Source organism: Eulemur rufifrons, chromosome 29, assembly GCF_041146395.1.
Source record: "Eulemur rufifrons isolate Redbay chromosome 29, OSU_ERuf_1, whole genome shotgun sequence".
In the NCBI taxonomy this organism is placed as follows: Eukaryota; Metazoa; Chordata; class Mammalia; order Primates; family Lemuridae; genus Eulemur; species Eulemur rufifrons.
Window position 1 is genome coordinate 43,336,162 of NC_091011.1, and position 72,089 is coordinate 43,408,250.

At 36.3% G+C, this 72,089-nt stretch overlaps 1 protein-coding gene across 2 annotated transcripts; it reads left to right on the forward strand.

Moving 5' to 3' along the window:
- Positions 1-27,965: 27,965 nt before the first annotated feature.
- On the forward strand, positions 27,966-48,201 carry SEM1 (SEM1 26S proteasome subunit). Of its 2 annotated transcripts, XM_069462152.1 has the most exons (3): positions 27,966-28,139; positions 41,734-41,827; positions 48,003-48,201. In XM_069462152.1, the coding sequence occupies exons 1-3, from the start codon at positions 28,064-28,066 to the stop codon at positions 48,043-48,045; spliced, it is 213 nt and encodes a 70-aa protein (XP_069318253.1). In that variant the 5' UTR covers positions 27,966-28,063; the 3' UTR covers positions 48,046-48,201. The 2 variants fall into 2 exon arrangements, with proteins under 2 accessions (XP_069318253.1, XP_069318254.1); XM_069462153.1 differs by lacking the exon at positions 41,734-41,827.
- Positions 48,202-72,089: the final 23,888 nt, after the last annotated feature.

Genomic DNA, 72,089 nt, shown 5'->3' on the forward strand with positions numbered 1-72,089 from the left:
TTGGTTGAAGACCAGCTCTAGCTGATTGAGGAACTAGATGGGATGGGAGCCTTTCCCATTGGGTGGTAGCATCATATCTGGTGAAAGCAGGAAAACTCATGATTAAGCCTTTTGAGGTTCTCTCGTTTCAGATGTCAAGGCAGCACATAATCTTAGTTTCAAGCCTCAAACCATAAGCTATGTCTCAGAAATTTTGATATGTAGTGCTTTCTATGTATTTTATAAATGCTGTTATAATTGACTTTTTAAGATTTATTTAGTTTTTTATATATATGTGTGCACATATATATATATATATACACATATACATACACACATATATGTATGTATGTTTTCCACACATGAAACATTTTAGAGCAATTTTTTTTTTGCATTTTTTAATAACTAAATTTGTTTTATTATGGTCACTAAATGTGGTGATGTTGAATTTTGGGAATTTTCTTCCTTTGTGTCATAATCAATTTTTGTGAGTGTTCTATTTGTATTTTAAAAGGATAGAAATTTTTTTGTTTGTTTGATGGGTATAAACTTCTGTACATATTAGTTCAAATTTATTAAGTTGTTTGAATCTTTTAAATTATTTCTTATTTTTGACTTTTAGTGCGCCAATTACTGAGAATCATCTTAGAAACTCCAGCTTATAACCTAACTTTCAGTGGTTCCGTATTTGCCTGATGGGTCTTATTTTTATCTTTTACCTTTAACCTTTTTGAATCTATTTATTTTTAATCTATCTCTTTTTAAGACATGTTGCTCAGTTTTGTTCTGTTATCCAGCCTGAACATTTATGTCTTTTGATTGGTGAATATTTACTATAATTTGTATTCTACTAGGACTTATTTCTGCTATATAATTCTGTGTGTTCTATTATCATTGTTTCTTTATTTTCTTTCTTCTTTATTCCCTAGTATATCAGATATCTCTTGTGCCCTGCATAACTCATCCTATCTCTTACTCTAGTCTTTCCCACAGTGATCAACTTTTTGTGGGTATAACTTGACAGCACTTTGCCTGGTCTGCATTTCTTATCTCTTGCTTCTTCCTTTCTACCCCAAAGGTTATCTGATGCAACAGCAGGACAAGGGCAGTTTATTCAAGGGCAATTTGGAAGTGGAAGTTTGTAACCCATGGGACAACAGGCTTCCTTCTTCCAGTGCTCGGAAAGACAATTGTGAGGAACATTTTCCACAGCTCTCTAATGCACCTGTGTGTTGGTTTTCCCTCCTTTCCTTCCCTGTTTCATTCACCCTGGCTACTCCTCCTGCTCACTGGGACCACTTCCCAAAATCAACTATCTCCATGTAAGCTCTTGTCTCAGATTCTGCTTTTTCAGGGATATCTAGGCTAAGACTCCTATATTCCTCAGAAATACAAATTTTCTTCAGCTGGCTTGAAAGTTATATGTTAGGTAGCTTTATTTTTCCTTGATACTTGGCTTATTAAAATAGGTGCTGTTATCATCAATCTCATGAGCTAATAATATCTACAACTGCCCTCTGTCCCCTACAAAAAGCAGGCTATTTATTAATAGCATGTATTCACTTTTCTCTGGTCACTCTGTTTTTGGCCATTTTGGTATCACAAAGAATTTTAGTTTGGAATTATATTAATTAGATAGATCTTGTTTCTTTTCCTGATCCTTGCATTTTAATATGAAGTCAATCAAACTTTACTTCCTTTGTGTCTCATAGCATCCTCCAAGATCTATTTCTCTTCCTACTGGAAATACTTGTCCAATGGTATATTTAAAGAGAATCTTATAAATTTTCTCAACCTTGCATCACTAAGAATATCATAAAACACCAAGTTCAAAGATGTTTTCCTATAAGGCTTTGTGTTAACCAGTAACACAAATATTACTCTATTATCTTCTTCCATCTAGGATTGCTATTGAGAAGTTCAATAATAATCATCAACACTCACAGAATGCTTACTATGGGCAAGGGAGTGTTCTATTAATTTACAAATATTAACTCATTTAATGTCCACAATGGCAATTTCATTCTTGTTCCTTTGTAATTATAATCCTCCATTCCATTCTTTCCCCAATCCCCATTTTGAAAGCTTGTAAAATTTTTCTTTTCTCCTTAATGATCTTAAATGTTAGTATATTGTGCCTAGGTGTAATTTTCTTTTCTTGTCTATTCTATTTTACCAGCTGATGAGTCCTTTTAATCTAAGGTCTTATATATTTCTTTAATTCTGAAAAATTCTTATGCACTATCTCCTCAAATATTTCCTTTCCTCTATGTATTTATTCCATCCTCTTAAGACTCCTATTATACAGATCTTGATGTGTTGTTTTTTTTTTAACTTCTCTCCTCTGTAACTTTTATCTTTCCCTTTATATTTTCATACCTGCTGCTTCCTGGGAGAGTTCCCTATCTGAACATATAGTTCACTAATTCATCTTCAGATATATTGAGCTCTTTTATTTTAACTGTTATATTTTGATGCCTAGTTTTGTTTGCTAATTTATTCTTATGATTTGTGTCTCTTTCATATTCCTAATAATCTCCCTTATTTCCTTGATAATTTTTGTTATGCTTTAAAAACTTTTTGCTTTACCTGGTACACTAATAGTGCTTCATCTAGTACAGATTGTTCAGTTTATCTTCTTTCATGGTATTTGTACCTCAAAGAAGTGCTACTTTGGCTGGCAACTTATCCAGGCTGAAGCAGCAAAAACCTAGGCCCCACCTACACCCATTAGAGTATATTTGGCATTGGGGAGGGAATGCTCCTCAAGGAAGAATGTCTCTGGTGTTAGAATTCACCCTTATCACTCTGCTTGGTCTCCATACCATGGCCAGATAGCCTGCTTTGAAATCTTCCTGCAGCTTGGCCAATGAAACTACTCTTTGTCAAAAGCTGCCTTTCTGAATCTCAATCACCCATCCCACCCAGTTTTAAGAGAGAGAGAAGACAGAAGACTTAGGAGCTGGCCTCCCACAAGTGTGTTTCATTGCTCTCCACCCAAGCGGGAGCACTCTTCCAGCTCCTCCCAGCTGGCTCTGATGCAGAGCACAGGATGGCCCTTTGCTCCAGGCTGTCATCCCCCTCACACCTGGGCCTAATACCCTCTGTCGCCTCAGGAGATTCTCACAGTTTCCATGTCAGGTTCTCACATTCCTCAACCTTTTTCTCTCCCTTTTGGCATCCCCAGGGGTTAGTTAGGGGAAAGTTAGCACCTAGGGCCAGTTCACTCTCTTGACAGGACCAGCTAATTACTTTCTGGAAACTCCTAACGGTATCCCAGTCCTCACTTATGAAATGTGCCTAAGAAAACATTTCTGCCCAGAAATATGCTAGGCTGAGTCTTTCACCCAGAAAGTTTTAGCTCTGCAATAATAGAAGAGGGTATTTCACAGACTTGGGTTGGTAGTTTTGTGCCAAGATATGTGGCTTTTAGAAAGAACATAGCTAGGGCAAGACAGCATGGCCAGTCTCGACAAGTTAATATACCTCAGCCATATGTGCTGGCCCCCAGTAACCCTGTAGAGAATTTCTCATTCATTCCCTCTTTCTTTCCTTCTTTTCTCCTCTCTCTCTCTCTCTCTCTCTCTCTCTGCATGGGAAATAATCAGAAGCTGTTTGCACACAGCAATGTGAATCCACACAGTGAGTGGGGCACAGGTAAAAGCCGATTTGCAGCAGGAAGTTTGGTGGAAGGGCAAAGAAAAACAGTTCCCTCCATGGTCAGAGGATTATGTCTAGACAAGGATGACTGATTTGACTCTGAAATTAAAATGTTGCAAATCAAGTTTTCCAAAAACAAAGAGTGATTTTTATAAGCAAATGACTATATGGTTCTTCTTTGCTCTTCTAATTATAATGACCCCTCTAATTTCTATGACTAATGTACTTCTTGCCAGAAGCAAGCCAAATAATTGAGTAGAAATAAGATGGTCAAATTAGTTACTCCAAATTACCTGTAATCTATGGAAGAAAAAAAAATTACCAGAAATCTACAGCCAATTTTTATTTTCTCCCAAAGTGAAAATGTGCGGGGAACTATTCAGAAAATGTTATTTTATTTGCATTCTACATTTATGTAAATCCAAAAGAATAAATGGTTTTCAATGACATCATCCTCCCTCCTTTGTAAGTAGATAATAACTGACGGGTACACTTTCCAAAAGAAGGATTTCACCAAATAAGGGGCTTTGCGAATGCAAATGCACAAAGCAGCACACAGGATGAATAGAAAAATAAATTTACCCCCAAAAGGGAAAGAGTATACCTAAGTAACTGCTTCTTAGGAATAATAATGTCATTCATTTGCTTCAGGTTTTCTTGTTCAGATATTCCCAATGTATTTAATAAAGAAGAATGGTTTTCAACTTCCTGTCCAACTAATAAATTTGAAATGGGAATGAAGAGAGGCCAATAATCCTGACTTTGATAAGAGCCCCACCTAGTATCTCTCCTTGTCCCCCGTCTAGACTCTTCCACAATCCACAGGGAAAATAGAATTGTTCACCTATAACTCATAATGTGAATCTTCTTGGGCTTCAGAATGCCCCAAATAGCAGGGACAGCTCCGGGAGCCGACTGCAGATCAAGGAATTGTCTGTCAAGACAGAATAAACACTAGGCACTGTTTATGCTAATGGGAGCAATTTTCCTAGAGTTACACAGAACTAGAATCCAAACCTTTATGAGCAGTTTGGCAATAACAATATATTGATTTGTCTTTCCTTTTTGCAATCATATATACCCATGTCTCCCTCTTCTTGACAAAACAGCCATACCCCAAATTTAGTAACCTCAGCTCCTCCTTCTGGGTTACATTCCACTGCATTTTTATTTGAATGCACCTTCATTTCTAAACTCTAATCTGTCCACTTACATCATTTCATCTCTATTTTGCCCACAACCTCCTTATCTTCTGCAAACTAGTGTCCCTTCCTCCTCCTTCCCCACACCTCCACACACATGTACAGACTTAAGCTCATTGCACTGAAACACTCAGAGGTCACTAGAGATTTCTCTGCAATAGAATGTAATGACAATTACTTCATCCTCTTTTGCACTGATCTATCCGCAATATTTGATACTGTTAAATACACACCATACTTTCTGAAATGATATCTGCCATTTAGTAAGAGTTAATTATAGTATTAATTTTGCGCACCTTAATCTTTGCATATTTCAAATGATCACATAAAGTAAAAACCATTATTATCATAGTTTAAAAAATAAGGTAGTGGGGGCCTAAAGGGGTTAAGTAACTGCTCGAGGTTCCCCAGCAGTACAGAAAGGATTCAACTCTAGGTGGTGTTGACTCTAAGCCCATGCTGTGCCTACCATAATGATACTACATCACGCAATATGCTTTTGCCCCTTCACATTTAGGACCCCATTTTCTTCTGGATCCTTTTCTGCTACCCCCTTAATTTTAGCCATTTTCTGGCCCCATTCTTGGCCCCCTGCTCTTCTTCCTCTCCACTCTGCTTCAGGCTTTTTCTAGAGTTGTATTAGTCAACTCAGGCTGCCATAACAAAATACCATAGTCTGGGTGGCTTAATCAACATGCATTCATTTTCTCACAGTTCTGGAGGCTGTAAGTCTGAAATCAGAGTGCCAGTAGGGTCAGGGTGAGGACTTCGCAGCTCAAGACTATCACCTTCTCACTGTGTTCTCACATTGCCTTTCCCTTGCCATGTGTGCATGGAGAGAGAGCACACGCATGCTCTGGTGTCTCTTCCTTTTCTTCTAAGGCCACCAATCCTGTGGACCCCACCCTTATGGTCTCATTTAACTTTATTATCTCTTAAAAGCCCTATCTCCAAATACAGTTACTTTGCAGGTAGGGCAGAGCCTCAACATATGGATTTGAGGAGAATACAATTCAGTCCTTGGCAAGTCATGACTTAAGATATCCTCTTCTCCTTTAATTCAATCCCCTTCTCCATATTTCTAATTTCCTATTACACCTCTCCCCTCGAATCTTCCACCATTGCTTCAAATTTAACATGTCCATAATTCAGTCTCTCATTTTCTCTGTTACAGAAATGTCAGCACTCTTCTTTCACTGCAGGGTTAAAAACTTGGAGTAATTTTTGAATTGTCTCTCTCTCTTTCAATCCCAGTAGCTGTTATTTCCCAAGAACTATTAATTTGTCCTTCAAAGTGTGTCTCATAGTCATCCCCTCCTTTCTTCATATACCTTGGTCACATCCTTATCCCCTGTATCAGTTAGTATTGCTGTATAACAAAATACCCCAAAGCTCAATCTTAATACAATTATTTAGTATCAACCATGTGTCTGTGGGGTGGCTGGGGGTTAGCTGATCTAGGCTGGGCTTAGCTGGAGCTCAATCGCTCCCCAGCTCTCTCCTCACAGGCTAGCTAAGGCATGTTCTTCTCTTGGTGATGGCAGGAGCAAGCCCAATCACACAAGTCTTTTCAAGTTTTGTTCACATTATGCCCACCAACATTCTATCAGCCAAAGCAAGTCACATGGCCAAGTCCAGAGCCAATGGGTGGAAGGTGTAGAGAGGGAGGGAGAGGGAGTGAATGCTTAGAACAGTAATTTAACCTACTTCATCCTCTTCTTCATATATTATGGCACTTTTGATGACTGTAGTATCATCCTTTTCCAATGTTTCCTGTGCACAATTCCCAGATTAATTTTTCCTAAACACCACTTTTATCATGTCATTCATCTGCTCTAAAATCATGAATGGGTCACTATTTCCAACTATACTGTATCTAAAGTATTTTTCCTGTCTTTAAAAACCCTTCATATTTTGACCATTCTCCATTTCCTCAACATACATTCTCCACTCTAATCAAGCCAGACTCTTCAACATTTCATGAATATCCTTTATCAACTCTCATTTTGGTACCTTTGCTCTTACAGTTCCTTTTGCCCCAAATGTTCCCTTCTCTCCCTAGTCCTAATTCCATCTCCTCCACAAAATTTCCCTAGGTAATTTTTCCTAACTATATCCCTTTTATGCTATTGAATCAATGTGCTACCTCTCCCAGGAGAAGATTTGTTGTTCATTTATTCATTTGACAAAGTTTTATTTGGTATTTACTGGTGCCAGCAGAGTACTAAATGTTGATGATCACACAGTGAAAAGGACCCAGTCTGTGACCACACACTGGTTAACAATCTCTTGGAGAAGATTACAGTATAATAGTGCTGCATAGGGATGAACAGTTAGTACACAGGAGGGGATTTAATTCTGTTTTAGGGGACTATGGGAAGATGTTTGGAGAACAAGTTGTCTATGGTTAAATTTGTGTGATGAGTGAGAGTTATTCAGGTAAAAAGGGATTAATAGAAAGTATTCAGGGTAGAAAGAACTAAGTCAAGAAATAAAGAGGCAGCATGTTTGGAGAGCTGCCCATAATTCAGTATGGCTGGAGCATTCAGTGTGAGACAGAGCGAGAAGGAGGTAAAGCTGGAGAAGAAAGCCTTGTATGGGAAATTTGAAACTCACATTGAAGGCATCAAGACTCTAGCTAGCATGTTTAAGCAGGGGCATGACATGATCTGATTAGTGTTTTGAAAGATCACACACAATGGATCGAGGGAGTCGAGAAGAGAAGCAAGGAGATAAGTTCAGGAGGCTGTTATCATAATCCGGAAGAGAGATGTGTGTGGGTCAAAGTAAGGTAGTAGAGAAAAGGAGATTATTTCAGAGATATTTGGAAGTGAATTTAATAGGACTTGGCTATTAAATGAAATACAGGTGTGAGAGAGAAAAGAGTCAAGGCTATGCCCAGGTTTCTGGTCTAGGCAAAGTAAATAGTGGTGCTGGTAATTTGTGGAGCCTAAGAGGAAGAGGAGGACAAGTGGAGACTAGAGGAGGATGGGATGAACGCATAGATGATGTCGGGGTAGAGAATTCACACTTGGATGCTAATTAAAGAATAATACTAGTTTCAGATAGTACCAAGCAGGCAGGTAAGAAGGATCTTTTAGCACCCCTGAAATCACTTTATATAGGTGGACACCTCTACTGAAACACCTCTCATGAGGGTAGGTTCAAGCCAAAATGGTCCCAGGAGGAGTGCTACAGTTCGATGTTGTCTGAGATCCAGATTGGCCCAGGAGTAGTTACCACAGGTAGGGCACAAAATTGCAGAAGATAAGACCATGGGTCTCTGAATTCTCTCCTCATCGGATTTATTTAATTAATTTATTTATTTCAAGATATTATGAGGCTACAAACATTTTGGTTACATTTTATGTCTTTGCCTCACCCAAGTTTAGATTAATGATAATTGCAACAATTCCTCATTCCACCATATCCATTGGTGGGGTTCCAAAGAGATACAGCTCATCCCTACTCATTTGATGATGCCAAACTAAAAGTGCTCTACTAAGCAAGAAACAAAAGAATTAAGTCCAAAAAAGTTAAATTTGGTTTTGCATTTTAAAAAATTATAAATTCTTTTTGAGAAAACTTAAATTAATATTTATTTTCTACATCTTGAGAAATAAAATTTCCTTTGCTGGAAAAACAAAAATATGTTGGATATTAAAAATGAAAGCAGACTTACAGAGTTTTTATATTAATATCAGTGATATTGGAAGTTTACCTCAAAAGAAAACAGTGCCCATAGGAACGACAGTTACATTCTCAAGGGAGAGAACTGTGTCCTGACTTGACTGTGTGCACTGTGTTCGATTACTGGGTAGGTCAGCGACTCATGGCCATTAGCAGTACAAAAGGCTATGGGATTACCTACCATCCACAAGGTAGGATTCTTCTCTCTGCTATGTACATAAAGACTCTGTTCAGTCTAGTTTTAAAAGTCTTAAGCTTAGAGGCTTTAATCACCTTCTTTAGAAGACTCTTCCCTACTATCATAGGAAGTATGTCCTTAAGGGAAATTCACCGATGCTTAACCCATATTTTACTTGTTATAATTTCCCATTACCTTAATTAATACCTTTCTCTGAGCCTTTCCTTGTGACTCATCCACCACCATGCATCACATCTTCCTCTGCAGTGTTTTTGCCATTCAGATTCCTTGCATGTGGACAGTTAGCCTGCTTCTTTAGTCAGTCTTAATAGTTAGGAAATGTTTAAGCCTGTAGTACTAATAAATCAACTCAATGTATAATTAGAGGCTTAACTCTGTGAAGAGAAGATGTAACCCATTTGTTAATAATATCACTTAGCTCTTTTGAAAACATTCTTGCCTAAAATAACTGAGTCAAATTAGGAACCAACCTTAAACAAAATGTCAAAATAATGACCTTCTGGGACATTATGAGCCCAATTCCTTCATCGAGAGTACAGAGCTAAGAATGCTCTGTAGCTTTCTGGCAGTTATTTCAAAGGCAAGTTGACTCTTACCTTCTGCAAAGTTGATTAATATTCAGATTTAATTAACATCACCAATGTAGTAGATGCTTTCATTTAATCCCCTACATTATACTCATTTTATAGATGACTACACCAAGGCTAAGAGAAGTTAAGTAACATGCCCAACACCACACAGTAGAAAGTGACAGATGCAGGATGTGTACCCAGGTCTTCTGACTCCAATCTTGAGCTCTTGAAATGTCACACACTGGACTGTTGGACAATACGATGATTACTCGTGGGCTTGAGTCTCTCTACCATACCACAAGGCCTTGGCAAATACCTGCTTGGTGTTTTCTATTGCACCATAAAGCATATAGACACAAGAACAGGCATGTCCGTGGATATATAAGAGCAACAGAATTCATATTCTCCACCTTGTGGCAACCCATGCGTCCCCACTCAATTCACTTCATACTACCCCTTCTAAGTTGGTTGTTCTGAGTTCTCTCCCCATCACCATTTCTGGGCTCAGCCTTTCTTGAGGTCAAGAAGACGGAGAACACACCCACTTCTTCACGTGGGGCAGAGCAGATTATTTCTTCTCTACCTACCCCATGTGTAACCCATAACTCCCAGAAAACTATCTCTATCTCCTGCTTCTCTGAGTGCCAGTAGAGTGGAGATTTGTTCACCTCAGCCTTCTTCACATAAGTCAAGAGGAAAAAAGGGTAGGGTTCTGGGAGCTCTTCTCCTGAAACTCACTTTGGTCTGGGGTGGAGGCTCACAGGGCGGTGCTGTTGCTTCTCCCTTAGGTTTCACAGTAAAGTGCTTGGATTTAGACCCAGGGGTACACAACTCTGACTCACCAAGCTCGTGTGCCCCGTGGTAAGGTGGGGAGGGATTGGAGCAGGCCTAACCAGGAAACACTAGTCTTTGCCTGGGCACCAGCAACCAGATAGGCTATAGGGTCTGTCCCAATTCAGATAAATTCTTTCTTATCAAACAACCCTCCAAAAAGATTCACCTGGGAAAAAAACTCATAGATAATTTCACATTCAAATATTAATTATAGAAACAGTGGAGTTGTATCTTACGATACGGATTAATTTCTAATGCAAAAAGTACATATACAGTAGTCCCCTCTTAGCTGTAGCTTCACTTTTCAAGGTTTCAGTTACCTGCAGTCCAAAAATATTAAATTAAAAATTCCAGAAATAGACAATTCATAAGTTTTAAATTGCACAGTTCTGAGTAGCATGATGAAATCTCATGCTGTCCTGCTATGTCCCACCCGAGACACGAATCATCCCTTTGTCCAGTGTATCCAAGCTGTATACACTACCCGCCTGTGACTCACTTAGTAGCCATCTCAGTTATCAGATGGAATGTCACGGTATCGCACTGCTTATGTTCAAGGAACTCCTATTTTACTTTTATTACAGTATATTGTTATAATTGTTCTATCCTATTAGTTATCATTGCTAATCTCTCACTCTGCCTAATTTATAAACTTATAAATGTTATCATTGTTATGCGTGTATAGGAAAAAACAGTATATATAGGTACGCTTGGTGGTTTCAGTCATCCACCGGGGGTCTTGGAACTTATCCCCTGTGGACAAGGAGGAACTACTATAGTCAAAATTGGCTATTAAAATACCTTCAGGAGCCCCACATTGGAGAACAACAGTTCCAATATAGATTTTCCTTCCATCTTTGGATCATATTTCAATTTCTTTAATATACTATCCAGATGAAGTAGTTGGCTTACATCCAGGGACCTTGTTATGTGAAAAATACATATCTTTAAAAGCTGGAATCACACTTGATGTGGCAAGACTCCAGAATTATGAGGGGCATAAAAGCTGTGAGGCAACCTAAAGGAAGAACAAAATTTATGGTTCCATCTGATGCTTTACTCCGAGGCCTACATCAGAGAAGAGAATGACAAGTGGAATTGCTGCTTCTCCCCATCCCTTTCTCTCAGTATATTTATTTTTGTCCTGAGTATGTGGAGCTGCCTTCTCTTTAGTTAAATGCATACATGATGCAATTTCCCTACATATAATGTAGGTTCACATTATTGTGGATCACCAAGACATCATATTAGGGTAATCCCAACAACATAACAATGTTAACAACCAATATTCAAACACATTGTGGTGATGGAAATCCTAAAATTTTATTTTTTTACTATTTGTAAGGTAGCAAAAACTATAGTGATGTGGGAGATCTGGAATCATGACTGGAGTATGGCTGGAATTGTGGTTCCCTCAGGACCACAGTACTGGGATTCTATCGATATGCAGGTAGATGTACGAATTGTGTTAGTCTACTCCCATAAGATTTCCATAGCATTGGTTTGTAGCTGTTTTATATTTGTTGACGTTTACATGATTAATTAAAATTGATAGTCAGTTTTAAATTAACATGTGTCCTTACAATTCCCAAATCCTGAAGTTTTTATTTATAAGTCTGGAGGATTGGGAAAGGGAAGTGAGGATGAGAAAGAAGGGAGAGAAATGGAACCAAGATTTACTGGATGTTTCATACATATTTGAGAAGCTTAGTTGAGATATTCCATATATTCTTTACCTATCAGTTTTGTATTATTTGGCCCATTTTATAGATCAGGTGCCCCCAGAAGTTTTTTCCAAACATAGAAAGTGGCTAAGCTCAAAATCAAACACAAGTCTCTCTGACTACAAAGCCTGCCACTGAAAGCAAAGGAAGGAAGCTCCACTTTGCTTCCTCATAGAGATGTTGGAAAAAAATGACCAAAGAATGATTGCAACATGTTTTGCAAAGTGTAACATGCTAATGAAGAAATGATCGTATGGACCTGCTCCATAGGACTCATACCGATGATGAACTTTAAGACTCACTAAACCAGTTTTCCGTTGAGTAATTCCTTCTCCTGTCACTCTCCTAAATATGCAACGTCATCTCATATGTATTATAACCTGAGAAGTTGATAGCTAGTTGTAATGCCACTATTGCTTAGATAAGTGATGTTTAAAATTAAATTTAATAATTTTTTAATGAAGAGATCATTCTATACAGTTAAATAAAATTTCAAAAGAGCATGAAATGTGACATACACTACCTCAGTCAGGTGATCAAGGTCCACATCAAAAATAGTAAGTCATGTTGATAGTATCCTTGATATTATGTGATGAAAATGGCACTTTACCTCTGAGGTCCTCTACCCAAACATATAAACCCAGTTCTCCAAAATACAAATACCCCTCAAAACTATCAAGGTTATCAAAAACCAAGAAAGTCTGAGAAATCATCATAGTCAAGAGAAGCCCAAGGAAACATGATGACTAAATGTAATGTGGTATCCTGGAGGAAAACTGGAACAGAAAAAGGACATTAGGGAAAAACTAAGAAAATTTGAATAATGTATGGACTTTAATAATAATGATTGATATTGGTTCATTAATTGTGGGAAACTAGCTGTGGAATATATGGGAGTCTCTGAAATAGCTTCAAATTTTTTTTTAAATATAAAATTATTCTAAAAAAGAAAGTTTATTAAAAAATAACTAGAACAAAAGAGCATGTATATAGGATTTTGCTTTGAACAAACTCCTTAAAATGTGTATTCTTCTTTCCCTGTTCTCATGTTTCTTCAAAAATCTGAAGGACAGGGCAAGACAGAATTCTTTTAAATTCATATGAAATGTGTTTATGAAGGGAAAGTGTAATAAATTAGCCTTATCCCATCTTGCCTTCATAAATAGAGATTAAGAAACTCAGGGCTATTATCCTTTAGGTTTGTTATTAATTATGATCTTTAAAAAGCAATTTAAATTTGTAAAATAGATAAAATTCTACCTAACAGGAGGCTTATAAAATTTAATTAAATGAAATAGATAAATAGTGCATAAAAAGAATTACTTTAGAGCTAACATTCTCATATCAGAGCTTTTTAAAATAATCAATGTTAATCCATTTCCAATGCTGACCAGAAGATTTGACTTTCCTGCCAACAAAGAGGCCTTTAATGATTTTATTCCTTTGTTGGATTTTCGTTTTTTTCTTTGTTGGATTTTCTTTACACAAATGAGCACACACTTAAACTTCACTTAAATAACAGGACATGCTGACACAAGTCGGGGGCAGAATTGCACAGACAGCCCACACCCTGGCTCCTGCTTAGTTCTTAAAATCCAGGACGCAGTGTGACCCAGCTGCGCAAGTCACTGTTTCATGAATCAGCCCCCTCCATATGACATGACAGAAAATGTCCTTGGCAACCTGGCCATGCTATTCTAATGTGAGAGAAGTGATTTGCCTATAGAGAAGGCATAAAGGCCACCACACGTAAAGACTTGCTCTTCCCAGGAACATGGGGAATTTTGCTTTGCTTGGAATCAGCCCAGAATTCAGAATTAATTTAACTATAGCTTGCTTTTCTAATACCACAAAATGCATGCTTTTCATAAGACCCTAGGTCCTGGCTTTCCTATTTTTATGTGCTTTGCCTCTGCTCACCATCCCAGAGCCCTCAGCATTAACCACACCATTGCTTGATCTCATCGGGTAACAAACGTGAGGTAGGGTAAGACAATTCAGTCACTGGTGTATGTGTAGAAACAACCCCACGTGTAATCAGAAGGAGTCACAGACAGGGCGACTACAGGTTATGAAAGGAGACCTGATGGGGTCTCTGTCAGAAACTAGACAGTCAGGGTGACATGTGGTCATCACTTCTCTGTTGGTGGTGTTCTTACGATTTCTGCTAGTGGTGCCTAATTCAGGAGAACCTCACCCGAAAGGAGCAATAGGAGACAGGCAGGCTATTCTTCCGTGGAACCTGCTGGGTTCAGGCCCTGGTCCAAGGTCATTTCCAAGGGCTTTTTTCCTTCCTTTAGGTAGGCCCCAAGAGGCCCTAAGAACTCATGGTGATTAAGACTTATGACTTATGGTAGCTACTGATAAGAATTTTATGGAATATAATTTCACTAAGCTCTATGTGACTTGAAAGTTGTAAGACAAATTCCATAATCTGTATTCCTTTTCTCTTTAATACTGCCCCTACTGTATTTCTACAGATTTCTCTCTCTCTCCTCATCTCCAAGACTGGCTGTGAGCAAATCATATACTCCCTAATTTCTTGCTAACTGTACAGACATGCACACCATTTCTGCTTTAGAAGTTTAAACTAAGTTTATTACTATAGGAATGCTGACAACAGAAAAGAATATAATAAGGATGGAGGAAGTTGTAAAAGCCTAAAAAATTATATAAAATTCTTCTAGTCATAGTAACTAATGTAAAGTTGTGGGATGACACCTTTTGGTTTTCAGTTCTTATTCATAAGAGTGAAGTTCAGAATAAATAATAAAGAAAAATATTGATTGGGTTTCTATCTGTGGGTAATATTTATTTTTCAGGAACTTTCAAATGTGTGTTGCGAAATTCAGTGGGCATTTTGACAACACAGGAGTCACTCCTCATGAACGTATTGTTGGAATAATTATATCTCTACCCAGAATTCTCTGAGTAGTAAGCAACTAATCAATCAATATCCTGAAAAAAAAAAAAGAGTTTGACTTTAAGTTTTATTTCTGTCATTTGACTCATGAGAGTAACTAATTAGAATTTTATTGAATATAAACATGACTCTGAAACACATTTACAAGCCTCTGTGGCTTGGTTTCTAATTTCATTATCACTTTTCTCAGCCATGTTGTTTGGACTCAATACTAGTCCAGGATTTCCTCCTTCACTCAATCTTCAGATCCAAAGGATCATCTAAAAGAGTTTAGGCTTGGCCGGGCATGGTGGCTCACTCCTGTAATCCTAGCACTCTGGGAGGCTGAGGTGGGTGGATTGTTTGAGCTCAGGAGTTTGAGACCAGCCTGAGCAAGAGCGAGACCCCGTCTCTACTAAAAAAAACAGAAAGAAATTATATGGACAGCTAAAAATATATATAGAAAAAATTAGCCAGCATGGTGGCACATGCCTGTAGTCCCAGCTACTCGGGAGGCTGAGGCAGGAGGATCGCTTGAGCCCAGGACTTTGAGGTTGCTGTGAGCTAGGCTGATGCCATGGCACTCTAGCCTGGGCAACAGAGTGAGACTCTGTCTCAAAAAAAAAAAAAAAAGTTTAGGCTTATGTTCCATAAAGTCACCAGAAAAGTTTATTAATTTTTAATGCAAAGTATTTATACTAACAAAGTTAAATTTTTTTCCTCTAGATTTCTACTTCAGAAAGCAGCTAAGGACAAGCAGTGGGATTGATGACCATGGAGCTAGGAAACAAAGAAAAGAGAATATTTTTAAGTTGAGATAGACTGCTGAAATTTCCTCTTATCATTATGCCACCACAGAATCACATCCACCCAGGAGCCTAAATATTCCTGTCATAAGTCTAGGTGCCCTTAGTGGGAGGAAATACCAAAAAAATTCTTACTTTAAAATTCTAATTTTTCTGGATATCATATGTACCCACATCTTGCAAATTCTATATTTTCACTTCCCATTGCAACCCTTTCACAACATTTGGATGAAGTCTGCATTGTGTTTGACATTCCATTTACCTGACTTCCTACAAAAAGGGAGCATCCATGTATATAATTTACTAATTGCTGTCAGTCCCAATTAGGTAGGACTTGCCATTTTTTTCTCTTTTTTGCTTATTTTCTAGCATTCATCTTATTTTGATCTGTCCTCTATATCCAATTACTATAATATTATACAGGAATAACTCACCACATTTCAAATTTGTATTTATAATATCAGTTGAATGGGTTCCATAGGCACAAACAACAGTAAAATGGTATTATAAGATCACAAAGAAACATCATATAGGATAAAGATTCCTTTGTTTCTCATCCTATATGTGTGAATGGGAGAATTAATATAGGATGACATAATGGCAAAGATCTTGGTATTCTGTATTATATAACAGCAAATGATGGGGTACAATTGAACAAGTCTACCTTGTGGTCAGTCATTACTCACTTGAGCTTTTAATCAGAGGACATTTATTTGTTCTGATTACAGTGCTTACAAAGCTTTAACAGTATAGCAGGCAAGCACCAAGAGAGAAAAAAACAGTATTGTAATTAATATTAAGAAAAATTTTGTAAGTAGTACAGCCTATAAAACATTCTTAAATTTTAAAGGGATCCTGAGATCAACAAATGGTGCTGGGACATGTAGATAGCCACATGAAAAAGAATGGAGTTGGGTCCTTATTTCATACCATCTACAAAAATTCACTCAAAATGGATCACAGACCTAGGTGTAAGAACAATGTTTTCTCAGAAGAAAACATAAGAGTGAATCTCCATGACCTTGGATTAGGCAACGATTTCTAGATGTGACCCAGTAGCACAAGTGATTAAAAAAAAAGTAGATAAATTTGACTTTATCAACATTAAAAACTTTTTGCTTCAATGGACACTATCAAGAAAATAAAAATACAATCCACAGAATGAGAGAAATTATTTCCAAATCATATATCTGACAAGGGACTTGTACAAAGAACATAAAAAGAACACTCATAACTCAACAATAAAAAGATTAATAACCTCATTTTAAAAAGAGCAAAGGATTTGAATATATAGCTCTCTAAAGAAGATATACAAATGTCCAACAAGCACATAAAAGATACACAACATTATTAAGGAAATGCAAATCAAAACCACAATTAAATACCACTTCACACCCACCAGAATGGCTATGATAAAAAGATGAGCAAGGACAAGCACTGGAAAAGGATGTGGAGAAACTGGAACACTCATACATTGCTGATGGGAATGTAAAATGGAGAAGCACTTTAAAAACAGTTTGGCAGTTCCTCAAAAAGTTAAACATAGAGTTACCGTAAAAGCCAGCAATTCCACTCCTACTGGACCCTCTCATACTTACAGCCTAAGAGAAATGGGAACATATGTCCATACAAATTCATAATAGCCACAAAATGGACACTACCCAAAATGTGCACCAACCGATGAATGGATAAACAAAATATGACAAGCCTATAGAATTGTATATATTAGTCATAAAATGAAATGAAGTATTGATATATGCTACAACGTGCATGAACTTTGAAAACATGATGCTAGGGAAAGAAGTCAGACACAAAAGGCCACATATTATATGACTTCATTTATATGAAATGTCCAGAATAGGCAAATCTATAGAGATGGAAAGTAGATTAGTGGTTGCCTGGACCTAGAGGAGGGGGAAGTGAGGAATGACTGCGAATGGGTATCGGGTTTCTTTTTGGAGTGATAGAAATGTTCTGGAATTAATGATGATAATTGCAGGACTGTGAATATACTAAAAACCAGTGAGTTATATACTTTAAAATGGTGAATTTTATGGCATATGAGAGAGGTGTTAGAATTATTCACACTTTAAGGTAAAGAAACTAAGGTTCAGAAAGGCCGAGGACTTAAGATTGGAAGGAGGTGGTGTAGGGCATTATTTAGAACAATGATTCTCCAAATGTGGTTTGCAGGTTAGCAGCATGTGTCACCTGGAAATTTGTTAGAGATGCACATTCTCAGGTTATGCCCCTTCTACTGAGTCAGAACCCCCAGGGCTGGGGCTCAGGAATCTGTGTTTTAACAAGCCCTGCAGGTGATTCTGATGCACACTCAGGTTTGAGAGCCACTGGGTTTGTTACAGCTTTAAAAGCCTAATTGCTCTTCTACTCCCTAGATTTGCAGCCTTTGGCAAGTTTCTTGACCTTTCTGAGCCTCAAATCATTCATCTGGAAAAATGATTCTTCACAGGGTTTTTGTGAGGATTAAATGTTTTTAGCACAGGTAATGTGCTTAGAAGAGGGCTTGCCACTTAAGGACTCAGTCATTATTATGCAACAGTACTGAGCTGATCTGGGAATCAAATGCAGCTCCGCTAACTCAGTGGAATGTCAGCCACATATGTACATGTATTTTTTCTAGTAGCCACATTTTAAAAAGAAAAAGAAAAAGAAAAATTAATTTTAATAACATACTTCAACACAATGCGTCAAAATTATCATGGCAGAATGCAATTGATCTAAAATTTGAGATATTTTCACATTCTCTTTTTTATACCAAGTCATTAAAATCCAGTGTATTTTATACTTAGAACACATCTCAATTTGGAACAGGCACATTTCAATAGCTCAACACGTGGCAAGAGGCTATTGTATTAATATTAGACAACACAGTTCTAACTCAAATACTGCGTTCTTTCCCCTTTCTAAAGTTGCTGAACATTCAGAGATGTAGTCCCTGCCTGAGGATTTTCAAAGAGTAGGTGACCAGATGAAGGTCATGAGGCATCTTTTCCTGACCATATCCCATCTTAACAGATGATGCTGGGTTGCCCATGAGCTGCCCACTGGCCCACCACCCAGCTACATGTTGTTATACAAGAACTGGTAGGCTACCTGAGAATCTTCATGGAGGAATATATTAGATTCCAGGCTCTAATGTGTTGTTCACTGTTGTATCCATAGGGTCTCAACAGCATGCCTAGCACATAGCAGACGCTCATTACATGGTTTTCAATTAATGAATGAACATTAACCGTGCTTTTTTAACTTAACCTTTAATTTTTACATGATCTTTTCAAATATCTGAAAACATCTAAAAATTCCTTTAAAATTGTCATTACTTCTCATAAGCAGATCTATTTTTGTCTTCTAAGGTGATTTTAAGCACTTAGTTACCTTTAAACGTTTATCAGGCCCTTACTAAAGATTGAGTTTCATAGAACATGAACCTATAATAAATACAATTGATATTTAGGGGTTTAATTTCTGTGAAAAAGTACATATTTCATATATGTACAAACATACAAAGATCACAAGTATAATTTTGTTTGGATTTTTCATTGCTGGTCTAAGAAAAAAATGGACAAAAATATCTAGAGTTTTAATATTTATGATTCTTCCTGCATTCTCAGTAACTACCTACAGGACATATTTTTACATTAAGGGTCCACGCTGCTAAAAGATTCTGACGTTATCAAAACTTACCACCTGAACAATCTGAAGGAACACATAGAAACACTGCTGATGTTTGAGTGAGTGGTTTCCCAGGGAGGCTGACACCTCAAGTGCATTAATTTCTTCACTGAGTTCCTAGGATTCTCCCAGCTAGATGCTGTGGGTAGTTTACTCAGAGTAAAAACAGGGTCCTAGCAACAGCCTACAAGGCCTCTCAGACCTCATCTCCTAACATTCTTCCCCACACTCACTCCACTCCAGCCACATGGCCTCCTTCTTTTTCCTCACACACACTGGGTTTGCTCCAACCTTCCTGCTGTGCTGTACAGGTTCTCTCAAGCCTGGAATGCTCTACCCCTAACATCCACTTGGCTAACTACTTTCACTTCTTTCATCTTGCTTAAATGTCTTTCCTCCATGAGTTCTACCCTGATTGTGGAATGAGGCCCCCTGCCCTGATTCCACACACCCTCCCTTTATCTTCCTTAGCCTGTTTTTCACCCCCTTAGCATTTATCACCTCTTAACTTAAGATATGGCATATTGTGTTCTTTATTGTTCTTCACATTAGAAATGTAAACTCCACAAGGGCAGATCTCTTCTCTGTTTTGTTCACCTAGGTCCCCCACCCTAGAATGGTAGCTGGCAAAGAGTAGGCACTTTATAACTCCTTGCAGAATGAATAAATGAATTAGTTCACTCATAGACCAGGATCTTTCAAATATTGTTTTTTCCTTTCACTTTTTAGCATGCTCTAGTATTAAGATCAGCTGGGAGGTTTTGCAAGCATGTCTGCAAATTCAACTCTCCTAACCTGTTGGTTAAGCTTGCTCAGTGAAGGAGCCTTCTCTGGAATTTATTCCTCTGGGCAGGTTGCCAGAGCCTGAATTTGTTGTCTTTAGGGTATGATGCAAGATTTAAGTTGGAGGTTTTTTTGGGTTTTTTTGTTTTTGTTTTGAGGGGCGTGTTTCAATTTTGGCTGACTTTATTATTTTGTCTGGGGCTTTATTCCTGAGTTAAGTTTTGTCTGGGTTGATCAAGCAATTTAGCAACTATTCTTCACAGAACTATGGAATAGTAGAAATTAGAGCTGGGAAAGACCTCATGGTTGATCCAGGCCATCCCCCTGCCATTAAGTCTTGCTCCCCACAATACAATGTCCATGGCTTTGTTCAATGAGGTTTCAAATGTCTTTAGAGATTTCTTTGGACGCCCACTTAACTAACTTAATACTCCTGACAATTAACAAGAATTCCCAATGTTTTGTCTAAACTTTCCCTTTCTTATTTTCATTGTATTTCTCCTATTTACAGTCCAAGATAGCAAGCCCTTTCTATTTTGGAATTTCATACCTTTCAGAGAGGTGTGGACTTACATTTCTGCTCTGTCGGTTCCTTAGACAAACTATCCATGTATTCCTTAATCTTTTTCATTCTCTCTGTTTAATTTTGGTTTTGTTTATTGAATTCCTTCCAACCCTTCACCTTGATTTGCAGTATGTTCACTAGTCACCCATCAAACGCCTGTAACACAGGCTTTCCTTCTGAAGCTTTTCCTTCTGAAATCTTAAGACAAAGCACTGCCCCATCTGCCATATGGAATTGCAAATATACCCAATTTGCTGCCATAATCAACCCAGAGTGTTTTTATTCTAGTCATCAGAATATTAAATAAGTTCTGTGCAATGCTGTTCACTTAACTTGACTTTAAAATTTTGATGGTGATTGTATAATATCAGACATCTCACTTAAGCCCTTTGCACCTTTTTTATATCTGCAAAAGGGGAAAACAGCATCTGCTTTAGCCTCCTTTGCTGTAATATTATGAAAATAATTATGTTATTCTGGGGCTAGAAAGAAATCTTTCAGAGATAAAAACACCTCACTTCCCAACTTTCAGACAGAATCACACAGGATAAATTATTCTCAATACCATGAAGTTCAAATGGCGCTCTTTTCTAGCTTACAGTAATTTATACTAAATCAATGCATCCCTATTTGTAGTAAAGGGCAAAATTTTAAAATTCCCAAATGCCATGGGCTGATCACAGGGTTGGATGAAGTGGCAGTGTTAAACTGCTCTAAAAGTTTCTAAATGTTTATGCTCACTTTCTGTAGTTGTCTTGGATGGTCACTGATCCATGGATCCCACTGTCAGTAGCCCTGCGCTAGACAATTATATCCCTCACCTTCAGCTTCAGATATTTTTCAAGGTAAATCTTCTCTTCTAATGATTAACATTAGACTTGCTTTTACTCTTCAGTTTGCTTCGTACTTCAATTCAAAATCGACTTAAAAATAGAATAGCCATTCAAGTATTCATTTCCCCCAAAAGATTTGGTTACATGTTTCTCATTAACTTTACCTTTTCTCAAAGTGTGGCAATCTCTGATTTATCTCATAAAAATCAAATCTGAATGAAAAATATTTTTAAGAAAGAAGAAAAAAAAAACTTCAATTCCAGCTTACACCATAAGTTACAGAATGATCTCTTGGTCACTGTGATGCTAGCAGCTCTACTTCTCAAACTGTCACTAGTCTCTGGCAATCTAAGGTCAGGCCTAGGCTGAGAGCAAGCAGAAACCTACTAATCTGAAGGAAGGCAAGAAACACCAGCGCTAATTTTACCCTGCCTGGCACTCTGCCATCAACCTGTAGTTTTTGGATTTAAGATACAGATTATATATCAGAAATAACTGGAGCAGTTATTACATAAGCTGGTTATGGGATGCCATGTGCCTTTTATAGTTTGGGTATCAGAAAAATTTTGAGTTTTAACACTCCTTTCTGAAATAGGCTTCTCTTATTTTTAGTGTGGTTTAATTACATTGAGAAGGAATTAAGAATATACTGAAATTCATTTTTCCAGGGAATTAAAAAAATAAAGTTTATTGGAAAACATGAAATGTGAGGAAATATTAAATACAGTAAACTGAACACATGCAATACATAAGTTACACATTGGGCTTTTTATGACCTAAAAATCTATTCCAAGAAAAAGAAAAATTGAAATTTGAAGACTTACGAGTTTGTTTCAAAAAATAGTAAAAATAAGTTCCAGCTGGTGTAAGAACAGGGATAAAGTCCCAATTTGTGGTCAAGGTACAACATGGTACCAGGGTAAATAATAGCACAGGGGTGAGGTATTGGCAGAGAAAAACTTTAAATGCAGAGCATTTTACACTGCTTTTTAAAGGGATTTTTACAAAAGTAAGAAGACATATATACCTATCAATAGCAGAAAAAGTACAGTGAAACAATATATCAAATGAAGTTTTCTTTACACAGTTTTCTAAGAGCAAGCACATGGCCAATGTGGATTAACCATTAATGAATTTAATAAAGTGAACAGATTATTAGCTCCTAAAGCTAGTCATTTTGTTTTTCAAATGTTTCAATATGCCAGATGTTTCATAAAAATAGCTTTTATTATTTAAAATGATTTATGAAGCTAGAATGCCCAACTTTCATTTCTGAGTTAAAATCTAAGTGTTAAAAACCGTTAACAGACAAACAGAATTTACAGTTCAGTTAGCAGTCACTGAATGTGAAAAGAGTTCTTAAAACGCTCCTCTTCAGAGCCATTTTCGTTCCCATAGAAACCAATGTGAGATCCTGGAAAACAAGGTAAGTTCTAAAATAATCACCATTATAAATACCCATTATATAAATGTAAATACAGGCAATTGAAATGATTTAGATGATTTTGAAATTGCATATCATTTCCCAAACCATAATGATTCCTTCAGAGTGGTTCTTGTCTGTCATATAAATACAGCATTTACAAAATTTTTAAAATTCTTATGATTTACTTGTGAGACCATAATTGCCTTTTCAAACAAGTCTTGGGCATGCAAATATCGATTTTTGAACAGGTATTTTGGTGCAAGATGGGTCTTTTTTGGCTGGGCCTTTAGTTGGTGGTAGATTAAGTACTTCTTGTCATTAGCATTTGAATTTTATATAACTGTTTCTTTATTCATTCCTAATTGTTCTACAATGAGATCTAGATATTTTTGAGGGTTGTTTTACAATTATGATTTTTCCCATTTTTATTTGTCCAAGCATTTTGTCATGATAAAAGAGCCAAAAAAATCTTCTACTGGGATTGTGATTCTTCCCAAAATCCAGAATCAATCATTGGATATAAAATACTCACAATATTAATGATGATGTTACTGTGATTTATTCACAGAGATATATACCTTTTAAGAAGAGCGAAGGCTCCTAATGGTTAAGAAGTAAGAACATTTTAGAGGCAAATTTCCAACAGTGAGAAGCAAACATTTGTACTTAGTATGGTTGTTAAAGGAACCACAACAAGTTATAGACTAGTCACACATTATTGTTAGCTGGATCAATTTTCAGAAACTCAGATTTTTTTTTATGTTGATTTCATCTAAAGGTTGGCTTTTTAATGTGTGGTCTTCAGACCAGCAACATCTCTATCATCAAGGAGCTTGTTAAAAATGTAGAATCTCTGGGTGCAAAAATATAGTTAGATAGAATGAACAATATTTAATAACATGACAAAGTAACTATAATCAACAATAATTTAGGGTATACTTTAAATAACTAAAAACTGGAATTAGAATGTTCCTAACACAAAGAAATGATAAATGCCTGAGGTGATGGATTACTTGATTTGATAATTCACATTGTATGCCTATATCAAAACATCACATGTACTCTATAAACATAGACAACTATTATGTACCCATAATAATTAAAAAGAAAAAAGAAAAAAATTTAGAATCTCAGGCCCTATGTAAACTGACAGAATCAGATTCGGAATTCTAACAAGATCACCAGAGATTCAAATGCCCATTAAAGTTTAGAAGCACAGACAGTCCCAAATATTTGCTTCAGAAAAATTTAGACGTTTTATTCCAGGTGGACTGATGGAAACTAACAGAACCCACTAGGATATAAACTCTAAGAGGGAAGGAACTGTGTCTGCATATGGCATCTGTACAGTATATAGCTCAGAGCAGAATCCATAAACAATGTTAAATAATTTGGGGAAAAGAGAATAAAAAATAGCCCTTTATTTCAAAATTAACATATTTTCAAGTTTTATGTTTTTAAAAGAAAATGTTCTTACATTTTATTTTTAACCACTTCTCCCCCACAAACAAAGGCAGTAAACATATCACACACAAAAAGCAACCCAAAATGGATTAAAGTCTTAAACATAAGAGTTGACAATGTAAAACTCCTAGAAGAAAACATAAGGGGAAAATTTCATGACATTGGTCTGGACAATGAGTTCTTAGTTATGACCCTAAAAGCATAAGCAACCAAAGCAAAAATAAACAAGTTGGGAACTACATCAAACTCAAAAACTTCTGCACAGCAAAGGAAACAATCAACAGAATGAAAAGATAACCTATGGAATCAGAGAAAATATTTGCAAAGCATATATCTGATAAGGAGTTAATATCCAACACACATAAGGAACTCAACATCAAAAGTCAACATCAAAAAAATCCCCAATATCCCAATTAAAAAAATGGGCAAATGATTTGAATAGACATTACTCCAAAAAAGATATGCAAATGGCCAGCAGGTATATGAAAAGATTCTTAAAATCACCAATCATCAGAAAATACAAATCAAAACCACCATGCTATAGTACCTCACATCTATTAGAATGGCTATTATCAAAAAACAAAAGATAAGTATTGGTGAGGATGTGGAGAAATTGGAACCCTTGTCCACTGTTGGTGAAAGTATAAAATGGTGCAGCATCTATAAAAAAACAGTATGAAGTTTCCTCAAAAATTTAAAAATAGAAGTACCATTTGATCCAATTATGCCACTTCTGGGTATATATCCAAAGGAATTGAAATGAGGATCTTGAAAAGCTATCTGCACTCCCGTGTTCACTGCAACATTATTTACAGTAGCCAAGATATAGAAACAACCTAAATGTCCATCAGCTGGTGAATGGATAAAGAAAATGTAGTATATATGTACAATAGGATATTATTCAGATTAAAAAAAAAAAAGAATTCCTGCCGTATGCAACAACATGGGTGAATCTGGAGGACATAATGCTAAGTGAAATAAGCCAATAACAGAAGGACAAACACTGAGTGATTCCACTTTTTTTTTAATATGAGGTATGTAAAATAGTCAAACTCATAGAAACATAAATAGCATGGTGGTTACCAGGGACTGGAGAGAGGGGGGAAGGGGGAGTTGCTGTTCAACAGGTGTAAAGTTTCAGTTGTAAAAAATGAATAAGTTCTAGAGATCTGCTGTATAGTGCCTATAGTTAATAATAATGTATTATGCACTTAAAAATTTGTTAAGAGGGTAGATCTCATGTTAAATCTTCTTACCATGACAATGATAATAATAATGAACCCAAACATATATATCACAGTAAGGTTTAGAGCTAGCTGCAAGTATGTAGAGTCTGCCTGCATAGTTATAGTACACTTTTCTTAACACCCTAAAGAATTGTTTTGGGGAAAAGTGATATTAAAGATCCAGAAAGAATGAAAATTTGAACAGGGACCTATGGATTTATATTAAATAAGAAATTTCCTATAAATAATATCCCAATCTCTACTTTCTAATATCCCATCCTTTATATACTTCCCCTTATTCATTTCCATTGCTGCAAATTGCATATGTCTTGGTTCGGCCAACCCTTTAAAAATTTCGATTTTCTCCTAATAGAGTTATACTTGCATTTATCACAAATATATGTGAAATTTTGATGATGGTGTTGATAGCTGCCTACATGCTGTGTCCTGGTGGAGAAAGGAGGTTCCTAAAGGTGTACTGCAGACCAGCTTTATGTATTTAATCTCACCTAGAACCTGCCCTTTGGAGACTTCACGAGAAGCTACAGCAAATGGTTGTGTTCCAGAGGTTAGAAAAGGCAGATAAAAAAAATAGCTACAGTACTCAGCACAGCAAATATTTAGTACTTCTTGAAGACAAGAATCAATGCTGTTGGAAACAGTCAACTTCTCTCCTAACTTTGAGAAGGATTATGCATTGCTAGAGGGTGAGAATCAGCATTATCATCTTCCTTTCTACTTCAAACTGCCATTACTTAATAGTGTATGTGCCATATGCTGGGCACCCTGCTGAGTGTTTTACATGCAGTAGCTAATTTAAACCTCACAACAACCTCATGAGGAAAGCAATGTGATCATTTCCACTTCAAAGATTGGAAAAAAGGGGAAGTTTCCTAGGGACACACAGCCAATAAATAGTAGAGCCTGAGTTTAAACTCAGGAAGGGTGACTCCCTAAGTCCAAGCTTTTTACATATTCTGAAAGGTACAACCCCTCTTTAAATAGAATAAATACAGTAAAAACACCACCATGTTGCTATTGCTTTTTTTTCTTTTGCTAAGGATTGATACAAACTTCATCATATATCAGGTGAACTCAATAAGAGGTTCAAGAACTAGAATTTGATTGACTCCTTGGCAAAATCTCTTTCTTTTTTTTGCATTTTTTAAAAATTATTTTAACTGACAAAAATATATTTATGGTACACATGATGCTTTGAAATACATGTACATTGTGTAATGGCTAAATCAAACTAAATAAAATATGCATTACCTCACACACCATTTTTTAGTAGTGAGATACCAGTATTTTCAGTAATCTACAAATCGAAATAGAATATAAGGGCCATATTACTTTTTAAAAATTACATCTAATTGTAGTTCTCGTCCAAATTTATTCTCTACTTAGTTGCTCCATTCTCTGTACTCTCATACACTTTATTCATTTCTCACATAATTTTAAGATGGAGATTCAAATGAATTACTATGTTTCATTGTGATTTATCTGTTTACATGTCTCTATACATGTTTGAAGCACAATGCCGGGTCGATCCTATGAACTAAAGTTGTTGAATGAAGGAATAGGATTTAAATATATAAACAAGCACATATATCAAAATTTATGATAATACCCAATTTATATACATTCCATAATCATCCATATTACATATTCATGTATATTATATATATGGTTCCATACAGATCACTACTATATTCTAAACGATATTCAAATGTTATTCAAAAAATTCTAAATGATATATTTGGAACCCCAAAATATGTTACACATATCCATTTTTACATAATATTTTATAATAACTTACAAACTAGAGTTACTACACACAGACACACACACACACAATTCTTTTTAACAGGCTATTTACCACAAAGTAATTCCAAGATGGAGAAACACTGCATAATGTAAAAGTTTGGAGATTCCAGTCAGGCGACAAATCTGCATTTGAATTGTCTAGCACTACCTGAGTGACTTCAGCTGTCGCTTTCTGAACCTGCATTTCCTGTGATGTGGAGATATTTAATACCATGCTTAGGGAACTGGTTTAAGGACTGGAGGTAACGTAGGTTAAGGGCTTGACCCAAGCCTGAAGAATGTTAGCCAGCAGTCACTTCATCTCTCTAGATTTCCTTCCTCAGTGGTAAACTAAGTAAAGATGTTTAATTTTTTTTTTTTTTTTTACACATTATGAGTCTTTTGCAGTCAGGAAAACCTACACTGATCTCAACTTTGGCAATTTAGAGAGTTCAAATAAAATGGTAAAGACAAAAAATAGCCTGCCTTTATCTAACTCACGACTGCTAAAGCCACAGGAAACGCTGGGAGGACCTCTGATATCCCAGCATTCCTCGCGCTGCTCCCGTAGTTCTTTCCCCGAGTCTCTATGGTAGCAACTGCCTCGGAGACTGCAGCGACGGTGGCGGCGGTGTTGAAGAAGAGTGAGGCTTCCAACTTTCCTACTGATCTGGGAGGTACTGGGCGCAGAGGGTCGCGATGTCGGAGAAAAAGCAGCCGGTAGACTTGGGTCTCTTAGAGGAGGACGACGAGTTCGAGGAGTTCCCTGCCGAAGGTAACCGGCTGGGCCCCTGGCTTCTGGGCCGCGCGGACGGTGACTCAGGCCTCCGGGTGGAGGCGGCGGCGCGGGCTCTTGGGCCGGGCTCGGGGTACCTGCGGAAAGTCTGGGCCCCCGCGGCCGGCACTCGAGGCCGTGAGGCTCAACCCTCAGTGTCCCCAGACTTGGGGTTCGGAGTGTCATGATGGGACTCTCCGGCAAGGCCCAGTGGCTTCTGCTTCCTTACTGGAAGGAGGCATGGTGATTCCGGACCCCTGTCCGGGATGGTTGTTCCTTTTACTCTTCAGCCGGGTTTCCCACCGCTTTTCGTGTCTGCATAACCTCCTTTCCCCTTTCTTTCGGTTTAGCAGCCTTCCTTTGCCTTTAAACCTTTCTAGAACTAAACTCTTTTCCCTAGTCATGCGAATGCTGCTTACTTTTAGGACGTCACAAGTGAAGCCTGTTAACTTGAATGGAAGATCAGATGTTGGGTGCTTATCAGAAGTTATTGCCTGACTGCTGTTCCTCGCCACTTGTAGTCACTTGGAACTAACAAGTTCAAGGCTTTATGAGACCCTAAAACTTCTACATTTTTATTAGCTTCACAACTAACAAGGAACTGTAATTTTATCATTGTAGGTAATAGGAGATAGCTAACATGTTATTGAGTGGCTGCTGTTTTCAGGAACTTGTCTCAGTGTTTTGTATTAACACATTCCATTTTCCCAAATACAAGAAGTAGGTACTGGTATTGCCATTTTTCAGATAAAGAAACTGAAGCTTTTTGTAATAGTTAAGAAACATTCTTAGTGTCTCATAACTGGCTAGAAATGATGGAATTGGAATTGGGAACACCTGGCCTAATTGATACCAAAGCTTTTAACTTTGGTTCTGTTTGTTAGATTGCTGTTGTCTGTTAGATCTTCAAAATTGGCTGCTTTATTGGCTAGTTGTTATGAGTAGGATTCGTAAATATTTACCTTATAAGAAAAGGAGGTTGCTACTGAGTAGCCTTTCTGAAGGTAGTAGGAAGAGAATTGTGGTTGGTTAATGGTGTACACATCTGTTGCATCAAGCAATTAGCGCTTCACTTAAATTGTCGTAAGTTATATACCCCATCATGGTCCTATTGTGCATAAAACCACATAGCTGGAACATTTGTTCTATTTATTTATAGTGTACTCTATTATTTTGTTTAGTGGAAGAGAACATTAGTATGCATACTACACAAACTCCTAAACTAACCCAAAACACATTTCAGTTCTGGAATTCATTATATTGTGGGGATTGGTAATTTTTTTTTGTTTTGGTAGTGGATTTATCTGTTCAGTCATGTTTTCTTTACCTCACTTTCAAGTTGGTTCATAATCCTCCAACATAGAGCTGTGTAGTAGAAAGCTGGCTTATTGAAGGCAGGATCCAATTCTTACCTATACTTTATGTTTCAAATAGCATTATTATTTGTCATATACAAGGCACAATGTTAGTTAGGCACCTTATTTACATGATACAGTCTACTACTTATCACTGACACCCTGAGGTAACCGGAGGCCCAGAGATAAAACAACAAAAAAACAATTTACCATTAACTGTCCAAGCAAATATTTGAAAGGTCTGACTCCCCAATCCAAACTTTATCCCTAACATTTAGCAAAGTGCCTGACCTGTAGTAGGTTGTCAGTAAATGATTTTGAATGAATGAAGCTGCATTTACCGTAAGTACTTAGTTGAGAATTGATGGCTTGAAAAGGATCTAGAGATAACAGTGTACCTGATGATATACTTGATTTTTTTCCAGCAACTTTTGTCAGCTTTTGTTGAGTGTATAGTTTATCCTTGTTCTACAAAGTTTATGTTGTGAGCAGCAATTTAATATTTAAAATGTTGGTAGTTATAATAGTAAAAAAAAATCATTAAATTTAAGGAAAAGCAAAGAAAATATTTTTTCTGAAGACAGGACTCACAATGGAGTGGTTTATTAGCATTGAGTAATTCACCATTTATTAGTCTCTTTGCAGAATATTTGTTTTCAGGTTTGAATATGTAGAACCTAATTCAGGAAAATTTCTATTTTAGAATAAGAAACATTTGAAATGCCTTTATTTTGTCCAGGTTTCTATGTTTCTTCTCTGGCTTATGATTTAGATAGATTTTCCTTAATTTGAATTAGTGAGATTTTGCTGGATACAAAATCAGTGAGACCTCTTAGATTTACTAATGAAAACTGTTCTGATAAATAACAAAAACAAAAGGAAAAAAAACTTGGAAAAATAAAACCAAAGAATTATTTCTCTTTTGAGACTGTACATTTCTTTCATGTTTTGAACTAGTCATGGTTTAGGGTCTGTCACTCCAAATGTCATCCATGGACCAACAGTCTTGTTATTTCCTGATAGCCTGTTAGAAACACAGCATCTCATTCTTCAGCCTAGACCAGCTTAATCAGTTTGAGCTTTACCAAGATTCCTAAGATTTATATGCACATTGAAGTTTGGAAAATTCAACTTTAAAACAGTGGCCTATTTTGAATCTTTCACTATTTTAGTTTTCAGTTCAATTGTTAATGCCTGATTTACTTTCAAGTGCTTTCCCTTCTTTGGTAAATTCTTTTTCTTGTGAGTATCTTTATGGTAAGTGTGCCATTGACAAACTCACTGACAGATATAAATTAAAATTCCTGTTGTTAAGGCAGCCTATAATCACCTCTACAGTCTATACGTCTTACCTTCAAAGGCTTTCTTGAGTCTCAGGTGCTCCAGAACGTGGATGATGTCCATTTTAGGGTAGCTTGCAATATAGAGCTTGACATATGAAAGTCATTACTGAAATTATGGATTGTCCATCTTTGGGAGTGTTGTAGCTACATCTTATTCTGGACAAAAACCTGGTTTGGTAGGATGTCCATTTAATCATTTTAAGAAAAGGGAATTGTTATTTTAAAAAGAAAACTAAGCATGTTTTAATGGAAGTCTCATTGTTTCTTCTTAGTAGTTCTTCTTAGTAAAATGTGACAATCTATAAGAATTCTCTGAAAGTACAAAGGAATAAATGCTCCTTTTATTTTTTCTTCCAATATTTATTCTATGAGTCTGTTTCATTGATGGTTCCTCACAATTCTAATTGATGGGTGTGTAATCTACTGGTCGTTAGCAGGAATCGTTAAAAATCACGTTTAAGATCTTTGTGAAATGCATTATCCAATTTCTTGACAATTTAAACTGCTTGAGAACAGGCTTTTTTAGGAAGACATTCAAGGTCTTGGGTGGGCATTATTGATTTTAATATAATTTTGAAGGCTTTGAAATGGTTAGGATTTTAAAACTGCAGAGCAGCTTAAAGTTTAGAAAAGATTTCATTTTTCATCCATCATATGGTTTAGGTTGGTGATGGTATCGTGTAAAAGTGAAGTACTCAATAATTAATCTGAAACTTTGAATACATTTTAATATCAGATATTGAAAGAGTTTCAAAAAATATTTTAATTAATTTCCTTTCTCTGACAATTAGAAGTGGATGAGAGTAAAAGTGGGAAGAAAATAAGTAGTCCTTTAGATTTTTAAATTCTCCTCCTGTGCCACAATAAAAGTGTTTTGTTTTAAGGGAAACGTTTTTTTTAGAATATTTAAAGTGAAATTGAATTTGCCTGCAGCATCAATAATATTAATATTTGCCAGAGAGTGCTGTTATACTAAATATTGTATAATCAGTGAAACTGCTGTATAGTCAAAAGAATTCAGGAGCAGAATACTGCCCACCTGTCCCCTTGAGAAATTTCTGGATAAGACATTTTATTGATGGGAATCTGCTCAGGCAGACAACAGGCCATTGATATACCCTTATACTGCCAACTTTCTGGAATAACTGAGGCACTCTCACCTCTGCCTAACAAAGTAGGACATCTTACACTGATTCTTAACCAAGGGAGTGTTTTTAGATGTTACATTCCCTTGACAGGTGGAAGTGTGAAAAAACTGCCAGCATCTAGTGGATAGAACCCAAGGATTTTAAGTGTGTACTATACATGGTCCTGCACAAGGAAGAATTGTCCTATGAAAAATGCTATTGGGAAATACTTATATGAACACTGTATGCAACTGTACTAAACAATCAGTAGAAGGGTTCCTTAGAATCTTAAATGCAGAAGGTAAATGGAACCAATATTGACGATGTCAGACACCATGCTAGTCAATTTACCTAGTGCTGGAGTGGCTTTGCTGTTTGCCTTTATTAAATGTAATATAGTAGACACATTAATAATACTATCGAACATTTAAATTAGTTAAATGGTGGTAGCAAGAAATGGAAAATTCATGTTACTAAAAATTAAGGAAAAAACATATAATCTATATAATGAATGGCAGAATACTTATTGAATGTCCATTATTGGTAATTGTGTGCAAGAAGAAAGTTTTTGAACCCCAGGATGGAATGAGAATGATGAATCTAGAATCAAACTTAGGTTCAGATCCATCACTCATAAAGTTTTAGCTTGTTAACTCATGGTAGTTACTTAAGTACTTATTTAAAATAGTTTTATATATAGGATAATTGTACAAGTAACTGCTTATAGTAAAAATTTAAACCTATAAAGCAAGATAAATTGAAAAATAAAAGCACTGTTCCTCTCCACCATTCCCCCAAAGTTTTTCATGCCCCAGTGGTAACCAATGTTAAATGTTTTTTTCTCAGTATCTGTCAGAGTTTATATATAACTTGTGCTTGTTTGTATATATCCTTTAAATACACAGAGGACCATACTCTATATACTGTTTTCTCCCACTTGTTAAATAATCTATTTAACTAGTCCCTCATTGATAGATATGTAGGTGGTTTTTAGTTTTGTTGTAAAATATGCTGCTTATTTTTTTATGAAATATGCTGCAGTGAGTAGTCTTATATCTTTAGTTTTTTTGTTCTTTTTCCTATTACAGACTGTGCTGCCATGAATATTACATCTTCGTGTGCACTTTTTTGTGTTTATCTCTAAAGTAAACCCCTAGAGAGGAAATTGCCAGATCATATTGGCAAATTCATTTTTATTTCTTTTTTAATATTTTTATTTTGAAATCTCATTTACAGAATAGGTGGAAAGTACAATACAGATATTTTTCTCTGAACCATTTCAGAATAAGTTGCCAACCTAATGCCCATCACCCTTGAATATTTTAATGTGTATTTCCTGCAAAGACATAATCGTAGTACAGCCATCAAAATAAGGAAATTAACACACTGGTAATACAGGTTGAACATCCCAAATTTGAAAATTCAAAATCTGAAATGTGCCAAAATTTGCTGATATGAGCATTTCAGATTTGGGGATTTGGGATGCTCAACCATAATATATACATTTATGGTTGAGCTTACATACGTATGTACAGACATAAGTATATGTACGTATTCCAAAATCCCAAAAAAATCTGAAATTCAAAACACTTCTGGTCCCAAGCATTTTGAATAAGGGATACTCAGCCTGTATCATCTAATTGACAGATCCCTTTCAGGTTTCTCCAGTTGTCTCAATAAAGTCTTAATTCAGAACTATGGGTTACATTCACTTATCTTTTTAGTCCTCTTCCGTCTAGAGCATTTCCTCAGTTTGTCTTTGACTTTCATGATTTTGGCATTTTAGAAGATTACAGGCCTGTTATTTTGTAGAATGTTCCTCAATTTGGATTTGTTTCATGTTTCCACATTAGGTTCAGGTTCTGTATCCTGGCAGGAATATCATAGTGGTGGTGCTGTGTTCCACTCATTGCATCTTATCAGGTGGAACATGATTCTCATTTGTTGCATTACTGATGATATTCACTTTGATCACTTTATTAAGGAGGTGTTTGTTAGGCTTTTCCGTTGTTAGATTACTCATTTTCCTTTCATAATTAATAGGTATGTTGTGGGGAAAGGCTTTGAAACTATGCAAATACAGTATTCCAATCATCAAACTAAGTTTATTCATTTATTTAGATCAGTGTGGACTCATGGATTCTGATTCATTGGGTTATAATTTGTTACTTTGATTCTTAGATTGTCCCGTATTTGAACATGAGGATCCCCTTCAGGCTGTCTTCTGTGTCCTTTTGACATGTCCCCATGTTTCTTTGTGCATTCTGACACAAGATACATTCCAAACTAAACTGGTACTTTGCTTTCTGTAGCCCTGGAATCAGCTGTTCTCCAATGCAATTTCCTTTTCATGGAGAATCGTAATTAGAAGGCAAGATCTTGACTCCAGTTATGCTCATTGTTTTGTGGATATTCTTGTTCCCAGATCCTTTAAGTGGAAGGAACTAGGGAATATACAGGGTGTATGTGTTTGGTGGGGGGTGTGTGTGTGTATGAAACCCTGGATTCACACAGATATGTCCAGCTGCTGTTCAACACCACAGGGTTCTTTGTAGTTTTTTGCCTTTCCACGTTTTGTAACTCCCTTCTCCAATAGTGAGAAACCTAGCTTCCATTATCTTAAATATATTGTCTATTTGGTCACCCCCCTCCCTAACTAATCTTTGCCACGCCCCTCTCCCCCACAGATGCCCTTCTCACCCCACTTGGGCTCAGCATTCTATGCAAAGCCACCCCTGTCCTCTCCTCACTTTAATGTGGATGACTTCATCCTGTCCAGGCTCTTAACACACCAACCACACCATGCTGTATGTCTCTACAGGAATGTCCTCCTTGCCCTACTTGGGCTCTGACAACTCATCCAGGATCATGTGCATTTTAAATTTTGACATATATTCTTAAATTACCTTTGAGTAAGGATTACACCAATATATTTCCATCTACAGTTAACCTTTTCCCTCATAAGCTTGCTTACACTAGATATTAAACATTTTAGTCATTGCCAACCTGATAAATGAAATCACATCATTTTGGTTTGGATTGATTTCTTTGAGTGAGATTGACTATTTTGTTTTTCATTGAACTATTACCTTCTTTATCCTAAGGTTCTTCATCTGTAATTTATGGATAAGAATGTTTATTAGAGTAATGAAAGATTACATGATTGTATTGGTCTGCTTGGAGTGCCATAACACAATACCATAGACTGGGTGGCTTAACTATCAGAAATTTATTTTCTCATCCAGTTTGGAGGCTAGTAAGTCCAAGATTAAGGTGTCAGCAGGTTTGGTTCCTGGTAAGGCTCCTTTTCCTGCCTTACAAAAGTCTGCCTTTTTGCTGTGTTCTCTTATGGGGGAGAGAGAGAGCAAGGTTTCTGGTGTCTTTTCTTTTAAGGGTACTAATCCCATCATGAGGGCTCCACCCTCATGACCTCTTCCAATCCTCATTACCTCCCAAAGACCCTATCTCCAGATATCACACTGGGGGTGAGGGCTTCAACATAGAATTTGAGGAGGAGGGATACAAACATTCAGTCCATAACAATGATGTATGTAAATTACCAAAGTTTAGACAAAGTTGGTATTCAGTAAACATCAGTTCCTCTCTTCTCTCCCCTCTAATGAACTTGGGAGTTTGGATTTTGGATGATATTTGGTATCACATTTGGTAGTTAAAATATTTCACTGAGTAATTTTAGGTATATTCAAAATTAAGTTCATTGAATTTGTGGATTATTTGATAATTGATTTATTTTCTAGTATTAACTTATAAATGAAAATAATATTACCATTAAATGTTTCTCCAAAAGTACTTTAAACAATAGTGTGGTCATCCATGTAAAGACACACAAAACAGTAGCCTACATTGTTAAGAGATTCATACAGATTGGAACAAAAAACCGCCAAATCGGGATAGGTGCTTGAAAGTGGAAGGTAGTGAGAGTTGTGAACCAGGATGTTAAATACGGGAAAATTTTTTGAAGAACTACTTGATTAGCTATTTCATTGGTTCTGTAGAATGCGCAAGCAATAAGCAATTGTGATATAAATAGTGTTTAATATTACTGCTTGGGTGTTTGTTAAATATTACTTATTGAAAGGTATGGTGAACTGTGAAAACACTGAGAGGAAACTAAGTTTCAAAAATTGTGCAGTTGACCCTCAAATAACATGGGTTTGAACTGTGCGGGTTTGTTTATGGGAAATAACGGTATTCATGGGATGTGAAGCCCATTTATACTGGGGACATACTTTTTCTGTACTCCGGTTTGGTTCCAAAGGGCCAACTGCAGGACTTGAATATGCTTGGATTTGGGTATAAGCAGGTGGTCCTAGAACCCAATACCCTGCATATACCAGAGGACAACTCTACTCCTCTTCAGAAGTATTTAAAATTTCACAAATATCATTTTTCCGATTGTGTGCTTTGTTGTGCCCATAATGTTTAGTAGAAATGATACTGTCTTTATTCTGATCATGTCTCTTGCCTCCCTTACTCCTCAAGTTTCCTTGCAGTGATTAGGATGTCATAAATGATTTATTCATTTAATATATACTTGAGTGTTGCCTGTAAATCTAGTACTGAGGGGTGCAGAGAGAATGATATTAGCCACCATTTATCAGTACTAAGTGCTTTATTTATTTATTTATTTTTTATTTCAGCTCATTATGGGGGTACAAAAGTTCAGGTTATATATGTTGCCCATGCCCCCGCATCCCCCCGAGTCTGAGCTTCAAGCGTGTCCATTCCCTAGACAGTGCGCATCGCACTCATCACTAAGTGCTTTAGATACACAATCTCATTTAATCTTCATAACTATGAGGTATAGATTTTATACCTGGGGATCAGCATAATTAAATAACTTACCCAAGATCACAGTTAGCAAGAGGCTACACTGAGGCAAATTGGACTCCTCTGTAGATATTTGTCTTTGAACTTATTAAGTAGTAGGTGTTAAGGGAGATACGGATCAGTGGTTTTCACAGCAAGCCGGAGCTCTTTAGTATTTTGGAGGTGCTTATTCTGGGTGGAACTCTAAGCCCTTTCCACCTCATCTCTAGTTAAACCAGAGCAGTGTTGCTTTTGTCTGTTTTATCTGTTGGGCTGCTTCTGGGTAAGATTTCTTTTGTTTTTTTCTGGGGCTGGAGGCCGGGTTTAAACAACTGATAGTAAAGTGCAACCACATTTCAAAAGAAGCAGAAATTATTTCCAGTTATGTGCAACATGAGGTAGCAACATTTGAACAGAGCTTTCAAAATGTAGAAATGTAGGAAAGGGGTTTTCAAAAGAAGAGAAAAGGAATAGATGCTTTCAGGTGGAAAATAAATGTGTGTGTGTGTGTGTGTATTTTATTTGCTTGTGAAATAGTAGTTGCAAATATGGTGAGTTTGGAGCCTAATCATGGAAAGAAACATTTAAGCGAAATGACCAGTTTGGACTTCATCCTTAAGAAGATGAGAAGTAGGTTTCTTTGTTTATTTTTTATTTGTTTGCTTGTTTTGCTTATTACAGTGATTATGTGTGAGTTTCCTTTAGGCTGTAGGCTGTTTAGGAAACATTAGCCCAGCGGAATTAATTTGAAAGGATAGACTAGAGTCAGGGAGGTTAATTAGCAAATTGTTGAAATAACTCAGGTGAGAACTAAGGGCCTGAAATAGGTTATTATCAGGAATGAAGTGAAGAGAATGATTTCAGAATAACATGGGAAATAGAAGTGATGGAGCATTAGGAACTAGTTTGATATGGAGTGTTGGGAATAAGAAGAAATCAGGTGTTGTGATTTTGCACTTGCATGTCTAAGAAAGAATATGCACGGTAGAGTTCAAATTGGATACCCTTGACTCAGTAATGCGAAGGAAGATCAGAATGATGGAGCCAAGATGAGTTTAGGGCATGAGAGCTTGGAAAAGATAAAAGTGATAGCGTTTGTGAATTTTATAGAATTAAAGAAAAATAAAAGCACTAATCAACAAGAACCCACAAAGTAGAACCATTCTGCCAGATATATATTTCTTAAATTATTAATGAAAAGAGTTAGGTTTGAATTCCCTTTTTTTTTAAATGCAAGAATAATTATAAATGGTTATGTAAGTTATTTTGAGACTCTGTTTCTAGCCACAGATAATTAAAAACTCACCAATGGCCCAATAGCAACATCATTTATGACTTGCTTTTCTTTGTTTGCTCTGAAGTTCCCCACTGACAGTTTTGGTTCTTATTAGAGAATGTATAGTAGTAAAGTGATGCTATGTGAGGTCTTGATTTCTTATTCACTGAATAGACATTAGATGTAGGGTGTAGGTATGTTTTCACATGATAACCTACAGAAATGAAATTTTAGAAAAAGTATGAATTGGTTTTATACAGCCTCAACAAGAACACATGTAAATTTATCTCAGAATCATTAGATTTGGTGTGGCTTCATTTTCATATTTATCAGTGTAATGATGCTGTTTGCAACTATTGCTTTTCTCTTTTGTACTCAACTATGATGGTGAGTGTACAATTTAGTATTTTTCTCTTCGTGTAATGGTCTGCATATACATGCACATCTTTTATTTGAGAAATTGATTGGAGATTAAGTTCTTTATATTCAGAGTAGCTTTATTATTATGGAATGAGAATTTGATACTCTTGAAAATCGGTATAGAATAGAACATTTGCAAGCCTATTTAGTATGAATGGAGTTTCCTCTTTACTTTTCTCCAAAGTGGCATACTTCATACCTTTATAAAATTTGGGAATGTATTATATGTTGGAGGATAGGATAGTAAGTGTAAAAAACACTTTCCAAGTTGAGAGAAAACCCTTTTCACACTTAAATGTCAAGGTGATACTTAGAGAGATGAAGTATGTGGGATCTTTGATAGCTCAGATTTTTGAAATTTAAAGCTAGTTACAGATGTAATTCTCAACTGGCAAATATGAAGAAAGCCAAATTTGGGACAGAGTCTTAAATAATTTAGAATTACTAGAAACTTATGTATTAGGCATCTGTTATTGGTTATTTCCAATTCTGACTTTTTAAAATACGTTTTTTGTTTGTTTGTTTGTTTGTTTGTTTTAACCAGTACACATCTGGAAGCCTACACATTGAAGTAAATGTAGCTGTGGTTATTTAAATGATTAATCATAATTCTGGCAATGCATTTAGTGATAAAGGTAAAGTGTGTACTTTATAAGGTCATCAGTATATTAGAAGATGGCATTAGACATGAATTAGGTATCCTTGTTTGGTTTTATTTTGTTCTTTTTACAAAAGTTATTTCTGGGCCTAAGGCTTTAAAAATGAGTGATTAAATAAAATTGCATGCTTTTCAGTGTCATGTTATAGTTGAAAATTAAAACACAATTCAGAGATATATTGCAAGAGATGTCAGCTAAACCCAGAGATTACAACAGTCGCAGCTTTATTTGTTATACATTCACTTAGTAGAGTTTACATGTGTACATGTTGTAACTTACATATATTTTAACACGAATATATAGTGTAGAGGATTTAGAAGTGCTGGAAATGCTATTTGGGGATATTATACCCTATCACTTAAGCTTTTTACATAATGTAGTTCAGTACATAATCCTAATTAATAAAAAAAAATTTTTTTTAAGAGTTAAGGTCTAACTCACCCAGGTTGAAATACAGTGGTGGGATCATAGCTCACTGTAACCTCAAACTCCTGGGCTCAAGTGATCCTCCTGCCTCGACCTCCCAAATGTTGGGATTACAGGCATGAGCCACTGAACCTGGTCGGTAAACAAAATATTTAAAATTTTCATCTAAAATAGATTATAGATTCTGTATTGTCATTGTGGACACTAATTTTCTTAGTCCTCTTATTAACTTTAAATGCTTAAGTTGTGATTCAAAAGGGTTTTTTTCCTCAGATTCCTCATCTATGATAATGGGAAGGATGGTATGATGGTAGATAGACTTTAGTACATCTTACTCCTAGGATATAGTATTAAAGTTAAAGGGTATATTCAGATTTATAAGATGATTAATAAAGAATTTGACCAGCTTTTCCATTTTTGTATACTCAGCAGTGTCATAATTTTGAATTACTGTGTAGTAATACCAAAGAAGTATAGAGTATTGTCATGAATCTTTTTGTGTGTGTTCTACCTGAAATCTTGCTCACAATATTGTCCTCCCATCCATGGACCAATTTCTTTTTCTTGGAACTTTATTTCTACCTTATTCCTTCTCTTTCCCTGCCATTAAAATAGCCTGAGATGGTTGTTAAAGGAGGGGGAGATGCTTTATCCTTATTCTAAATGGTCATCAGAGTTCAACTTTATAAACTAAAGATTGTACCATTCTTAAAATTAAAAAAAATAAAAGATACCGTTAAAGCTCTTGTATTGCCTTAAGAATCTTGGCTTTTTCTAATTAAGGATTGGCACTCCCAGAAAACAAGTTATTGACTCTGTTGTATTTCTTGTTGGTGATTCTCTGAGGCATTTGGGTACAAATTAACAAGTATTTTTTTTTTCTTTTCTAAGTTAAAAGAAGTAAAGACAGCTTGAAGACATTTGAATGACATCAAGTAATAACTATTGAAATCAACATTTTGAATCAAACCATAATTAGATAAAAAGTTTCTGGGGGCCTATAATTTTACTGTTCCTGAAAAGACAATTGCTTTAAAAGACAATTAAGGCTCTATAGTATTTTTCAAAGACTTAGAAGGTTAGCAGAAAGTGTCAAATAAATATTTTATATTTCTGGCCTGAACCTTTTGACACATGATCATTTCCTTTTTAGGGACCAGTGCAGATGGAAACTACCTACTTAACAGTTTAGGAAGCTGGTTAGTTGGAAGTGGTTCAGGCTAACTAAAGACTTGTTATCTTAGAACCTGAAAACAGTTCCATTGTGTCTTGAGTTCTGTCACCCTCTTTACTCAAGAACATAGTATCTGGTCTTTATTCATATTATTTTGGGAACATTAAATGCCATCAGATATCTTTATAAAGACTCCTTAAAATATCCATAAAACCGATACTGAATTTGGCAATTCCTTTTTTAGGCTCAACCCAAATAGTATATTAAAGCTTGGGATTTGAGGTTGGGGAATAATGGTAAAACATATGTATTCTTCAAATACTCTAACTAAAGGTTGGAATCTCAGTCTGAACCTCCCCTCTACCACTACCAAAAGGGAAGAAGAAAATTTAGAAAACTAAAAACTACAACATTCCTCTTTATGCATATTTACATTTATCCGTCCTTTAAAATCCTTTTGTACTGATATTAGACAAATACAAGTGATGGTTTATAATTTGGTCTACTTTTTAATGTCTGTATGTGAGTTATCCTTTTTAATGTTTAGCAGTTTTGAATTCCATGCTGGTATATCTATCTTCTTGCTCCTCAACTCACTTTAGGGTTGTTGGTGCTGTGTTTTGAAAGATTGTGAAATAGGCCTTATAAAAATGAGCTCAAAGAAAAATCAGTAAAGTAAATATCCTCCCAAAATTATAGTAAGTTTCATGACAGGTAGAATTTTTTGTATTAACTTTTGTTAATACAAAATATATAAATTTTGTTAATAAAAATTCAAAAAATTCTTGAACTGCAAATTCAAGAATTGAGAGAACAAGCCAATATGAACTTTGAGATTTAAGGAAGAAGCTTGGCATTTCTTGTAGATACCACATTAGCTGTTTTGAATTGTGAGAGTGTTTAGTAGCAAACTTGCTGAAGTTTTTGTGATTGTGGAAGGTAATCTATGAGAAATATTTAGGTAGCATCTATTTCTATTTTTAGACTGGGCTGGCTTAGATGAAGATGAAGATGCACATGTCTGGGAGGATAATTGGGATGATGACAATGTAGAGGATGACTTCTCAAATCAGTTACGGTAAGTTTTAAGCAGATTTTTATTGTAGCTCAGTGTTAATTATAAACATGAAATATATAATTTACATAAATAATTGACCTCTTAAAAGTTACTTAATCTTTAAAATAGGTTTTTCAGTTATGCAAAGTAAGACACATTGCTTTCATCTCCTGTGTTTGTAAACATGAATACTTTGTGTAATTGCATATAACTTTTTGTTCTTTCTAGTCTTCCAGAGGTAATCAAACAAAAGCATAGTTACCATTTTTTATCCTTGACGGTTTAATTCTGTAAATATTAATTTTCTACCAATATTGAATAACTCAGCAGGAAATAGAATCATAGAGTGCTGGAACCCAATAGATTGATGATTCTCAAACTGGAATGGATATTGGGGTTATAAGTATACTTTTCCATGTCCAAATCTACCTAATTTTATTTATTGAGGTAAAGTTAATGTAACATAACATTAATCATTTTAAAGTGTACAATTCAGTGGTGTCTAGTACATTCCCAATATTATGCAGCCATCATCTCTGTTTAGTTCCAATATTTTCAGCATCCCAAAAGGAAACACTATTAAGCAGTCACTCTGCATTTCCCCTTCCCCTATCTCCTGGCAACTGCTAATCTGTTTTCTTTCTATGGATTTGCCTATTCTAGATGTTTCATATAAATGGAATCATACAATATGTGGCCTTGCGTGTCTAGCTTCTTTGACTTAGCATTATGTTTTCAAGGTTCATCCATGTTGTAGCATGTATCAGTACTTCATTCCTTTTTATGGCTAAATAATATCAATGGATATGCCATATTTTATTTATCCATTCATCAGTTGATGGACATTTATCATCAGTTGATGGGCATTTGGGCTGTTTCCACATTTTGGCTATTGTGAATGGTGCTGCTATGAATGTACATGTACATGTGTTTGTCTGAGTACCTGTTTTTAATTCTTTTTAGTATATACCTAGAAGTAAAATTGTTGGGTCATATGGTAATTTTATATTTAACTTTTTGAGAAACTGCCAAACTTTTCTGCAGTCACTGAACAATTTTACATGCCTACCAACAATTTATTGGTACAATATAAAGCAATGATACAAAGGTTCCGATCTCTCCAAATCCTCACCCAAACTTATTTTTCATTTTTTTTTTTTGTTATAGCCATCCTGTAAGTGAAAGATGTGAAGTGGTATCTCACTGTGGTTTTTATTTGCATTTCCCTAATGACTGATCTTTTTATGTGCTTGTTGACCATTTGTATATCTTCTTTGGAGAAATGTCTGTTCAAGTCCTTGCCCATTTTTAAACTGAATTATTTATCTTTTTGTTGTGGAGATGTAAGATTTCTTTACTATTCTGGGTACTTAGACCCTTATCAGATATGTGATTTGCAGATTTTCTCGCATTCTATTAGATTGTCTTTCACTTTCTTCATAGTGTCCTTTGCACAAAAATTTTTAATATTGATGAAGATTGATTTATCTTGTCTTTCGTTACTTGTGCTTGTGGTGTCGTATCTAAGAATTTCTTGCCAAATTCAAGGTAATAATGAAGATTTATCCCCATGCTTTTTCTTCTAAGTGTTTTATAGTTTTAGCTCTTACATGTAGGTCTTCAATCTATTTTGAGTTAACTTTTGTATATGGTGTGAAATTGGAATTCAATGCATTCTTTTGCTTGTAGATGTCTAGTTGTTCCAACACCATTTGTTGAAGAGACTTCTTTTCCTGCTAATTTTATTTTGATTTATTTAGCCCATATTTATCTGTCTTGGCTACAGGATTTTTAAGCAGACCGCCAACTACTTTGCTCAAATCAAGATGTCGAAGGTCTATTTCACTCTTCTAATTTACTAGTCTAATATGCTTGTTCAAAAAGGAAGTGCAATAATTTATAATTTAAAAAATTTATTTTTAATAGTGGTACAGTAGCACCTGTTTCTACACTGCATTTTTTTTTTATTATTATTTCAAAATACTAGACGGTACAAATGTTTTTGTTGCGTGGATACACTGTATAATGGTAAAGTCAGGGCTGTCAGTGTGCCTGTCACCAGGACAGTGTTCATTGTACCCAGTAAGTAAGTTTTTATCTCCCCCCTCCTTCTTAGTTTCCAATGTCCTTTACATCTTTTTCTATACTGCATATTTTTAAAATGGGCTCAAAATTCCTACTTTCTAAAGACTTAGCATTTTGCTGAAGACTGATAATGATTTTACCCATCTACTTTCTCTACTTTTTAGAAATAGTACAATTTACTTTTCACTATTATTCTGATACTTTTATGATTTTCCATTTCCATTTCTCAAAGATTGCTGACTTTCATTTTTGACTATATCTTTTGGTTTTCCCAGTACCCTGAGATGTAATTGTTCAGAGCCATGAGACTTTAAACTGCTTTAACGCAGTTTAGAGTTATCTCAGCTATCTTAGTTTTCAATTTTGTCTTAATGATGTTTTTCCTTTTATAGTTTTATGGACAAGATAAGAACAATAATCCTGCTTTTTCTCTAAAATCTGTTAATATTACATCATCTATTCCAAGCTCTTGGAACTCTTTTTTCTCATTCTTCTTGATCAATATATGGTTTTCAAAAGCCCTTTTTCTTTTTACAAATATCCGTCTGGTATCAAATTCTATCTGTAAAAGTTTGTGCACTTTATTTTTGCATTTGCCTTGGTTTATATCCTTTAAAAACAGAGCCGCATCAGAACACCCTGCTACCTTTTAAAAAATATGCGTTCCCTTTTCTTCCTCATTGGAATTATATTATACTGTTAAAATATTTATTTTTGGGCCTACCAATGCTCTTGCTCTCTACTTCATGTTCTTAATAATATACCAGGGGGGGTTTTCTGCTATCTTCTTGACATTTTTAAAGTTGAGGCTAAATAAGTTTTCTTCTTTGCCATTCAAGAGTCAAATTTCTCCAAAGTTTTTATTTTGTCTTTCATTAGTACTTTTCTCTTAAAAATTAACCAAGACATTATTGCTTTTTATCAGCAGACTTTCAGTAGTAAATGTATTCATAATTGGATTTCTTATCGCTACTACATCCTGCCTTTTTACTGGTTTAGAAATAGTATAGTATCTATATATTCTTTGTGGCTTATTGTTTTTCTAATACACGTCCACAGTGTTTTTATGTTCTCTGTTCATGTTTCTGCCTTTAGGTTTGTGGATTTCTATGTGTTTAAATCTTGATACCTTCATTAGTGAATAAGGATTTTCTTTTTATTTTCTGATTTTGAGTTTTTTCCCTCTAAAGTTGTTGATGCATTGCCAGTGCTCTCAAATAGAACTGACTGTAGTGATGGAAATGTTCTGTAAGCTGCACTGTGCAGTACAAAAGCCATTAGTCACATGTGGCTATTGAACACATGAAATGTGGCTAGTGCAGCTGGGGAACTGAATTTTTTATTTTATTTAAATAGCCACATATGACTATCATTGAATACTACAGCCTCAGACAGTCCTTCCTTTAAAAAATTTGTCTAAATTAACAAGTCTGCAAAAATGTTCATCCTAGTCTTTTTGTAAAGTGCATGGAGGCCCTTACTGTGCTATTATAAGCCATGCTAAAGAACATGTTTTATTGTTTTCTGACATTATTGGAGCCTAATCCCATCTAACTTTGCAGATGATAATTAGTACTTTACTCCTAGGGTTATTATAAAGGTTAGATGAGTTAATATGTGTAAAGTGCTTGGACCGTGGTAAGTGTATGTTAATAAATAAAAACTGTCCATATAGCAGGCTGCCCACTTTCCCTGTTCCTCTTTCTCTTTCAGTGTAATTACCTTTCACAAATAGAAGTAGAAAGAATATAAGCCTACTTTGTGTTTCCAAGTAACTAAGTCATTCTAGTTTTGCTGCTTCTGATATAATTTCTCTACATATCAGGAGATACAGGTAGTGTTATGATTTTCACAATTCTATATCACATCTTATATAAAAACTCTAAGCAGCCAGTATAGCTCCTGATTTACCATATCAGTTATAGCCTCAGTCATAAAACTGAGTAGTTTTTTGGATAGTAAGAGAAATTCTTGAACCTGGTAATGGCCTTAGTGTTTTTTTGCTTGTTCTATTGCAAAAGGAATGCTGCTGCTTTTGTTTCAAATAGTGTACATTCATTATGTGCGTTCTGTGATTTTGTTCCAGTTGTGCTGTGTTTCTTCCCTCTTTCTTGTCTTTGTTGGATTTTTCCATTCAGCAGCCTCATCATATTAGTGTTCTCGTTCTGTGTTTTATATTTAATGGCTTCAATTTTTTTCTTTTGGTTTCTTATACTTAAAGCACTTTTCATCTCTTCTAATAATTTAGTTGATAAGGAAGCATTTTATCTTCTCCTTTGTGTTTATAAACAAATCATAAATATAATTGGTGACTATCTTTCATCAGGAAGGCAAATAGACACAAACCTGAAGGACAAATTTGGTATACTTGTTGCGTAAATCTTAGATTGAACTTTGTTTGGGTTTTTGTTGTTAAAATAAGAGAAAATAAATGATCTACAATGACTTTGTAAAAGGAAGCAGAAAACTAATGTTTAAGAAAGTTTTAAAATTATTTCTATATTAAATAGGAAGGGTACAAAATTTTTAACATGAGATAAAATTCAAAGACAATTACCACATTCCCTAAAGATTGGTAACAAGAGTTTTTGTAGGAAACATTTAAAGAGTTGTCTGTGATCAATGGAAATAGAAGCTTTTAGCTTTTCCCTTTAGCCTTGGTTCTTACGTTAATGTATGCTACATTCTATTTGTATAACTTTCTCTCATTTAGCCCTCAAAACAAAGGAGATAAATTGTTATACATGAAAGACAAATATTATAATCTTCAATTTCCTGAGGGGGAGAGGAGGAGGAGGAGGAGGAGGAGCTCAAAGAAGCAATTTAGTTAGTAAAGGAAGGGCCAGAGTCAGAGACTTGCACTGGACTCTTGACTCCTAATCTGTTTATACCACCAGCCCATACTGTACCCTAGCAGAAGACAAAGATGATGCACTTGAGTAATCTTCTGTCTTTGAGGTAATTCATGGAATTAGGTCAGTATTTGTAGTATGGATAATTGTGAAAAATTTAGGAAAGCAAAGGAGTTTGGGGAAATAAATAGTATTATGCTTCATTCCTATGTGTTTTTTTGCATTGTATTTGCATGGGATAGTGTGATAGGTGTCTAAGCCAGATTTTATTTAATACTTGAGAACAAATGTCTTTTTATCTTATTGGTTGTAATGAGGTAGAGCATAGTAATCATACTTTACATTTATTCAATGTTTTATCATAAATTGGCCCTCTAATAATTTTGTCATGAACTTTTATAAAATCTGAATTGTTACTGTTCACAGTTGCTGCTGATATTTGGAATGGTAATTTAAATACCATTGGAGTGGATGGTAATTTAATACAGTTGGAATTGATTACAGGGCTTAAATGTTTTTGTGCAAGTGTTATAAGGCAAATCATCAATTGAGTTGACATTCTCAAAGCGTGACTGAAACTTCAGGTTGGATAAATTATTTCAAATGATAAGAAGTGTCTTTTTTATATGTGTGTGTGTGTGTGTATACCAATACAAACTTTTGGAATTTTCATCCACATTTAATATTAGGAAAGTAAAGACTTCTTTAATATCCTATGACTTCTTACATTTAGTTTGCCTATATAGTTAATGCACAAAATTTTTCACATACCTTTAAATTTGATTGTTTTCTTGTTTAGAGCAATAGATATGTCAATATGGAAAGCAATTTGTTTATTCTTTCTGTGTATATGAAAATAATACCTATTATGATGATTATAAAATCCTTAAAGGTTTGATAGCAATGTCTTAGCCTAAGATTAATGTCTCAAACTTTATGTTTAATTATTTATTAGGAACAGAATGTTTGGCATTTGGAAAATATTTGGAGGATAACAGTAAATCCCTCACATTTCTTTCATAAATAAATTCATAAGAAAATTAAGATAAAATATAACTAATGGAAAAAGCAAAATTTTACTAGTATTAACTCATCTAATTTTTTCTTACATAGTTTTCTTTTTAGGGACTAAAATAAAGCTATTCAGTAATATTTTAAACTGTTGCCTCAGGCTTAGCTCATATATTAATTGTATTCTAAAAAAAATCTGTTTATTTTGAAGAATGCCTGGTGATGTTATTCTTTGTGTTTTATTATAGAGCTGAACTAGAGAAACATGGTTATAAGATGGAGACTTCATAGCATTCAGAAGAAGTGTTGAAGTAACCTAACCATGAACTATTCATTAAATTCTAGGACAGAGAACCCAGGATGGGACCTAAAAAAATATGTTTATTTCATTATGTGCTTGGATTTATTTTTGTTTTTGTAACACAGAAAATAAATGTTTTGATCTAATCTTGGTTTGGTTCAGAAGTCTTGATCTTTCGCCTCTAATTAATTTTCTTGCCATGATTTTCCAGAACCTTATTATAGAGATAGTAAAATTCTCTATTGTGAAACTTTTCTTTTTTAATGTTAACTGAGGCTCAGTTTAAATGATCCGGGGCTAGAATTCATTTGATTCCCAATTCAGTATTTTTCTTAAACCACGTCAGTTAAATATTCTGTTTTACAAGGTACTTCTTTTACATCACAGTGAACCTTAATCTCATCTGTATTTTGATAGCTTAGGCAACATTTACTGACATTTGTAAGGTGACCCTTCAAAACCTGTGTTTTTAAAATATTAATCATTTTAAATTGCTGTAATTTACTTAGTTCCTGAGCCATTAATAATATTATTAATGGTTGATATATTATTATTAGTGCTTAAAGCCCAAAGTATTTTGATCACAGTCCTAAGAACAGTGTCTTCTATTAAAATTAGGGAAGTGGCCTCAGGATACTTTATCAACAAGTGCATATTCCTAGGTACTGTGTAGTGATTAATTTAGTACAATTAAGTTTCTGCAAAGTAATAGCTATTGCCAAATCTACTTTTATGAATGGGGGATTTATTATGGTTTACGAAGACTTCTTTTTGGTGACTTAAAATGGAGCTAATGTGTAGTTTTTATTAGGAATATTTTCAAATGTAATGTGTTACTCATTAACAAATAGAATCATAAATCCTGTTGAGTAATTTCAAATGTAAAATTTATGTAACATAATGGAGTACAGACACCAGAATAGGTGACCTGAAATATAAGTTATGCCCTCAATGATTTTGAGCATAAATAAGTTTTCTCTTCTTCAGACAAGCATAAACCTACCTTGCCTACCTGACACAACTGCTTAGATGATCAAATGGAATAGGAGCACAAAAGAACTTTGGAAAAGTTTAAAAGCTTTGTATGTATAAGTGATGTTTTTATAAACATAATGAAGCACAGGCAGCCATGTTAATGTAACATGCTGAGAAATATTTTGATACATATTTTCTCAATATTTTGGTTAGTGGTTGCAGGATCATTATTAGACCTCATATCAGTGGTCACCTTGACAGTGTCAGATCAGTACCCAGAGTGATGGCCAATTCATGTGACTTGAGTTTATTGAGGTATATTCAAACCCTCATAGGAATTGGGCAGAGGCTTTACTGGGTTATTTGTAGTTATCCAGAGTATTTTGTCCTTGATTAAATATCAAAATTTAGTTTAGGTAGTTTTTTTTTAAGGATTGAGTACCTGAAAATTGGTGTTTGGCATCAGAATGATGAAGCACATCAGAGGTGTAGGAAGTGAGACTAGTCAGGCAACTGAAAAAAAAAAAATCTTTATGGAATTTTATAATCCATAGGGTTTTTTTCTTTTGATCTTCACAATGCCCTACCTTGTGAAGCAGGCGGGGGGTGGGGGGGTGGGCGAGTCTATTGTAAATATTTTATCAGATAGATAACAGTCTATTAGTAAGTTAGGAAGTAAAAGAGGCCAGGGTTGCAATAGCTAACAGGTGGCAGATACAGAACTAGAATCCAGGTTTCCTGCATAATATTTTAGAAAATGCATGAGTTCTGATGTGTTCAAGGTTTGATAATATAGGTCACTTACTGGATGTGTATTATCAAGTTTCAAAACAGCCTGGTAACAGTTTTCTTGCACCATCAAATGGAAAGAATACTGCAGGATCAAACGGAAGATTAAATAAATATGATTAATATAGAGGTGATGATCAATAATGGGCAATATGGGTCTTGCTCTTGCTCAGGCTGGTCTTGAACTCCTGACCTCAAGTGATCCTCTCGCCTCGACCTCTCAGAGGGCTAGGGTTTACAGGTGTGAGCCACCACGCCCAGCCTTTTTTTCCTTCTTTACTGAGCCATGCTACTGCTTATATGGAAGTTGCCTTACTTTCTCTTAATAATTAATGCATTTATGGTGCTTACTATTTATTAGACATTGTTCTAAGCTGTTTATATATCTTACTTTAATCTTCACTACAACCTTGAGCCTACTTAATGTCATCTGCATTTCACAAGTGAAGCAACTGAAGCACCAGGAGGCTGAGTAGTTTGCCCATAGTCACTCAACTGGGAAGCAGCAAAAAACTCCTCAAAGATAGGAACTATTCTATTCCACTTTGATTTCTCTTTCAACAGCACCTAATATAATATAGTCTGTTTCACACAAGTGCTCCCTGAATTTTTGTTGAATGGTTACATAGAGAAATGAATTAGTTTTATTGATATAGACATAAATGTTTGTTAGTGATGACTCCCTTTTTTCTCCTGTAATTTTCATATTCACTTTCTAATCTTTTAATTTTAAAATTTAAAAATTAAGGGGTACAAATGTTTTGGATTACATGGATCACTTTTGTAATGCTTGAGTCCTGGCTAAAGGTGTGCTCATCACTCAGTGTTCACAGTAACCATTAGGTAGGTTTTTGTCCCTCCTCTTCTCCCACCTCCCTGGTTGATTTCCACTGAGTTTTACATCCCTCTGTGCACATGCGTAACTCATCAGTTCCAACTTAATAGTGAGTACATGTGGTGTTTGTTTTTCCATTCTTGAGACACTTCACTTAGGAGAATGGTCTCCAGTTCCATCCAGATTGTTGCAAAAGGTATTAATTCACCTTTTTTATGGTTGAGTAGTACTCCATGGTGTGTGTGTGTGTGTGTGTGTGTGTGTATACACACACACATACACATATCCATATTTTTATTAATCCACTCATGAAATAATAGGCACTTGGGTTGATTCCACATCTTTGCAATTGTGAATTGTGCTGCAATAAACATTCGAGTGCAGGTAGCTGTCTTTAATGAAAAGTCTTTTTTTCCTTTGGGCAAATACCCAACAGTGGGATTGCTGGATCAAATGGTAGGTATACTTTCAGTTCTTTGAGGAATCGCCATACTGTTTTCTATAGAGGTTGTACTAATTTTCAGTCCACCAACAGTGTAGAAGCATTCTTTCCTCTCTCCATCCAGGCCAACATCACTTGTTTTTGGACTTTTTGATAAATGCCATTCTAACTGGGGTAAGGTGATATCTCATTGTGGTTTTAATTTACATTTCCCTGATGATTAGTGACATTGAGCATTTTTTCATATGTTTATTGGCCATATGTCTATCATCTTTTGAAAAGCTTCTGTTCATGTCTTTTGCCCACTTTTTAATAAGGTGGTTTGTTTTTTTTCTTGCTTCGCTTGAGTTGTTTGTAAATTCTGGTTATTAGCCCTTTATCAGATGTGTAGCTTGTGAATATTTTCTCCCATTCTATAGGTTGTCTGTTTGCTCTGTTGATTGTTTCCTTAGCTGTGCAGAAGCTTTTTAGTTTAATCAAATCTCACGTATTAATTTTTGTTGTTGCCATGATTGCCACTGAGGTCTTTTTCATAAATTCTTTGCCTAGGCCAATATCTAGAAGAGTTTTACCTGCATTTTCCTATAGAATTCTTATGATTTCATGCCTTACATCTAAGTCTTCTATCCATCTTGAGTTAATTTTTGTGAGTGGCACAAGGCAGAGGTCCTGCTTTATTCTTCTGCATGTATCTAATCATTTTTCGAAATTCAGTTCCATTTGAAACAAAATTGTAGATGTAATGATGGTCAGCATTTTTTATTAGGCCTTGGCTTAGAATTGCCATGGGATGCCATGTGCCTTCATCCTTTTCCCACTAAATGTTTAATTCAGAGGACTGTCATAATGCACCAGCACCCTTTTGAAAGGTGTATGATATATTAATAATGCCTTTTTATGACATGTTGTGGTCTGTGCTGTATTTTTAAAAGACAGTCATATCTTTTCTGTCTCACACTTGCCAAGTTGGAAGAGGGAACATATCTCACCATTTTGAGAAAGAACTATTTATACCATCCTCAGTCTACTCACGTATACAATGCTGGGGGATTGGCCTTGGTTTTTCTAGCTACCTTAATGGCTCCTGTTGTACTCTATCTCTAAATCTTGATTTGGGTCTACTAGACTCTATCTTGAGTTTACTTATTGCTTTATCCGTGTATTTTCTTTAGTAATCTCATTCAGTCTCAGTTCTTTTGAAAAAAAAAAAAATTCCGTGAGTATGATTTCAAATCTCTATTCTTTGTTTTGGCCTGTCCCTGAAACTCCAAACTTATGTATTCAACTATTAACTTGATTGCCTCTCCAATGTCTAAGTATCTTAAAGGCAACTTAGTGAAAACAGACGTCTTGATTATCCTTCTCAAACCTGATCTTTCTTTCCTCCAGTCTTCCGCATCTCAGCCTTTTCTACCCAATTGTTGAAGCCAAAAATAAAGTGTCCTTGAATCTTTAGTTCTTTCAGTGTCCAGTCTATTAGCAAGCTCTGTCAATAGACTGAGCAATGTAGTTGATAACACTGCTTGCTGACTCAGCATCCATTCCCCCCTTCCTCCTTCCTAGCAGGTCCTCCTCAGCTGTCCATCCTTATTTCACATAGGCCATGTGACACAAGGCAGGCCAGCACCATTCCCAGCTCACGGTGGGCTCTGCTTAATGTTAAACTAATCCTGTTAACTCCATCTCCCTTGCAAGTGATTGGATAAGGTATAGACAGCTTCAAATAAGTTTGGGCCGATGAAACAGAAAAGGAGTTAGGCCGGGGAATCCAGCAAAGAACAATCCTGCCTTTGTCACAAAGCCACCATCTCCCTCCGAATGTAAATATGGGAGCATCTAGTCTCAAATGCCAGTGGCAGTCATCTAACAACCATTTCAGTTTGAGGATGAAGATGATTAATGTGGAAGAATGTGATTCTTTGATAATGTCATTGAGCCTGCGGTAGGACTAGGATTCCTGTAAAATAAGGCTACAAATTTCCCTATTAAGGCATCTTGGGGTGGGTGTTCAGTTACTTGCACCCAGAAACATCTTAACTGGTATATTCAGAATCTATTTACTCCCCTTACTAGTACGGCTCACTAGGATCTACTGCAATGATCCTGTAACTGGTCTCCCTATTTCTACTTTGTGTGCCCTACCTACAGTCTATTCTGGAAAATGGGGATTTTATCACCCTTTTCCTTAAATGCCATCAGTGCTTCTTAAAGCAGCATAAACTCTAAACTGCTTATAAAGCCCAATGTGGTCTGATTTCTGCCTATCTTGTTGACACCACTTGATTTTCAGTATTATCAGAGTAAATCAGAGATAAATCACCTAAGCAGAAAAATGACTAAAATACATACAGTTGCCCGAACATGCCAGGTGCCTTTGTGCCAGTTCCCTGGAATGCTTCCCCTCCTCATCTCACAAGTCAGGCCTTCCCTGATCATCCAGTCTGAAGTATCAACCTGGTTGTTCCATAAGACATTATCTATTAAACAATGCTTTAAAATTAACCCCCCAAAATGGTGAACTAATACCCTTTGTAACAACCTGGATGGAAATGGAGACCATCCTTTTAAGTGAAGTATCACAAGAGTGGAAGAACAAAAACCATATGTACTCAACTACTAAATTGAAACTTACAGATCAACACTCACGTGCACATATGGTAGTAAAACTCAACAGAAATCAAGCAGGTGTGAAGGGGAAGGAGGGGATGGGTAAATTCACACCTAATGGGTACAATACACACTATATGGGTGATGGACACACTTAAAACTTTGACTCAAAACTGTACAAAAGCAATTCATGTAGCCAAAACGTTTGTATCCCTGTAATATTCTGAAATAAAAATAAAGGGGAAAAAATGCTCTGTAACACTCCCTGAGGTTTTGTTTGTTATTGCATTGCAAATGACCACCTAACCTCCTTTTGTGTCAGAAACTAATGGCAAACCATGGTCAGAACATTGATTTCATTTTGCTCTCCATATCATTGCCTTAGGGATTTGACAGATTGTCAGAAAGATTGATACAAGGATAAATTTCATTTATAGCAGCTATGGTTTGAATTCACTGGTCAGGTGGAATAATTATCATTCTAGTTCCTCCTTCTCATGTTCCATAGCTGACATGGAATTGACTGAAGCTTATATTCCCACTCTTCATTGCCCCTTGGCTCCTGTCTAGTAATCAGGAATTACTAAAACAATATTGGCGATCATAGCAAGGTAAGATGACTTCATAAAGCAGATGACTATTAGCGATAGTCTTGCAGCTTTTCCCCAGTGAGGGTAATATTTAGAATTACAGGAAGGACCATTAGCCAGTGGTGCACAGAATATTTAGAACTACCGATTGTCATCTTCACCTGGACCAGCACACTTCAGTTTACGGCATAACACGGTATTTCTCCTCTTAGTTATTGTTTTTTGTTGTTGTTGTTTATTAATGGTCTCCTATTTTAGGCTGAATTCCTTAAGAGTAGAGCCCCTAGTGTATTCATCTTTGTATCCCCTTGTCTTAGTTTGGGTTCGCTCAGAAGCAGACTTAGGATAGAGATAAGTATTCAGATGTGAGTAGTTTATTACAGAGATGATAGGAGAGTGGGGAAATGAGGCAGGAAAGTGGGGAACTAGTAAAGAGTATGTATCAAGCAAGTTGCCAGGATGAGCACTTTAGAAGGCACTAGACAACATATCTTAGAGTTTTCCCATCCAAAGGGCAGGGGAGCCAGAGTAATTACCATCTTCAGTCAGTCAGCGATTGAGGATTACTCTGAGAAGGAAGTTCCCCAGTATCTTCTGGTATGGCCCATGTGCAGGCAGCGTAGGCTCTGGCTACCAGGGAAAGTATTCAGGCAGAATCAGTTGCTGGCAGTTGGAAAAATAACTGGTCTGCCTGGAAATGGCAAATGATGAGAGCATGAGGGCAGGGTACCATCTGCTGCATCCTTTGGTGTATCTTAAGTATTTACTATAAAGTGAATCTTGAAACCACTGATCAGAAGATCAGAAGAAAGACCGGCAGAATCAGCATAGACAGGAAACAGTAGAGACCTTTTATAACAATGAGAGATGGCCTTTGCCTTCCTTCTTAGTTGTGAGGCACAAATCCATAAAATAAGCCATTTCATGTCTAATTGGTTGTACCCAGACAATTCAAACCTTATGTCCTGCCAAAAGAGGTCAGTAGGATCACTAATGACTATGAAACATACGTTTTTGTTGCTACCTATGGTGAAATGTCTTCCAGAAAAATTTTCCTATCTTTTTGCTTTGACCAAAATATGGCATCGTTAAAGCCTAATAACTATTCAACAAGTTGACCACATGGATCTTGTTTATATTTTCAAGATTAATCCCTTGCTTAATGCAAAATGATGTGCTTTATCTACATTAGAGTTCCTAAATAAAGATGACTTTAGCAAGGATGGTTGAATTTTTCAAAGCTCATATTCAAAGGCTTATGGTTGATATTTTATATCTAGAAACCCAAGGTCCAAGTTAAAAGGATGTGTCTTAATAATTTTGATGATATTATTTCCAAGCCGAGGAATGGACACAACATTCATTTTATGAGAAGAGTGGTTGCTTCTTTCTGCTAAGGCTAAGAAAGTCACTACCGTAACCACAGAGATGACAATTTGTGTTTATGTCATTTAATATCTTTCAGTCATTTCCCCTTTGGTGATTTTAAAAAAGGTATATGCTAAATTACTTTGGCTTGGGAACATAAGCATCATTCCTCTGAAGTAAGGCTATAGGAAAAAAATTATACAGAAGAAAGATGACTTGCTAAAGTTTATCAAAATTATAAGCAAACTTTAAAAGCTATTGACTTATATGTTGGAGAAATTTCTTCATATTTTATAATTTAGCTTGTTAAATAAGTCATGTAAAAGGTTTTGGAAGTTTTCACTGATACCATAGTCTTAGTCTATGGTATCAGTAATTTAGAGGATTAATTAAATGCTGTTAGATTTTGTTTTTTTCAAATCAAAATTGTTGAAGACTAACAAAATTGTCTTTAAATCAATTGACTGAAAGCATATCTATGTTTCCTTTCCCATGGAAAGCTTTTTTCTTAATTTTTCTTGTCCAAATAATATTTATCATCTCATTTTGTAATTATTTTAAGATAAAGGAAATTCTAGGGATAGTCAGGAATTAGATGCATGATGTCAAACGTTGTTCCCAGGAACCTGTGGGAGAAGGTGCAAGGATGGAGCTCTGGGCACCCCGCCTTTGTTTCAATCAGAGTAGTTTGACCTTTGTTTTAGACATTGGGATTCAATATAAGATTTCATTTAAAAAATTGATTCTGCTGCCTTTCTTTTAAAGTTTGATAACAGTGATCTAGATTTTCCACAATATTGGCAATTTCTCCTAAATACTACCAAGTAAGTTAGGTTTTACTTTCTGTCCAGATTCAGGGTACAGCCACTTCATACTGTGAAAATTATAAACATTTTTCCTGTTTGCTGAGTCTCTGTCATCTATATATTTGTGACCATGATGTTATAGAATTGGGCAGATTGTTAAAGAGCATCTACCTCTAGCACTTCATTTTACAGATGAAGAAAAAAAACCATTGTGACCCATCCCCAAGGTCACATTGGGCAGAATCAAGAAAACATTCTAATCTAGTACTCTTCCCACTGCATTGAGCTCTCACTTTTAGAGGTTCTATTTCATCAATCTTGAATACATGGAATATTTGCTAACCGTGAGTATGGCATAGGGGAAAGGATGAGAACAAAATAACATTGCAGAAGAAATTCACCCCTTCAACAAATATTGAGCAGCTACCATGCATCAGGTGCTGTATTGTTTACTGAAACCAGTCTGTTAGCTTGTATGTGAAAAATCTACGTGTTTTATACGATGTTTGTTAATACACGTTAAGTAAATGGCTTCTGGCATTTATGCTTAAAACAATTTCTGTTTCAGCATCATAGTGGACTTGGTTTCGTCTTGGCCTCTGGGGGCACATTGCTATGTGGACAATAGATAACACTCAGATTTCCTTATGAGTAATTAACACCACTACCTTCTTCCCCACTCCCCTTCCTCCCTTTATTTTCTGCAGTCTTGGTGATGCCAAAAATGAGGGTCCCCTATCCAGCCCTGATCAAAGGGTGAAGGCAGATGGCCAATGCTAGGCCAATTGAACTCTTTTTCCTCGGACTTTCTATCTCAACCAGAGAGATACAAAGCTGGGGAAACTGTCAGAATTCTCTCAGGCCAGGCTACTGAACAGTTCCTGCTTTTGAGACCCTCTCCCCACCAGAGCATCTTTGACCCTATGCTTTTCAAGCTTGAATCTTCAACTTCATCATAGATTCTCATAACTCTCACTTTCCTTCAATAAATTAGCTTTTTGCTTAAGTTAATCAAAGTTAGCTTGTGTTGCTTGCAACCAGTTAACCTCAAATGATAATTATGTCTGGGAATGATTCTGTAATTCTTTATCAGATGTGGCAACACAAACTGCTAGAGAAGAACATGATCTATAAAAGTTTAGGCTTTTTGCCTCAAAGTCCAAAACTGAGTCACTGTACCAAGAAAAGATGACCCTGACCCCCAAATGAACCTTTTAGCTCTTTGTTATGTTAACAAGCTTGGTATCAGGAGACCTGTTATGCAATAAAAATAATTCCCTTCTCTCAGTTCTCTTCTCCCCATTTAGAAATGACTTCCTAAGAAGCTGTCCTGGGCCTCTCAGGGCTGTGAAGCACTGTCATCCTTTCCCAGTCTTCATTTTGATCTGCTAAAGTACCATTGCACTAGCCCTCTGCTGAGTGCTGTTGACCTTGTTCACTGATTGCTTTTAGTGATTCCCTTCAGTGATTGATGGAACTAACTGGACAGTAATGAAAACAGAGCTGATTTGCTTTATCTTAGCAGGATTAAAGCCTGAAAACAAATCTAATTTTCTTTTATGGGGAATGGAAGTAGGAACAAAAGATTTTGATCAGCGTCTTAAAGTAACATGAAAGGAAGACTGGAGGATTTAATATGGCAAAAGGAAACTTTCTAAAGGAAAGGAAGCGTAACTGTTAGATTCCTAATGGAAGGAGTGGTGACTCTCTAATTTCCTTTTTAACGATAAATACTGCTCACATGCTAGGCATGGTCCATACTAGCCCACAGACCCTCCAGATAAATTTGTGATCTGAATTGGAAAAAAAAAGATGTGGGAAATGTAAAACAATCATGGGAAAATTGAAAAGGTTAGAATAGAGCTTTGGATAGCATAATTTGACATCTTTACCATTCTGTGCTAGCTCTCTATAAAATCAGGGGAAATACATCTCGAAGGAAATTAAAGAAAAGTTCTTGAGTTCTTTGAGTTATTTTTCTGCCAGTGTTGATGGATATAAAGGGTTAACTATGAAAAAATGTAAAGTAGCACTGAATATTAAATATTTGTAAATACCTTTTAAATTTAAATGCCAACCTTTTTAGTAATTATGGGCAGATTATGGGTAACTGAGACCGTGGTAGGCCCTAGCAATGGAGAATGAATTGTTGCAAGAGCATTCCTTCTTCTTTCACATTTTCTTTGCAAGAATAAATAGGTGGTTCATTTGTTTAATCTATAGGTAGAGAAAAAGGCAGCAAAAAGCCCAGTGCAATATCATTGCATTCCTGTAATCATAGTTTAAGTGTCAATGACTTACTTTTTAGGCCTCTATTTCACAGCTGGAAAACAGGGATGTATCAGTCAGGTCCAGGGACACTGCCAGCCTATACAATGCCTCTATGTAAAGTGGAAAATACTGCGCCTTCCTCTAGGAGAATGTAGCCTCATGAGCTTGGAAAATGGTGCTCAGACTAGATTTCAGCCCCCAGGGTTTCTTTTGCTGGGTTCTCTGGTACAGCGTGCAACCTACAATAACTGTATATAGCAGCCCTGGTGCAAGTTCTTGGTTGCCTACAACAGAGTCCAACTCTGTATTACACCAAAGGAGAATTTACTGGCAGGATATTGTGGCTCATAGATCAAGAAGAAGCGGAGAAAGTAACAGGAGCTAGGGCATCTCTGGCATCAGGATCTAGTTGACCAAGGTTTCAACTAAGGAGCTGACTAGTCCTCAGTGCTGCTGCAAAGGAGTTCACCTCTGCCTATGCCCTTTTCCTTTGCATCGCTTACTCAAGATTTACAGTCCCAAGAGTGTGTTTGATTGCCTGGCGGTGTAACAGGGAGCTGGTGGAGGAATGAGCATGCTCCCCAGCTCCTGAGCTGGGAAATGGCAGTGAGCGGTGGCGCTTAGTGCCCTCCCACTAAGAACACACACCACTTGAATTATCCCCAAGGGAGAGACCAGGGTGCTGTTAGGAAGCTGTGTATGGGTGGAGAGAATTGGGTGCCAGATAACCATAAAATGATGAATGTCTGCAGTGGTCCCCAACCTTTTTGGCACCAGGGGCCAGTTTCATGGAAGACAATTTTTCCACAGACTGGGATAGGGTGGAGGGATGTCGTGGGTGGGAGGGGTGTGTTGAAGAGCTCAGGCGGCAGCGATAATGGCCCACAGTACGGGGGTTGGGGACCGCAGTGTTATAGGACTTAGATGTTAATATCTGCTAAAGGTATTATCTAGTAGTTCCCATACAAAACTGCTCCAAAGACAGAGACATCAAGTGTTAGAACTAAAGGCACTTAGGTGACCAGTTCTCCACACTGACCCAGTGTGTTAGTGCATGTTGTTTTCTCTATACCTAGAAGTGATGGCAGAAATTGATGGCCTAGGAAGGGTAGAATCTCAAGTGACAGCTGATAGTGAAATACTCAAAAAGTAATTTTATGAATTCATTATTCCTCTTGATTCTCTGTAGTTTGCGCCATACTGAGTGTAGATGACAGTTTTCTCCAGAGAAAGAAGAAAAGTTCTCAAAACTATTCTCTTGTAGATGTTAATAACATTTTCCAGACATCTAGTATTTTCTATTTAGGAATAGCCATGGTTTGAAGTTTTCAGGTTAATAATTCTGCTCTCTGAGGCATCCTGTCCAAGCATACTCTGAGATGTCTCATGCCTCCGGGCTTTGCTCAATTTCCCCAGGCTAGGAGGTTTTTTCCTCCTTTCTTCAAGTATAAATCCTCATTACCTCCTATGAATAGGAGTCATTTTAGGCATCATCCTCTCGTGGAAGCCTTTTCTGGACCCCCAGGTTGGGTTCTGTGCCCCTCCTGCAGTTTTTCATTGTTCTCAAAATCTCTATCTTATTCTTTAGTCTCATTTAAGTGAAATTATCTACTTTGAGGTCTTTGGGTTTTTTTTTTCCTTTCATTAGAATCTAATGGGTGCTAGATTTGTTAAAATTCTTAATAAATGTCAGTTACACCAAGTTAAATGGGTAAAAACTGGTTTCCAATAAGATGTAGTGAGAGTTCCATAATTCTATTGTAGCTTTGGAAGTGAGAACTGTTTCTACTAAACCACCATTAAAACAATAGAACTGCCTAGGCAAAGGATTTATGAAGAAGACCCCTAAGGCCATCACAGCAGCAACAAAGATAAATGAATGGGACATGATTAAATTAAAAAGCTTCTGCACAGCCAAAGAAACAGTCACGAGAATAAACAGATCACCTACAGAATGGGAAAAAATTTTTGCATACTACACATCAGATAAAGGACTGATAACAAGAATCTATTTAGAACTCAGGAAAATCAGCAAGAAAAAATCAAGCAACCCTATCAAAAAGTGGGCAAATGACATGAATAGAAACTTCTTGAAAGAAGATATAAGAATGGCTAACAAACATATGAAAAAATGCTTAACATCCCTAATCATCAGAGAAATGCAAATCAAAACCACAATGAGATATCACTTAACCCCAGTGGGAATGGCCTTTATCAAAAAAACCCAAAACAATACATGTTGGCGTGGATATGGAGAGACAGGAACACTAATACACTGCTGGTGGGACTGCAAACTAGTGCAACCGCTGTGGAAAGCATTATGGAGTTATCTTAAACAGATTCAAGTAGACCTGCCATTTGACCCAGCAATCCCATTACTGGGCATATACCCAAAGGAAAAAAGGTCATTCTGTAACAAAGACACATGTACCCGAATGTTTATAGCAGCACAATTCACAATCGCAAAGATGTGGAAACAACCCAAATGCCCATCAATACATGATTGGATTAGTAATCTGTGGTATATGTATACCATGGAATATTACTCAGCTATAAGGAATAATGAAGATACGACATCTCTATGGTTCTCCTGGAGAGAGTTGGAACCCATTATATTAAGTGAAGTATCCCAAGAATGGAAAAACAAGCATCACATGTACTCACCAGAAAATTGGTTTCCCTGAACATCACCTAAATACACATCTAGGAACGACACCAATCGGATATCAGACTGAGGTGGGGGGTGGGGGAGGGGATGGGGGTATGCCTACACAATGAGTGCATTGCACACTGTTTGGGGAATGGTAACACTTGAAGGTGCTGACTCGGGAAGGGGGGGTGGGGGGGGAGGGACATATACCTACCTGATGGGTGCAATGCGCACTACCTGGGGAACGGACACGCCTGGAGCTCTGACTTGGGGGGAAAGGCGGTACATGGGCAACGTATGTAACCTGCAATTCTGTATCCCCCATAACAATAAGATGAAATAAAAAAAAAAAAAAAATGAAACCAATTAAACTCCATAATCTAGCCATCCCAGAAAAGGTAAATAAAAGGCACTGAAGTTATACTCGAATCTTATCACTGACTTCAGATTTTAACTTGTTTTGAAACAGGTTGTTTATTCAAGGTGTCTTAATTTGTCTAGTTGCAAAATAGCTGTGAATATTGTGTTCATTGAAATCTGTGGGGCCTGCTATTCTTATTGAGTCAACATGTTATGAATGCAGTTCATGCCAAAAAAATAATGCATGCAGCTTAATCCATGCAGAAGTGAAGACCAAGGGTCTTGGGAGTAGTTTTACTGATTTGACATTCCCGGAAATCAACAGGGAGGATATATTCCCATGTGGCAAGCTACTGGATTTCTCTCCCTATATTTCAAGCTATAAGCACAGTTTCCCCACTGACTTTTATTAGAAAGTAACACAAAGCAGATTGTTGGGTTTATATTCCGTGGACATTTTATGTAGGGCATGGCGTATGCTCTCTCTGTGCCAGGCATGATGGCATCCTTGAAGGTTAAGCCCTCAAATCCTGTTCTACCATGTTAATAATTTCATTGACTTAACCTTTATATAAATGAAGTATATAATTTCCTCAAAGAATACTGTGCTCCTCTGTGCTTGCTGAAAGAATGCTTCAGTTTAGAAATTCAGTCTGTGATCTGTCAGGTGATGAGACAAAAGGTTTAACTTAAACACAAACACTAAGTCACACAGGGACAGGATCCAGATGGTTTTGTATTTGATTACACCATTCTCCATCTCCCTGGCATCTATATCCTTTCTTCTCTTTTCTACCATCTGTCAATACACTTGAATGAAGAACTTAATCACATATGCTATCAACAGGTCAGTCTGATTTTTTTGTTGTTTTTTTTTCCACCTTCTCTTTCATTGAGTGGTAAAAAAACACATACGAAAAAACCAGTATATTATAATATAACAGTATTCAGTTTTAAATTGTACTGTATGTTTTCCCTTAGAGCTAAGTAGTATAAGACTAAGACTAGGCCATTTACATGTGTAATTCCAGTATTTGAGACAAATGTTATTTTTGATCTAATTTACTGAGTTAGAATGAAGTACATTTCTCTTCTATTTGTGAATTGTAAATTTTATTGTAAATTTTGTTAATTATTAATAATAAACTTGTAGATTTTATTGATTATAGATTCTTTATGCTGGAAATTTAAAATCAACCGTATTAAGAAATTAAAAATAGTATATAAAGTGGTTTAAATTATATACACCTTGGAGTCAGAATCACCTGATTTCTCCTGGCTCCCTTGTATGCTAGTTTTGTGGCTTTGGGCACATTACTTAACCTTTCTAAGCCTCATCTGTAAAGGAGATATAGGACTATGTAACTTGAAGGGTTACTGTAGGATTAATAAGATAATTGTGTACAGTATTTATCAGAATGTCTGGTGCCCTGTAATTGTCAATAAATCATGATGGTTTTCATTACTAACATTTGTGCTACTACTAAAATAACTTTGCTAAAGAAAAGAGATAAAGTAATGGAGTTTTAAAAAAATACTACTTTATTATGCATTCCGAAATGTGATTCTCAGATGGTTTTATTAGAAAATATTTTTATTACAGAGAGATATTTCTCCATGAATACAATTATCGTCTACAACAAGGCAGGCCACTTAGCACATGTGTCCTGAGTAAAGACTGCATATTGCTTTTATGTGATGCTTTCTACCAAGAGCATCAAACTTATGTCTACAACTTGGAACAGGGTTCAACAAGTTGCAGTCTGAAGACCAAATTCAGCCCTACCTGTTTTGTGTGGCCTAAGACCGAATATTGGTTTGTATATTTTTAAGCAGTGGGACAAATTTTTTTTTAAAGTATTTTAAAGTAACATTTTCAGATACACAAAAGCTACATGCAATTCAAATTTTGGTGTCCATAAATAAAGTTTAATCATATTTATTTACATATTATCTATGACAGCTTTTGATCAGAATTATTTGTGACAGAGACTGCATGACCTGCAAAGCCTAAAGTCTTTATCATATAGCCCTTTACAGGAACAGTTTACAGAAAAATTGACCCCTGACTTAGAATAATAAAAATATATTTCTGGATGAGGATTTCAGAGGCCAGCTCTCTTAATTTAAAGATCAATGTTTTAGTTTCCTAGGGCTGTCATAACAAAGTACCACAAACTGGGTGAGTCAAAACAACAGAAATTTGGCCAGGCATGGTGGCTCACGCCTGAATCCCAACACTTTGGTAGGTCAAGGTGGGAGAATCACTTGAGACCAGGAGTTCAAGAGCAGCCTGAGAAACCTAGCAAGACCCCATCTCTAAAAATATATATTTTTTAAAAATTAGCCAGATGTTGTGGCACGTGACTGTAGTCCCAGCTACCCAGGAGGCTGGGGCGGGGGCGGGGGGGGGGGGGCATGGAATCCCTTAAGCCCAAGAGTTGGAGGTTACTATGAGCTATGATTACACCACTGCATTCCAGCCTGGGTGGCAGAGCAAGACCCTGTCTCTGAAAAAAAAAAAAAAATTAACTCAGAAATTCATTGTCTTACAGTTCTGAAGTCTAAAGTCTAAAATCCTAGAAGTCTGAAATCAAGGTGTCAGCAGGGCTATGCTCCCTCTGAAACCTTCCTTGTCACTTCCTAGCTTCTGCTGGTTTTCTGGCAATCTTTGATGTTTCTTGGCTTGCAGCTGCATAACTTCAATCTCTCAGCCTATGTTATCACATGGCATTCTACCTGTGTGTTTCTGTCTGTGCATGGCCATCTTCTTACAAGGACACCAGTCATATTGGATCAGGGACCCAACCTACTCCATTATGATCTCATCCTAACTAATCTGCAAGAACCTCATTTCCAAATAAGGTCACATTCTAAAGTACTGGGGGTTGGGATTTCAACGTATCTTTTTTTGGAAGTGGGGCACACAGTTGAACCTGTTACAGTTAGGAAACTGGAGACCTCTCAAAATGAAAGGACTTACTCAAAGTCAAAAAGAGAGTTAGTGGAAGAACTAGGACTATAACCTGGGAAGCCAAGTCTGTAACTAGTCGATGAATGGTCTTCCACTACACCATGTAGGTCGAAGTGAACTAATCTCCCATATCTAATGTATGTGCAATACTTAACTGAGTCCTTTTTAGGACATATGTATTTAAACATTAATAATGAAACAAACGATTTAAAGTTGTGGACTATAATTGGCTAAAAATCCTCAGTACTATAATTTTTATTTATTTTATAGCAGAAAAGAATGAGTGCTGAAGTTTTCTATTTCAGTTGTCAGCTAACCATTGTAGAAAATAGAATTGAATGTGTTCATAATCTACATTATGTGGTGACACTTTAATATGGTACTAAATTGTCAAAGTTTACATTCTTATTTAGCAGTGACAGCCATACAAAACAATACTAAGGGGAAAAATCAGCACTATGGATAATAATTTAAGTACTTTTAAAAATAATATAGCTGCTAACTGTACAATTTTTTTTCTCAATGGCTATCACTTTTATCAGTTCTAGGAACTCAAGCTTAAAATTATTTCTTTCTTAAAGTTACCCTAAAAGTAGTGCTTGTAGGTGGGTTCCCACCTCATAGGTCTGTTAATGGTTGTACGCAAGGAACTAATACAATTTTTCAGTGTTAAAATATTATTAAAATATGGAATGTGAAAAAAGATCTCTTTAAAACTAAAAGGAATGGAGACATGGCAGATAAAGAAAGACACTAGCGTTACACAAAGACAGGAAGAGGACATGGTACACTTTTAACCAGGCATTGTTTACCTGTGAATACCAAACTATATTCTTTATTTTTCAAATGGTATCAGAAGCTTATATTATGGGGAAGCCTGGGTGATTGGGACTAAAGAAAGCCAATAGTATGATTTAGCAATGTTATTCTCTTGGGATGAATCCAAGCTTTTTGGTTTAATGTTTTGGAAGACACTTCTGCTTCCATCAGCCAGCATATGGCAATTGGGTATGTGGCTCAGTAACCCTAGAGGAAAACACCCCTGAATAAACCTCCAGCTGGGACATTCAGACATCCAAAACCTAAAATAATCCCAAGACTCGATGGTTATATTTTGAAGGAAAAGCTGACAATAGCTTTGTTACTGCATAGAAAGTTCCATGTTTACTGTGGCCAGGAGGTAATTAATTGCCATAACATATGCCTTTGAAGTAGATGGAAGGAAGGAAAAATTACCCCATTTGACTGATAGAAAAACTGAGACAAGGGCAGCTAACTTGCTTGTGGTTACCCAGGGAATAGTTGGCCAAGACTCCAGGATTCCTGACTCCAAATTCATTGCTGTAACCACCAGACTGAAACCAGCCGCCAAGGGCTGTAATTTGGTCTTGAGGCTGTGGCTATAGTTTAGAACCACAATAGTGAGGGAGACACACTTTAAGAAAGACCATAAAAATCTCTCAAGAGAATTATGCCTCTTTATCTATGTTGATTATGCAACGATTGGAATAAATGAGAGTTCCGTCCCACCACATTTGTGGCTTTGGGTTAGGCTGGGGTCCCTTCTGAGGAAACTGGGAAGGTTTGCCTCATCTTTCAGTTCAAAATTTTAAACCAATTGTGTCGAGTTTATGATACACAAAGCAATGTGTTAACATAACGCTTTTTACTTGGCCGAAGTCATAACATAGGTTGCCATGGATATAACAAGTTGGGCCAGAGTGGAGAGGACTGGAGACTTGGAAACCGGGATTGCTTACTTCTTGGGGTCACATGAGTGATCTGGAACAGCCCTGAAATGAGTGATCTGCAGGGATCTGAATGAGCATAGGCTTTGCATCAAGAAAACCTCCTGTGTCTCTAGGAGACAGGCAGGAGGAGTGGTGAAAGTGTGTCACAGAAGTAGGGTCTGACTGTGGGTACCAGGCTGAAGTCCTGGAAGGCAAGCCTCAGGCATCACTGGGATTGGGTTGTATGTCTTTGGGGTTGAGGCTCAAAAACAGGTTGAAATGGCGGCATTCAAGCTATTTTTGAAAGAGTAAATCAACAATCTTATTCCACTGAAATAGTGGTATCAAGTGAGAGTCATTATATTAATAATTATACTACATCTTCTCTTTACTGTGCATCTACAATGAGCTGAGTGTTATGCTATCTCTTTCTATCTGTTATCTTGTTTGCTTATTACTACAACCTGATGATGTAGATTTTAACTTTCACATTTTATAGATGTGGAAATTGAGACTCAGAGAGGTTAACTGACTTGCCCAAAGTCACAGTGATATATCAGACGGAGAGAGGATTTGAACACAGGACTTTAATTCCATTGCCCATCCTTTATACTCATCCTTTATGGAGTAGGGGACACATCGGGATTCAGTTCATAGGCATAAGGCAAGAGCCCAGTTTCCAGATCTAGGGGGCAAGGCTGATCCATACACTGAGCAAAGTTTTAAGATTTCTTTCAAGAACAGGATTGGTCCTAGAGATTAAGCCTTGGCTTTATCTTCAAGTAAGAACATAATGGCCTACAGTGAGAAATTGAGGTTGCTAAGCAGGTCCTTACCCATATTTAATTTTGCCCTTTCCCACAATGATAGCTTTTCTTACTTACTAGTGGTTAAGTGATGAACTTTGAAGTCATACCAACTTGATTTGAAATCCTGTTTTAGACCCTTACTAGCTGTGCAGTCATTGACAAAAGCTACTTAGCCTCTCTGAGCCCTAGCTTCCTCATCTGCAGGGCTGGTATCTCTCAGGATTGTTGCGAACAGTGTGAAGAGTGAATGAGGACCTGTGTACACATGGTTAGCCTAGTGACAGCTTGTCAGCTCAACCTTAGCTGCACATTAGAATCACCTGGAGAGCTTGAAAACCCCTGGTACATATTTCAAGCATATTTCAGATCAATTAATTCAGAATCTCTAGGCATGGGACCCAGACATTGATATTTGTTTAAAGCTCCTTTTGTCATTCAGTGTGCAGCCAGGTTGAATAATATTTTTTCTCTTGTTTAGGTGAAAGGTAATTTTCATCCTTAGTCTAGCAAAGAATTGGAGAGATTCCTGAGTAAAAATAACTATGGCTAAATCTTAACCATAAATAGAGTGTTTCTCTGTTTATAAATAGAAAACTAACTTTTCATATTTACTCTCTCAGAAGTTCAAAGTTGCTACTTTTCCTTTCCTTTTTAAGTTGCCAGTTTAGCTATTAATTCAAACAGTGAACAGGAAGGAGAAACCAAGCCCATGTTTTTAGGCTGGGTATGTATCTCCAAAATAGATCATGTTCTATCTCTGCCCTGCCCTGAAACCCCACTAACACACACACATTTTTCTCCTCTGCAAGCTACTGTGTTGCAGAGGGTCTGTGACTGAGTTGTATCTGATCCCACCTCTGGGGTCCTAGACCATTGGGATGTCCAACCCGAGGGCTGGGGCAGGGGCTGGCTCTGATGGGGAGGCTAGGGTAGAGCTGCCTTTCTGTGGTAGAGGATCAGGGGGACAGCCAGTGGGAAGATGAGAAGCCAGTGCTGCCAGGGGCCCAGTTGCTCAGAACTGAGAGGCCAGATGCCTATGCTGCGTCCACTGAGCAGGGGTGGAATTGTACATGTGGGAGGACGGAAGGGGAACTGGGTTGAATTGGGAGCAGATTGGAAACCAGTAAAAAAAAGAGGCAGAATAATTGTTCCAAAGACTGCTGTGTGTCCGCTGTTCAACTTTGTGGCTGTCATTGTTTTATTTCGTATATCTGCAGTTTATTCTTTATTTCACTATTGTATAGTTTTCTACTTTATAAACGTACCACAGTTTATTCAACCATCCTACCATTAGTGAACACTTGGGTTGTTTTTAGTTTTTATTGTCGTGGACTATGTGGCTAGAAACATCCCTAACCATGTCTCCTGGTGCATATGTGTGAAAGTTTCCTTATAATGATGTGGCAGGCCAAATAATAGCTCCTAAAAATGTTCATGTCCTAATTCCCCAAGTCTGTGAATATGTCATTGTACATGGCAAAAGAGAATTTGCAGTTGTGATTAAAGTTAAGGACTTCGAGAAAAGGAGATTATCCTGGATTATCCAGGTGGGCCCAATCTAAACACATGAGTCCTTAAAAGCAGAAGATGGAGGTAGAATAATGGGCCAGAGAGATGCAACTCGAGAAATTCTCAACTTGTCTTTGCTGTCTCTCAGGATGGAGGAAGGGAGCCACAAGCCAGGGAATATGGTAGCCTCTGGAAATCAGGAAGGGCCTCATTTTACAGCCAACAAACAAGCAGGGACCTCAGTCCTTCAACCGCAAGGAACTGAATTGTGCCAACAATGCAAATAAACAGGAAACAGATCCTTCCCTGGAGCCTCTAGATGCAGCCTGCCAACACCTTGATTTTAGTCTAGTGTTGTTTTGAGCCAGCAAGTTTGTGGCAATTTGTTAAAGCAGCTATAGAAAACTAATGCGGATATATAACTAAGAGGGGAGTTGTGGGTTGTGAATTCTTGTTTTCAACTTTATGAGCAAATAACACACTGATTTCCAAAGGCAATTAGTGCTCCCACCAGCAATAGATGGAATGTTTCTCTTACTCCATAACTTCACACACACTTAGTATATTCATCTTTAAAATTTGTGCCAATCTGGTGGGTAGGAACCGGTATCTAATTTGGTTTTAATTTCCATCTTCCTGGTTACAGACAAAACTTTTCATGAATTTATGGGCTATATGTATCTTATTTTCTATAAAATGCCTATTTGTCTTTTGCCAATTTTTTAATTCTATACTTGTTTGACTTTTATGGTTTTTTTCAGGAATTCTTTATAGTGTTCAGAATGTCTCCTTCATGTCTATGGTTGTCTTTTCACATCTTCTTGATGTCTGTGGCAACCATGGGAGTCCACTGTTCAGAGAGAACCTACTGTGAGGAATGTAATTAGTTGACACCCTTGTCTGCCGCACCTTTGGGATCACTTGCTACCGCCAATGCCTGAGCATGGTGGAAGCCAGGACTTCCTCAGTGTGGCACTGTCAGCCTGAGGCTCTTTCTACCCAACCCTCCTCTTTCCCTTCTCCCTTCCCAGGCGTCAGACCTGTGTCATAATCAGAGTCTCTCCCCACACTCCTGCTCCTTTTCACCTTTATTCCTCACAGGTGTTTCCCTCAATAAATCTCTTGTACCCCTAATTCCATCTTGGCTTCTACCTCCCAGAGAACCCAAACTAAGTGTTTTTTAATGAATGGATTTCTTTTCTTCTCTGTCTTCTTTTTCTCTTTTACCTCCCCCTTACTACTTCTTATAGAAATTTTGAAACATATATAAAAATAGAGTTGTAAAATAACTTCCACATACTCACCATCCAGTTTTAATCATTATCAACATTTTTTTCCAATCTTGTTTCATGTTATTTCTCTCTACTTTTTTTTTTTTCTGGAATATCATAAAGCAAGTTCCTGAATCATATGATTTCACTAGGACATACTTCACGATGTGTCTCTAACAGGTAAAGTCCTTCTTAAAAGCAAAACAAAACCACATAATATTATTATCATATGTAACAAAATTAATATTAAATAATTACTTAATAGCATCGAATACCCAATCTGTGTTCAAATTTTTGTGGTTGAACAGAAATGTAGTTGGGTCATCAGTTTTTTCTTTTATGGTTTGTACTTTCTATGTTTTGTACAGGAAATTCTCTCAACTCATATGGTCAACAAAATACTCTCTTATCTTGCCTTCTAATTTTTTTTACCATTTTACGTTTGCACAGTTAAGCTTTGAATCATACGGAATTTATTTTTGTGTATGATGTGAAGCAGGGCTCAACATTTTTCCATATGAATAGCCAATTGTCCCAACACCATTTATTGACTAGTCCGTTATGTTCCCAAAGATATGCAGCGCCACCTCTTTCATACGAAAGTTCATTGTTTTGTGGCTCTGTTTCTCCCTATTTGATTCTTTTGGTCAAATTTATTTCTGTGTCAGTATCATACCACCCTAATTAATACAGCACATACAAGTCTTTATATCTTGTAGAGCAAATCTCTTGACCTTATTTTTTTCTCCAGTAATGTCTTAGTTTTATTGACCATTTGTTCTTTTCATATAAAATTTAAAATCAATTCGTTGAATTCTTAGAAGTAATTTGTTAATATTTTGATTGAAATTCCATTGAATTTAAGAACAATCTGAGGGGAGAATTGATATTTTAATGATTTGGAGTCTTTCCAATCCCAATTTATCCATCCATTTATTAGGTGTGAATGTCTTTCAATAAAGCTTTATGAGTTTCCCAGAGATCTTGCGTGTCTTTCGAGAAGCAGTAAAGACTAGTGCAGAATCTGGCACCAGACTGTCTGGGTTTGAATCTTGCCATTTAATAGCTGTGTAAACTTATGTAACCTCACTGTGCCTTAGTTTCTTCATCTTTAAAATGGAGATAATAATTATATTCATTTTAAAGGGCTGTTGTAAATAGTAAATAAATTAAAATATGTAAAGTATATGGAAACAGGTCTGGGAAATAGTTAAGAGCTATGTAAGTGGTTGCTGCTAGTATTATTTATTCCCAGCTTCCTTTTACTTGTTACTCTATTGCAAATAAAGTCAAATTTTTTTGTGTGATTACATTTTTCTATTTCTGATACATACATGTAATTGATTTTTATATATTGATTTTAAACCTACTTCTGTGTGATCTAGATGCCATTTGTTTGGAATTTCTTGAGAATTGCTCCATTTGGTCAGTTTTTATAAATATTCCATGAATTCTTCAGAAGAATGTATATTCTTAAATTATTGGGTACAGATTTTCCTATATATTTATTAAATAGAATTATAAATTGTGTTGTTCTAGTCTTCTATGTTACTATATTTAAAGTGTGTGGGTTTCACTAGATCAGCAGATGAAATTGAGATAGTTGTGTACAAAATCTGTAAACAATTTTAAAATTTCTAAATGCATATTAGAAATTATATATACAACAACAATGCAGCATCTAAGCTTAAATAAGGGTTTTCTGCTTTTACTGAGATTTGATTAAGTTCTTATGTTGAGAGTAGTATTTTTATGTATATTTTTTATTTTTAAATTAAAATTATTGGACAATAAAATGCCACTGTACCTCTACTAATGTTTTAAAAGTCTCTTTCACCTATCAAGACTTGAGAGGGATGTGTTTACATCTCCCACTATGAGAAAGGATTTGTCCATCTCTCTCTAAGCTTCTATTAACTTTTGATTTATATCATTTGAAGCTATTTTATTAGTTATATGCAATTTTAGAATTGTTAGATCTTCCTGGGGTGTTGAAATCTTTGTCATTATCTTGGGACACACTCTACCCATAAGAATGGATTTTGTCT

Excerpts from the sequence above, each read along its gene's own strand:
- SEM1 (XM_069462152.1), top strand. The coding sequence starts at position 28,064 with ATGTCGGAGAAAAAGCAGCCGGTAGACTTGGGTCTCTTAGAGGAGGAC. Across the intron at positions 28,140-41,733 it reads CGAGGAGTTCCCTGCCGAAG|ACTGGGCTGGCTTAGATGAA; the intron begins GTAACCGGCTGG and ends TTCTATTTTTAG. Across the intron at positions 41,828-48,002 it reads GACTTCTCAAATCAGTTACG|AGCTGAACTAGAGAAACATG; the intron begins GTAAGTTTTAAG and ends GTTTTATTATAG.